Source organism: Narcine bancroftii, chromosome 14 (assembly GCF_036971445.1).
Source record: "Narcine bancroftii isolate sNarBan1 chromosome 14, sNarBan1.hap1, whole genome shotgun sequence".
NCBI classification, from domain to species: domain Eukaryota; kingdom Metazoa; phylum Chordata; class Chondrichthyes; order Torpediniformes; family Narcinidae; genus Narcine; species Narcine bancroftii.
Window position 1 is genome coordinate 21,273,774 of NC_091482.1, and position 72,089 is coordinate 21,345,862.

General features: G+C 42.1%; 1 protein-coding gene and 1 long non-coding RNA gene across 4 annotated transcripts; both read left to right on the plus strand.

Annotated features, from left to right (window-relative positions):
• The first annotated feature begins 1,160 nt into the window (after positions 1 to 1,160).
• LOC138749319 (putative uncharacterized protein ENSP00000383309) lies at positions 1,161 to 3,216 on the plus strand. The gene is made up of 4 exons (XM_069910536.1): positions 1,161 to 1,201; positions 1,813 to 1,944; positions 2,061 to 2,378; positions 2,433 to 3,216. Exons 1-4 carry the CDS (start codon positions 1,161 to 1,163, stop codon positions 3,214 to 3,216), a joined length of 1,275 nt encoding a protein of 424 aa, XP_069766637.1.
• Positions 3,217 to 6,364: 3,148 nt separating this feature from the next.
• Positions 6,365 to 57,437, plus strand: LOC138750024 (uncharacterized). 3 transcript variants are annotated; one of them, XR_011349022.1, is made up of 4 exons: positions 6,365 to 6,510; positions 22,752 to 22,932; positions 25,227 to 25,348; positions 56,911 to 57,437. It is a non-coding gene; the product is annotated as an uncharacterized lncRNA (long non-coding RNA). The 3 variants fall into 3 exon arrangements; XR_011349023.1 differs by lacking the exon at positions 6,365 to 6,510 and adding an exon at positions 15,515 to 15,616; XR_011349024.1 differs by lacking the exon at positions 25,227 to 25,348.
• The last annotated feature ends 14,652 nt before the right edge of the window (positions 57,438 to 72,089 follow it).

Consider the following 72,089-nt stretch of genomic DNA (forward strand, 5'->3'; position numbering starts at 1 on the left):
ATTCCACTTAGAAGAAAAGGCAAACATTGGTGGAAGCTATAAGATTATTAATAAAAGGATTCATTCATTCATGCGCCTTGCTGTTCACCGTTGGCAATCATGTCTCTCCACCCGCCATGATCTCTGACCCTCCGAATTGTAGTTGTCCTTCGGTGAAGGCTCCATCTTTGGTCTGCCCAGCGTTTTCTGTTTTACAACCATAAATTCCAATTTGTAGAATCTGCTTGTAAAAACCCATCCACCTGGCTTCGCGTGACCCTGATTGGGAGGCCAAACACCTTTCCCAAGGCTATCAGTCGGAAGGAACACCTTACACCTCCTTTAGCTGAACAAGTGCATAATACTGACACTGGTATGAAAGGATTAGGGGGGAATAAAATGAATAATGGACTTGGAGAGCAGAAGATCCTTGATAATCTCAAGAGGATGCAGAAATGCATCTGGATGGCCTCTAGAACCACAGGCGGATATGACTAGTGTTACCATGTGGAAGCCTGAGAAGTTTTATTTGCTTGATATGGTGACCTCACGATGTGACATAATTCTCACAAAGATTTGTTTCCTTCAGAAAGTATTCAAAGTCATCTATTTATCTTATAATGATACCAAAAGACCGCTAACCCTTAAACCTCAAAAATTGCTGATGTCCAACTCTCCAGGATGTCCAACATTCAGGGAGATAAAGACAAAATTATCCAGGGACCATTTGATAATTTTGTCTGGATCATTCACCACAACAAGGCTCCATTTGCCTTCCCCAACCTGAGCTACAAACGTCCGTGTCCATCACTCCCACCCAGGACCCAGTGGCGGATTAACCACTAGGTTGAATGGGCTGAAGCCTAGGGTAAGGGGGCCTGAGCCGCGACTCCCCGTGAGATTGTGTTTACTGTTTCCATGAGTGCAGATGCTGTGATTGTAGTGCAATGCACAAATGTGCTGGAGCAGGTCACACGTCATCTCTGTAAAGTAAAGGGTAGCCTGGTCTCGGCTTATCGTTTCACACTTACTGTGCGGGAGAAGCCAGTGGGTGTGGGCCATTGCCGGGGTGACGCACACGGCTTGGGAGTTGGCGGCGGCGGGATGAAAGATTTGCAGCGTGAGCAAGGAGGGGGAGGGGCTCCGAAATACCGGCATCCAGCCTGTCACCTGTGGGAGCAATGGGAGGGGCACACGGCCGGCGGTGTCTGACTGGTGGCTGGTACTTCTAAATGAGAGGCCAGTAGCAAGTGGCGCCCGGGTGGCGAGGCCCTCGCTGGGGAATGAAGGGTGCAGGGGTGCAAGAGACGGCGGGGGTAGCCAGGCCTATGGCGGGGAGCGAAGGATGCCGGGGTAGCCCCGGGCCCGTGGAAGGGCAAGGTCAGAGGGGATCTTTACTAACACTCAGCCTAAGGCCCGGGTGCTAGTTAATCTAAGGCCCAGGCCACCCAATGACTGCCCACTCATAGCCATGATCAGGAAGAGGCCAAAAATGGTAAAATAATATTCTTGGGTTAATTAAACAAAAACCCTAAATTGTAAATATCACATTTACACTCTTAAGACTTTTTAAGGACATTGCAAAATGTTTTATAGGAAATTAAGCAGTTCAAGTGTGACCACAGTTGAAAGGTGGTAAACAATTAGGCCAGAGTGAACTCCCTAACAGCAAGGTTAGTGGAGAAATAAATATGGACCAGGAAACAGAGGAGTATTTTTATCGTCTTCAAAATAATAAGATCTGGCATGCCACCCAGAGAGAGAAGATGGGACTTTAGTTTAATGTCTCATTGGAAAGGAGGTGCTTAATGAATTGCTGCATTCAAATTGCAGCACCCAGGTTGCCCTCCTGGGGACCCAGCTGCGATTAATGGGTCATGGGTGCAGGATGCACCTTTCAAATCGCAGCCAGACCTACCTGATAAATCGCCAACCTGCTGATTTAAGAGGGATTCCGCCCCTGGGGTGACGCTTCACACACTCACGGGAAATGTCGGCCGTCAGTCACACCCCTCCCCCCCCGGCCATCAGTAGCCACCGCCCGTGACTCTCCCTCTCCCGTCAGCTCCCCCCCCACCCAGCAACCTGCCACTGCTGCAAATGGAGGAGGGCGGGGGAGTGGTTGCTGCCACGACGTGCCGCTCCAGTTTGTGGAAACTGCTCAATGCAGGAGAGCGGAACCTCCTTACCCATTATCCCCCACGCCGCTGGAACCACTCTGCCAGCACCAGCTCTGTTCGCTGCAGTGGCATTTTGTGGCCCCCCCAGCCCCACTCTCCCCCTGATTGTGGCAGCGGCCACTCTCCACGATTGCGACAGTGGCCTCTCTCCCACCAATCGCGGCAGAGACCTATACCCCCGCTGATCATGGCCGTCACCTCTTCCCCTCGATCGTGGCAGTGACCACTCTCTCCCAATCGCGGCAGTGACCACTCTCCCTCCAATCGCGGCAGTGACCGTTCTACCTCCGATCACAGCAGTGACCTCTCTCCCTCCAATCGCGGCAGTGACCGTTCTACCTCCAATCGCGGCAGTGACCGTTCTACCTCCAATCGCGGCAGTGACCGTTCTACCTCCGATCACAGCAGTGACCTCTCTCCCTCCAATCGCGGCAGTGACCGTTCTACCTCCAATCACGGCAGTGACCGTTCTACCTCCGATCACAGCAGTGACCACTCTCTCCCAATCGCGGCAGTGACCACTCTCCTTCCAATCGCGGCAGTGACCGTTCTACCTCCAATCGCGGCAGTGACCTCTCTCCCTCCGATCACAGCAGTGACCTCTCTCCCTCCAATCGCGGCAGTGACCTCTCTCCCTCCAATCGCGGCAGTGACCACTCTCCCTCCAATCGCGGCAGTGACCGTTCTACCTCCGATCACAGCAGTGACCTCTCTCCCTCCAATCGCGGCAGTGACCGTTCTACCTCCAATCGCGGCAGTGACCGTTCTACCTCCGATCACAGCAGTGACCTCTCTCCATCCAATCGCGGCAGTGACCGTTCTACCTCCAATCGCGGCAGTGACCGTTCTACCTCCGATCACAGCAGTGACCTCTCTCCCTCCAATCGCGGCAGTGACCGTTCTACCTCCGATCACAGCAGTGACCTCTCTCCCTCCAATCGCGGCAGTGACCGTTCTACCTCCAATCGCGGCAGTGACCGTTCTACCTCCGATCACGGCAGTGACCTCTCTCCCTCCAATCGTGGCAGTGGCACTTCAGGCAGGGGTTTCCCTGTGACGCACGCACGCAAGTGCTGACATCACCAGAGTAAAAGGGTTGGCCATTTCCCCTTTCAAATCAAGGAGCAGGGGCCCAGTTGGGTTCTGAACGGGTTGACGCAGTTGGGTCCTTTCAAACCGCCATGCACCTGGGTCACTAACCATGCAAATTGCCCAGTTAACCCTATTTTACATGGCAGTTTGAATTACACTGGAAGTCTCAGATAAAATCTAAAGATTAAAAAAAATTATATGGAATTTGCTCTCTGACCTTCTAGAAAATCCCACGGCTCGTGAGTAAAACCATCAGTAAAACCACCTACCTTCCACATGATCTGATCTCTTCCTCAGACAGGAATCAATGCCGCTCCCTCAGGAAGGCTTATGAGAAGACATTACTTCGATTTGTCAAGTTCCAGTTAACAGATGTTCCATATTGGCACATGTCTACACATATCAACTTCACCAGTTTGGCAGACAATTCAGCTCGTCTCCCAGTATTGCATTATCTGAGTATAAGGATTCATTAGGTGGAATGTAGCAGTCAGCGCAACGTCTGTATGTTCTCCCGGCGTCGGCGTAGGTTTTCCCCGGGGGATTCTGTTTCCTCTCACCGTTTGGAACGTACCGGGGATGGGGTGGTGGGTTGATGGGGTGTATGGACTTGTGGGCTGAAATAGCCTGTTCTCGTGCTGTATGTCTGAATTTAAATAAAAATGACATTTACACACCTTCAGAGAGTGGACCTTCCTACTTATCAAATTTAAGTTACAGATCCCTGAAAGCTCAGATAATGAAGGACGACTAACAAAATAAGTATAAATGTAAATCCTGCTTTTGTGGGTCAGGTTCAAATCTTACCAAGGAACTGTTTTACGGCTGAAGACAAAAAAAAGCAGGATTTATGGAATGATGGAATAATTATAGCACAGACTCTTATTGAATCGTCCAATAATCGACCATTAATGGACTCCCCCACATTCCGCAGATGCATAAATGAGTAAAAAAAAACCAAATGGACATTTACATTTAAAAAAACTGTCATTCTTCGCCTCTCATTGTAACCTAGAGATGGATAATGAGCTAATAATAATGTGGCAGGATACATAACATTGTCAGTGAATTTTATGTCTTGTTGCTATGCTTACTTCTCAAGATTGTTCTCAAAATGTCCCAACGTGGCGGTTAGCGCAGCGCCGGTGATCGGGACTGAGGTTCGAATCCCGCGCTGTCTGTATGGAGTTTGTATGTATCTGCGAGGGTTTTCCCCGGGGGCTCCAGTTTCCTCCCACTGTTCGAAACATACCAGGGGCGAAGGTTAATTGAGTGTAAATCGGGCAGCACGGACCTGCTACTGTGCTCAATGTCTAAATATTTATTTCTACATTGAATTTATATATACCATGTCACTCAGATAGCCATACATTATTTTGCAAAGTACAGAGTCATGCTACCTTATTTAGGACAATGACTAAATGCCCAGTCCAGGACATAGATCTGCTTTTACTTTAGCCCAGGGGAGATGATTCGAGAATTAGAGGGCATAGGTTCAAGTTGAGAGGGAAGAGATTTAAGAGGGGACATGGACACCTTAGATGAAATGAGCAGCCGGAGAAAACCAAAGAAACGGAAACAGTTACAATGTTCAAAATATATATGGACGAAAAGAGTGTGGAAGGATATGGATCAAAGGCAGGCAAATTGGACTAGCCCAGTAAGCCAACTTAGTCAGTGTGAACATGTTGGGCCAAAGGGCTGTAATCAAATAGTCTGTTCTAAATCAGCTGGAAACAGGAGCATAAGTGGAAAGAGGCACAGAGTGGTTGCATGAATTTGTACATTGAAGGTAATCATGAACTGGACATGAAGGCTGACTGGTTCAAGTTCAGATGCCATGGACGATGGTCATTCTTCAGTTCAAAGAAGACACATTATTGTGCAGTTCATCTGTGGACTTGCAGTCCCAGTGGAAGCACAGAGTCTCAAGGAGGGGAAATCATGGCGAGGAAGAGAGTTAATGACTGGCTCAAAGACATTGGTGTCAGTCTTCCCATCTTTATGAGGAGGAAGTTTCTGTTCTTCTACCATTGGCTCATGGATAAAAAGACCAATAACAAAGTATGTAGTAGGGATCAAGAGGTTGAGCTGGATGTTGTCAAAGTAGTAAAACATATGGTTCAAAATTCAACTAATTAAACTATATTTGCTGCTGGAATGAGTCTCTCCCTCCCCCCTCGCTCCCTCTCTCCTCCTCCCCATCCCCTCTCTCCCCCCTCTACCCCTTCTTCCTCCCTCTCTCCCTCTTCTCCTCTCCCTCCCTCCCTCACTCCATCTCCCCCCCTCTCTCCCTCTCTCTCTCTCTCTCTCTCACTCCCCCTCTATTCTGCCTTTATTTTGAGTTTGTTAGCAAAAAATAATGCTCAAATTGCTGTTTAATTAATATATGATCGTTTTTTTTTCCACATCCTCCACTCCCTCACTCAAGGGGTCATTTGAAATCAGTGCTAATAATAAAGTATTAATCGCCTCAAAAGCAGTTTAGCAGTTTGTGCTTTGAAATTGGCCTGCTTGATACATAGGACTACTGTGGATTCCCCAGGTCATTTATATTAAAGCCAACGACCACTTCCACTAGAATGCAAGTGTGTCCTGATTTAATAAGATCAACTCTCTTGCATTATCTCTCCCTTGTTGGTAACATTAACCAAACATTTAGCTGTGGCATTCTTGAGAAACACATTAAGTGGCACACATCTCAGTTTCATTAGGAAGATCTCATTGGGGAAAGGAAAGGAAATTGTAATTTCTACACAAGCCTAATAATTAAATTTGCAAAATATGACTGTGTTGGAGGAGCGAGCGAATGAATGCGGACTTGTTTCCTTTACTCCACGTTCTCCTTTCGGCAGAGTGTTAAATTCTGAAGTGAATTACAGAGCAAACAACCACAGCTGGGTCTATGTATTCAAATCTCCTGTGCAAATCAATTTGATTACCATAATAGGACCTAATGATCTTCCCACGTAAATGAGGGGGCCTTGCCTGTCATTCTGTGATGGGTCTGCCAGTCACAAACGGTGTCAGTACAGCCAATGGTAATTTCTCTTGACAGCATAAACACTCCCCTTTGACCCTCCTGGGCCCTCTTCCCCCTTGTGCTTCTCTTCACTTGAAAAGTAGGTGGGGGGGGTGGTGAATCAAAGAAAAACTCAAGGCTGCAGATACAGATCGATGCTGATGACAGGAATCAGACGAAGTGTGCATTCAGACAGACAATATTATTAATGATTACCATCATACAACTACAGAACAGGTTAGTACTGCCTCCAATGCATCTTCTAATAGCATGCCAAGATTTAAAGGTAAAGGTTCCATTATTGTCACGTAATACTACCTTAACTTCATAAATTAAACCACTAACTTGTAATTCTACTGTGTATAATCACCAAGGAAGCAGTGCTAATTTTCAAGGTGCCGGAGCCCACCAAAAACAATGGCAGGGGTGGTCAAGGCATCAAAATAAACGGCGACAAGTCTCGCGAGACTTGGTGGCCGCCATGTTGTATCAGGCGCTGTTCAATCGAGAGCGAACGGTAGGACGAGGGAGAAGGACGAGTGTACCAGTCGTGGAAGGAACAGGTTCCTTGTACGTCCAGACTAGTGCTCAGTGGGGGGGTGGGGGGAGCCACGACCCCGACCCTGCCTGTATTTAACATGTGGCTGCTGTTAAATTCACCAATGGTTAAAATTCCCCACTTGATTATTTTGCCTGTTTTTCCAGAGGTGCTGGAGCGGAGCTCCGGCAGCACTGCACCCCTGATAATCTCCAGCTTCACAATGTTGCAGCACAGATTACATAACCTTATTTTAAGAAGTGACAGATAAAAGCCTTTTCTTAGGCATATGTTTAAACTATTCTCAGTGATCAATGGAACTCTTGTTCTCAAAGCTGAGCAGCTGACATCAGACATGATAACTTGGCACATGGTGTACCTGTTCCAATTCTCTTTAGGAAAACTGAGGGAGATTCTGACAGATGGGTTAGATTCATGTTCCAGTTGGTTCCACTGTTAAAATCATTAGGGATTTGTCGGACAGCCCAAGCAGCGGGAAGCAGGCGCCAGGTGCTGAAAAAAATGCATGGCTCTACTGTCTTGCTGGGTGGGCCAAATGTTTAGATTTTCCATTGTGGGTGGGTGGCGATCATAGAGTCAAGTGCAAGAGGGGCATGAGCTGACTACCAAGCACAGGGAGATAATGCTCAGGATTTGCCTCTGGTTACTTGCTCGATGCTGTTTTTCCTCGCTTACTTACACGCAGAAAGTTGCTGGCACTTAACTTTCCTTCCCCTCATTGCCCACTGGTGAGTCCAGGACCTGCTGCACACCCAAACTGCATAGGACTGACTGATTTCCTTCCCTGAGGACAAGAATTAACCATAAAATTCTCCAGCAAGGGAGAGTGACGCTACATACCTTCAGTGGCATTCCCAGCACTGAGTCCTCTGCCATCAAAGATCACGAGGATCAGCACCAACTAGAAACCCAACGGCACCAGCCGTGATATGAAGGCTTGGCAATCTTTCTACTTTCGACAGAGCACAAGGCAAGAACGTGATGGATGTGGTGAACTGTTGTATTACCTGGTTCTGCTCCGTTCTGTGACTGTACCTGTGGCCCTTCCCTCTTTTGACCTTGTATAAAGCCTCTAACACCTTGACCCTTCCCCAGAAAGCAGCACAGGATGAGGTCCCTGTCCAGTATGAATAGAAGCCTGCAAATTACTGACTCAATCTCAGCCTCTCAAGTTATTTATTGCATGTGATTATTGGTATATTCTCCATTTGCTTGGATGAGTGCAGTGCCAACAACCCTCAAGAAGTTGAACATCAACCAAAACAAACCAGCCATCAACTGTTCTCTCCACCACCAGTGCATTTTGCCTGCAGTGCATGCATTACAAAGTGCATTCCAGTGACCCACACAGGCAAGTTCAGCAGTCTCTTTCAAAACCCACAGCCTCTACCACTAAGAACGACAAGGACACCAGCTGCAAAGGAGCGCCATTATCTGCAGCTTCTCCTCTCAGTTGACACCATCTTGATTTGGACATTTATTGCCAGTCCTTCTTTATCATTGGGTCCCAGAAGGATTGCAGCACATCTCGATCTTGTCAATTAGGGATGGGCAATAAATAAAAAGGGTTTTTTGTTTGCAAGTATCAGGTGTTTCATGGCTGCTATCACGCATGAGAGATGACCAGCCTAATTTACTTCTTTCATTTTCTGCATTCTTTAGGGTTACCTTTCACCAGAAGATAATTTTCATGGCTCTGGGATTTTGATATTAAGCAGGAATTCGAATACAGATTTGTGCAACTGCTCCATTGCTTAATATAATAAAGATCGAGTCCTGTTTAGCCCAAGAGGTTTAGACTAAGATTGATTCAGTGAGAGCAGGTCAAAGAGAAACGGCAGTGTATGGCATACAAACAGGCCCTTTGGCTCTCCATGGTACAGCAAGCCCACTTACCAACATAATGTCCAGCATTTTGGGTACAGTTGGTGCCTTATGGTAATCCAGAATAGAACTATGAACATATTCATGTTCAACCTTAGGTAATCCTCGAAAATGCATTTATTAGCAAGGAACTGAATTGAATATGAAATTCACGCACAAATTAATCCTAGAAACCTGAAATAAAAGCAGGAAAAGCAAGAACCACTCAGCTAGTTAGGCAGTGTCTGTGGAGAAGGAACAGATTCCACATTATTAGTCTTTCTTCATAGCTGGGAAATAAGAAATAAAAAGTGTGTGAAGTCAAGCAACAATGGGGGAAAGGAGTCTGTGGTAAACCACTGTTGTGCTACGATTGGCTGCTGCCTGCTGGGCCCACCTCCCGAGACCGATCCTACCCATAGCCCTTTGCATGCTTCCCATTCCACTCTGCCTTGATCAGTCAATGCGGTTGATGGCTGTTCCAGTCTGTCATTAATAAAAGCCTATCAGTTTCTCAACCTCAGCCTTTGGTGAATATGAGGGAAGCATGCAATAGTCTGGAAGGCTCTAGATTTTCCCAAATATCTTTCCACCCCCTTTCCTCTGCACCTTCAATCAGTTTATCTCCCATTCTTCCCACTCGTGATGAAAAATCAAACTGATTTGATCTACAAATCTGAGCATTTTCAGCCTTTTCCCATTTTTATGTAAAATCCATTATTTATTCAAAAGGCAAATCTTCCACGTGTAAATTTATATCAATGTCTATTAAACATACATAGGAATTAACTGTAATGTGGTTTACAGCAGCCATTCTCAACAGGGGCCATTTGGCCACACTGAGAGACACAGCTCATTGAACAGAGGCCATGGTCTCAAATTATAATATATATTTAATGCTTTTTATGTAGTTAATAAGAGAGAAGTATGGGAGAAATCACCTAAACTTCACTATTTCATAGGGAAGAGGGCCCATAAACTTTAGTGCAGAATCAGGGCAGCCTGGTTGGCTTAGCGGTTAGTCCCAGCGACTGGGACCGGACCAGGGTTCGAATCCTGCGCCGTCTGTAAGGAGTTTGTACATTCTCCCCATGTCTGCGTGGGCTTTCTCCGGGGTCTCCGGTTTCCCCCACCCCCCCTACCCCCCCACCATTCAAAACGTGCTGGGTTCATAAGTTAATAGGGTGTAAATTGGGCAGCATGGACTTGTGGGGCGAAATGGCCTGACACCATGCTATATGTCTAGGGGAGCAAAAGCCAAAAAATTGTTTGAGAATAGCTGCAGCATCTGCAGGAAGTGAAGGGTAATCAACTTTTCAGGCCTTTTACTTCCTTTAGATGTTATATGACCTGCTGAGTTTCTCCAGCCCCTCTGTGTACTTCATTACATCCCAACGTCTGCAAACTTTCCTATTTAACTCTGGCCCGATTATTTGTCAGTGCTAAGATGAATGGGTGGTGTATTGTGGTTCTAACATGGGCTGGAAGCAACAGGATCCGTTCAAAGTTGAATCTGTATGAAAAGAACCAGAATTAATATATCAGGTCAAAGACCCTTCAGAAGAACTTTGCAATAGGATCTTCAACTTCCCGCCAATGGTGCCTTACCTGCTCAGTGTTCCCAGTTTCTCCAGCACATTTGTCCATAGCACTTGACCCCAGCTACTGTGGATTTCCTTGTTTAAGTGCTTTCTAGCATGTTCTGCTTCTAGATCAGATTTCCAGTATTTGCAGATTTTAAAAATAATTTTCAGAAGAGAGGAAGCTCACTAATGATCGTTATCCCTGTCCAACTCTATTTTCAAAAACCTGAGCAGGAGAAGCAGCCCATGCCCGCATTCTACAAGATCTCGACCGCATCCAGGCAAAGGCCAAAAATGGAAATACGTCACTTGCATCCAAAAATGTATTTCACAAGGGTTCGGCAGCCCACAGAAAGTTGCCATTGGTCGCCAGCACCATTCTTTTTAAAGTCACACGCTCTGTTCTCGCTGCTGCCATCAGGAAAGAGGTGTAGGTGCCACAAGACTCATGCCACCAGGTTCAAGAGCAGCCGCTCCCCCTCCACCATCAGACTCTTCAACAACAAACTCAACCAGGGACTCATTTAAGGGCTCTTACCTGTGTACGTCATTGATTTTTAAAATTCTCTCTGTATCACACAATTGGTTTGTTTACATTCGATATCTGTTTACAGTTCTTCACTTGTTTTTGCTGTGCACAGTTTTTTCTTTCCAGTACAAATAAGTACTCGCCCACAGAAAAATAATCTCAGAGCTGTATGTGATGTCACGTATGCACTCTGGACAATCTGAAATGTAAATTTGAAAACTGCCAGGCCACGATCATCTCCACAAAAGAGAATATAACCAGCTACCCTTGGCATTCAAAGGGATTACTAATGCTTTCTCTACTACCATAAATACCTTTGGGCTGGGGAGGGGGGCAGGGGGGGGAAAGCATGCACTAATTTCCCTAAGTAGGATTGACAGGCTAATAATATCTGAAACTAGTGCAATATATATTAAAGGGGAAGGTTTTCACTGTGCCAAAGAAGTTTTAATTCACAAAAGTATATCTTCTTAAAATGGCCGAGCCAAGTCAACAAATTTAATCTGTTATTTTGTGCAGATTTTCCGAATTTATTAGGAGTGATGTGCAATAAATCAGTGAAGACAAATCTTTTTTTATGGAACTTGCTGCAATGTTAAACCAGCTTGTCTATCTTCCGAGTTAAAGATCTGTAGAGGCAAAGAAACGTGCTGAGAGCAATGAATAAGAAGGCACTGTAGAAGTCCCACATTCTGAAAGCTGTGACTGGATCTATTAAAGATCATGTAAGCAGAACTCTACAAATCCAATTAAACTTCATTTATTATTCCTTAGCAACCTGCTGTTAGTAGTTCCCTACAGGGAGGCCAAAGTTATTAACTAAACCCTCAGCCCGGACTTTAAAGGACCTATTATCATATTGATACAGTCCATTAGTATGTTAACACTGCATTTTCTGCATAAGCACATTTAATTTCACCCTTTTTTTTGACTGCACCCCATACGTTTAAACTTCTGTAGTTTTCAGAAACCAGTTTGAGATTGAAATGGTTGAGCACCTACTTTAACACAGAAGTGACATGATGCTTTCAGTGTAATGCATTCTTCCAGCACTGCAGAGATGAAGAGAAGGTCTCGTGAACAATTCTTGTACCTCTTTAATTGAAGAAATAAATAAAATCGAGTTCAGATTTATTGTCAGAGTACAAACAGGCCATCACACACGACCCTGAGATTTTTTTTCCCCTGTGGGTCAGGCAGAATTTCTAATCGGTAGAACAAAAAAAAGGCTACTCAAGAAAACATATATATCCAAACTAGAGAAACGTAAACAAAGAACAAAATGTAAATGAACTGACTGTGCAATACAGAAAATAAATATTCATGGTTAGCATAGCAGGGAACCCAACGCCGTTACAGAGCCAGCGACTGGAGTTCGAATCTGGCACTATCTGCATGTTCTCCGTGTGTCTGCATAGATTTCCACTGAGTGCTCTGGTTTCCTCCTACCTTTCAAAATATAACAGGTCAATTGGGTGTAATTGGGCGGTATGGGCTTGTAACAGCACTGATTTACTACAGCTAACAAACAAGTAAAGAATACGCTCACCCATTTCTTTAAGCACTCCATGAAGTCGACTTTCTTTTTATTATTCAGTAGACACAACATTTCATTCTTCAACTCCCCAAACACCACCCGGCTAAACTCCTCCGACCTTCCCACTGGTTCACTGCCACACGGGTGATTCCTGACCCTCTCACTCTCCTCCTCCTGCATCTGAGATTCATCACCCGTGTCCTGACGCTTTACACACCCGCGCATCCGCGCTGTTACCCCCGCCCCCCCCCCCCACGTGCGCCGCATTGCTTGCATTATCAGTGGCAGCCGGCACTGCTCCCGGTGAAGTTAAGTATGCGGCTGCGTCAAGCTGAAGGGCTGAAAGGGCCTGCTTTTGTGCTGTATGTCTAAATAAAAAACTACAACGTCAGAGTCCAAAATGAGTCTCATTTTTTTTTATTGGAAAGAGGACCAGCTGAGCTCATTGGGAACTGAAACAACAAACATAACACCATAACTGGCACCTCTTCAACTAGGATTAACCATCACAATCCACTCGAATTACACAGAATTTCATTCAGGGATGAATTAGGCTATTTGCTCCATCCAGCAATTATATAAATTTCCCTTACTTCATCTATCTCCCATGAAGGACCCAGCGGCTCCATGTATCCTCTTGTAATGAGTTACATATTCTTGACATTTTGAAAATATTGCCTCTGGAAATCAATTGTGATATAATATCACTGTAACCTTTATCCTGATCTTTGAAGACGAATCAATTCTCTGTAATCTCAAACACATTCTTGCTTTTGCCATTCCTAAAACTGAACCGTGGGTGCACTGTTCTTATATTAATTAATTACCCAGAACGTAAGCAAATCTTTGGTGAGATTTTTCTCTGGACAATGTTTGGCAGAGTATGGGCTCTAACTGAACTGCCATCCTGGCTCTGGTTGTTGATTCTTGGCCACTACAGACTCGTTTTTAGACTCAATCAAGGACTAATTTAAGGACTCTTACTTGGCTTTCTTTGCTCTCCTTGTATTGCAGTTTTTTTACAGTTCTTTTGATTGTTTACGTGGTCACACTGTGTACAGTTTATATTTTGCACTATCAATTAATGGTAATTCTGCTGTGCTGGCAGGAAAAAAAGGATCTCGGAGTTGTATGTGATGTATTCGGACAATAAATCTGAAATCTGAAATCACTCTTTCGATCGGGCATCAAATTAAGTTGTCCGGAGTGGCCTGGAGAGTATGGCCATTTTTAAAGGCTCTGAATGAATCCACAGGTCTGATTTCCTTTCATGACAAGCATTCATTTCTGTTATGAGATGTGAAGGCCACGTACCCCATCAAATCTACCCTGGCCTTCGGAGCATTCCCATGAATCACATTCCTCCACTTATTTCCCTGAAATCGTTTCTTTCTCACATGCTCATCAACTCCAGCCGATTTCCTGTGCCCCATACGTTCTAAGGGAAACTTACAGCTACCAAATAACCTGCCACCTATTTGTGGGGATGCAGAAGGGAACTGGAATACCTGGATGAAATCCACGATGTAGCCACAATGTGAGAACTCTACGAGCCCAGCACAAAATCAGGATTGAACCCAGGTCACTGAAACTATGTAACAGCAGCTGGGATTCCGTGTAACAGTGACTCATTCAGAAGTGGATTCAGGCAGTAGGGATCTTTAAAACTGAATGGTTTCCATGCAAAGGGAATGTTTCCACTTATGACGAAGAACAAAACCAAAGGCCATAATGCAAGAAAATAAATACAGTAAAAAATCTCTTGGATATGGAACCTTTGAAGATTGGTAGATGCCCTATAAGCAAATTTTCCGGTTGCTTGAGATTGGGCGTTGCGTGATTGGGGAACTAACAGTGAGGAAAAAGCTGTGATTGCAATGATAGAGTTAGATGAAGAGTGGGGTATCAAGTATTGACATGGACAAATTGCACAGACTGATTTGCATGAATAGATTACACGAACTGGTTGCATGGACAGGGTTCTGGGCAGGGTGCTGGGACAGCGTGCATTGACAGGGTGCAAGGGCAGGGTGCAGGGACAGGCTGCAAGGGTAGTGTGTATGGACAGGATTCATGGGCAGGGTACATGGACTGGCTGCACTGACTAGTTACACGAACAGGTTACATAGACAGATTACATGTATAGTTTACAGCAGTGGTTCTCAACTTTTTTCTTTCCACTCACATACACTTTAAGTAATCCCTATGCCATCGGTGCTCTGTGATTAGTAAGGGAAGGTTGAGAACCACTGCTCTAGACCCTATTGTTAAGAAATATTTTGCTTGAGAAAAATTTCCTTTGGAGTTCTGAAACCGTGCACATAACGAGTCAATGAGATAGGATTAAAACAGTGGTTTTCAAACTTTTTCTTTCCACCCACCGACCACCTTCAGCAATCCCTTACAAATCACATAACACCTATGGCATAGAGAATACTTAAAGCAGTATGTGAGTGGAAAGGAAAAAAGGTTGAGAACCACTGGTTTACATGGACAGGTGCAGGGACAGGGTGTATGGACAGGGTTCATGGGCAGGGTGCATTGACTGGTTACATGAACAGGTTACACACACAGATTTACATGCATAGTTTACATGGAAAGGTTACATGGAGAGGTTACAGGGTCAGGTTACAAGGAGAGTCTACATGGACAGGTTACATGGAGAGGTTACAGGGTCAGGTTACAAGGAGAGATTACATGGACAGGTTGCATGAATTGTTGGGTCTAACAGCCTGGTTTTCTTCTGAATATTCACGTAATAATTTTATGCACTTTCCCCAAGTAAAGTCAAAGAGGTCGAGCTATCACCAGGCTATTTTGTGATCTACATTGATAAACAAAGGTCAATTAAAGAAGGTGAAAACATCCCCTAAAGGGTATACTTTTCCCAAATGCTTCTTTGAAAAGGTGTTATTAGTGGATTTGTTTCAAGTGAAGAAAAAAGACCAGCACCAGTCTCCTCTCTCTATGAGGACTGTCAGTGCTCGGCCAGAGGCCATACCAGCCTCGGTGATGACTTTGTCTTGCATCGCTAGTGTTACCTCAAGGAAATGGAAATCAGTTGTGCCCTTTCCTCACCTTTAAATGCAACGGGGAATCATACATGTAAAACTGTGACAGGAATTTTAGCCACATCAATCCAACTTCATCCATCTCTCGCCCAGCAGCCCCAATGGTGACAACTGTTGAGTGGGAGCCATCTGGAAGCCAACAAGTTCGCTGCTGGCAAGTGAAAACCTACCCTTGGTGAAGTTAGAAAGCACAGCAGTGAGGTAAAATGCTCAGACCAAATTCTCCTTCCCCATCCGCTCCGACTTAATTTATTGATGGCAGTCTTCTTAAGTACCAGAACTTCATCTCTCAGCAGTCAGTCAGATCTGCTGACAAGAAACTGAATGGAAGATGTCACAGGACATTTAAGCAATCTTGATACGATACAGGCATGAACACTGCCTGTTAATGCCATCTTCTTGCCAGGAGTTAAAATCTGCTTTAAGGTTCTTAACATAATGATTTATTGTGTTACAGTAAGATTAAAGATGAAGTTATATTGCCATGAAGTCACTCCATTTCATTGCTGACTTATCCTCAATACACCTTCACATTCATTGACATGGAAGCATGAGAGTATCCTCTGTCATCCTGAGCTAAGTGTTTATTTCTAAATAATATAAATTAATTTTAAGATGTTCCTGACAATTAGAAAAGATTTCATTACCACTGAAGAGAAGATAAAAAGTCGATCAACCTTTTGTCTGAATTGCTGATTCTATTTACCTGTCTTTTCACTACCAAGGACTAACCAACCCCCTTGACTGGTGTCTGATCAACCAGCCTTAATATTTATACTTTCCACTGCAAGGGCACAGTACCTGCACTGTGTATCATCTACAAAATGAACTACAGTTATGCATCTAAGTCACCCTGACGAAACCTCACCAAAGCTGTGACCACCAAAACCAATCTTACAGCAACTGCAGTTTTATCTGACATTTTAATTAAAAAAGGTCTAATTACTGTCAAGTGTGCTCAAGCAAAATTGAACAGATGTGCAAGGTGTAAGATCACAGAAAGTTCATGTTTACCTTTAATTTCTATAGAAGATTTGAATGTAGCCTTATTATTATCCAGAAGCATGAATGTAGATATTTGTAATTTGCTGGAAATACATTAGTGAAAGAACATTTCTGAAACACTGGTTCTCATCCTTTTTCTTTCCACTCACATATTATTTTATGTAATCCCTATGCCATAGGGTTCTCTGTGATTAGTAAGGGACTGTTTAAGGTGGGATGTGAGTGGGAAGGGAAGGCTGAGAATCACTGCTCTGGACCCAATTGTTACTGAAATATTTTGCTTGAGAAAAATGGTCATTGGCCCATTTCCTTTGGAGTTCTGAAACCATGCACATAACGAGACAATGAGGTATGATTAAAACAGTGGTTTTCAAACTTTTTCTTTCCACCCACCTACCACCTTAAATAATCCCTTAGTATAGAGCACCAATGGCATAGGGATTGCTTAAAGTAGTAGATGAGTGGGAAGAAAAAGGTTGAGAACCACTGGTTTAGAACATAGAATATTAGAGCAGCATACAGGCTGAGGTAGCCAACCTTTTAATTTTTAATTTAGTTAAATGATGAATGTGATTGGGAGTTGAATGTCCAAGGGTACACTGTGAACTGGAAAGATCGACAGGTAAATAAAGGGGGTGGCATGGCCCTGATAGAAAGCAATGATATTAAATCACTAGAAAGAAAGGACTTAGGGTCAGATGGGATAGAATCCATATGGGTTGAGTTAAGAAATGGTAAGGGTAAAAGGACCCTATTGGCAGTTGTATACAGTCCCCCAAACAGCAGCCAGGAAGTGGACTATGAGTTACAGCTGGTAATAGAAAAAGTGTGTCAGAAGGAAAATGTCAAAATAATTATGGGGGATTGGGAGAGTCAGGAAGGTAGTGGATCTCAGGAGAGAGTTTGTGGAATGCCTAAGGGATGGATTTTTGGAACAGCTTGTCGATAAGTCCACCAGGGGATCGGCGGTTTTGCATTTGGTGATGTGTAATGAACCAGAGGTGATTAGAGAATTAAAGGTAATTCAAATTTGAAAAGGAATAAACTGACATCAGATGTGTCAATATTTCAGTGGAACAAGGAAAATTACAGAGCTGTGAGAGAGGAACTGGCACAAGTTGACTGGAAAGCTAGATGGGGGGGAAGGCAGAGCAGAATTGGAGGATATTTCAACAAAAAAAATTAAAAATTGCAGGATAGATTTATTCCAAAAGAAAATTATGAATGGAAAAATGGCACAAATGTGGGTAACAAGAGAGGTTAAGGTTAAAATAAAAGCCAAAGGGAGGGCAAACAAGGAAGTAAAAATTTGTGGAAAAAAACAGAGGACTGAAAAACTAACTTATAGAAAGAGACAAAGAAAGTCATTAGGAAAGAAATGATGAATTATGAAAGGAAGTTGGCAAATAACATACAAAAGGTATTAAGAATTTTTAAACAAAGATATAAAATGTAAAAGAGAAACATGGGTAGGTATAGGACTGATTGAAAATAATGCTGGAGATACCATAATGGGTCACAAAGAGATGGCAGAGGAACTAAATGAGTATTTTTCGCCAGTCTTCACTGAGGTCGACAATAGCAATATATCTGATAGAGATCTCAGGGAATAGAAGTAAATACAGGCAGGATTACTAGAGAGATAGAGCTCAGTAAGCTGAAAGGACTAAAAAGAGATGTCTCCCGGACCAGATGAGGTGCACCCACAGGTTCTGAAGGTGGTGGCTTTGGAGAGAGTGGAGGCATTGGAATTGATTTTCCAGAAATCAATAGACTCTGGCATGGTTCCGCAGGACTGGAAAGTTGCAAATGTAGTTCTGCTGTTTAAGAAAGGATGGAGGCAGAAAAAAAAGTAAATTATAGGCTTATTGGTCTGATGTCTGTTGTTGAGAAGTTATTGGAGTTGATCCTCAATGATGAGGTTATGAAATACCTCGAGGTGCATGGCAATGATAGGTCCAAGCCATCATGGGTTCATGAAGGGAAGATCATGCCCGACCAACCTATTGGATGTAAGATGGACAAGGGAGCGGCTGTGGATGTTGTGTATTTAGATTTTCAAAAGGCCTTCGATAAGGTGCTGCATAAGAGGCTGCTTAATAAGATGAGAGCCCATGGAATTACAGGAAAGATATTGGATTGAATGGAACATGGGCTGATAGTCAGGAAGCAAAGGGTGGGAATAAAGGGATCCTGTTCTGGTTGGTTGCCAGTTACTAGTGGTGGTATGCGGGAGTCGGTGATGGGGCCATTTGTTTTTACAATATATATTGATGACTTGGATTATGGATTGAATGGTTTTGTGGCTAAATTTTCAGATGACACTAAGATAACTTGTTGAGTAGGGAGCATTGAGAAACCAGAATGTTGCAGATAGATTTGGAATGCTTGGTAGGGTGGGCAAAGAAATGGCAGATGAGATACAATACTGAGAGATGTACAGTTGTACATTTTGGAAGAGGAAATTAACAGGCAGATTATTATTTGGATGGGGATAAAAGTGCAAAGGGACTTGGTGGGGGGGGGGGGGGGGTCCTTGTGCAGCAGAACCTAAAAGTTAACCACCAGGTTGGATCGGCAGTAAAAAAAAACAAATGCTATGTGGGCATTTATTTTAAGAGGAGTTTATAAGTGTAAAGAGGTGTTGATGAGGCTTTATGGGCCATTGGTGAGACATCATTTGGAGTACTATTTGCAGTTTTCAGCTCCTTATTTTAGAAGGGATGTAATAATGTTGGAGAAGATTTATCAGGATAGTTCCTGGAATGTGGGGGCTACCATATGAGGAACATTTAGTGGCTCTTGGATTATATTCATTGGAATATAGAAGAATAAGAGGAAATCTCATAGAAACATATCAAATGCTGAAATGGACAAAGTAGATCTGAATAGGATATTTCCCTTGGTGGGTGAATCCAGGACAAGAGGGCAGAGTCTTAGAATTAGAAGGTGCCTATTAAAAACTGAGATGAGGAGAAGTTTCTTTAGCCAAATGTTCATGGATTTGTGAGCCTACAGCTGTGGAGGCCCAATCACTGGGCAAAGTTGACAGGTATCTAATTAGTCAAGGTATCAAGGGTTCTGAAGAAAGACAGGAAATTGGAACTAGAAGTGAGAACAGTTTAGCGCAGGGTGGATTTGCAGAGCAGATCTTGTGATATGCAGGATGGTAACAGGCCACTTCGGCCCACGAGTCCGTGCCGCCCAATTAACCTACACCCCCGGTATGTACGAGCTGAAATGGCTTGTTACCATGCTGTATATCTAAATTAAAAATGAACAAGTTGGCCACCCCTGATATAGATCTTCCAGTCAATGATGTTGTGCCAACTTGTGGAAACCTACTACACAACAATTGAATTTTTCCCTACCTCACACACATCATTTTTTAATTTTCCTGACAGTCATGTACCTATCTAAGAGTCTTTTAAATGCCCTATTATACCAGCCTCCACCACTACCTTCAGCATTCCAGATACACAACTTTCTCTGAGTGAAAAACCTGAACTTTCCTCCATTCAACTTAAATCAGTGTCCTATAGTATTTTCATCTATAACCCTAGGAAAAGGTGCTGGTTGTCCGCCCTATTTAAGCTAATTGACAATAAAATCCATGTCATCCAGAATTCAAGCAACTGGCAAAAAAAATTATGGAAAATAAATGGATAAAAAGTACGCAAATTTAGAATTGGCATGCTTCACCGTTAGTTCTCTATTCACGCAAGATGCAGTCACAAGCTAAACTCGCTTATCCGCCATTCATCAATCCCCGTAGGTGCCAGATACCAGGAGCTTTACTGTACTGTACATGGTCCTCTCAGTTGGCTGCGCAAGCTCTAAGAATTCCTCAATGTCGCTGCTGATTTAAGCTCCGACCAATTTGCAAACTGCAATTCACCTTCAACTCCATAAGCAGTTGTTGCATATTTCACCACCCAATTTCCAGTTGCAACAATAGTGTCAGCAGGAACTGCAAAACAGAAATTGTTTAAGCCGAGCCAAGTAATATTGCATTTACCGCACATACATTGATCCTGTTTTTTGAAAAGTGAACAGTTGTGATGAGTGAGACAAAGGCAATTCTAACCTTGCTTATGGTCCAAGTTTTATCTGCTTCATAATGTTTCTTATATTAGGGAACATTTTAAAAGGCCCCTGTTATGAATTGATTCATCTCATTCCAATCATATCAATCTCTTTTTACCCTTTGGTTTATTTTTACAGGGCATACATTTTTATGCCACAGACAAAACATAATCTGTTTTATTTTAAATCTATAATTAAAAAAAAAGCTGATATCTGAATGGTTACTATAAAATTACCAGGTCATCCTTCAGACTGAAGAGCAAGACAGTGCTGACGATGGAAGTCTGAAATGGAAGTCTCTGCACAGAATACTCAGCAGGTCAAACAGCATTTGGAAAGAGGAAAGCAGTGTTAGTTTTTCTGTACTGCTTTCTGCCATTTACCTTTCCACATTTACATTTCTCCACGCTGATTAGCTCTAATTACACAGCACCAAAATTAATTTATATTAAAAAAAAATTTAAATTCAAAATTTTTTAGACATACAGCACTGTAACAACTCAATTCGGCCCTACAAGTCCATGCCTCCCAATTTACACCCATTAACCTACACTCCAGTATGTTCTTGAACAGTGGGAGGAAACTGGAGCCCCCTGAGAAAACCCAGGCAGACATGGGGAGGATGTGCAAACTCCTTACAGACAGCGCAGGATTCGAACCTAGGTCCGGACCCGATCGCTGGCGCTGTAAAGGTAATGCAATGCTCTCCACTTGCTTAGATGAGTGTAACTCCAACAGCTCTAAAGAGGTTTGGCGCCACCGAGGACAAAGCAACCCCCTTGATTATGTCACCTGAACAACATTGATCTCCACCCTCTCCCCTCCCCCCCACACACACACACACACATACATACACACACACGTACACACACACACATACATACACACACATACACACACATGAACATACAGACACACACACACGAACACACACACACACACACACACACACACACACACACACACACACACACACACACACACACACACACACACACACACACACACACACACACACACGATGCCCTAGGTGTTCTGCGGTTAGTAAGGAATTACTTAAGGTGGTATGTGAGTGGAAAGAAAAAGTTTGAGAACCACTGCTCTATGTATTATGGAAGCCTCAGATTGAAACATATGGAATTGATCGGTTAACTCCAAAAAGCACAGTGTTTTTAAGTAGAGAGTGGAGTGAAGTAAAACGCAAAGGTCTGTAGACACAATGATTGAAGTAAGAACCATAGGCTGGAGAAACTCAGTAGGTCTTTATATAGCAAAGCTAAAGATACAAAACCAACATTTTGAGCTGGAGCCCTGTATCAAGGACTGAGCAAAATGTAGACAGGCACCTTAACACATTTGGCCTATACCTTGGTGAAGGCCTCAAGCCTGAAACGTTGGTAATGTATCTTTATCTTTGATATATAAAGCATGCTGTTTGACCTGCTGAGTTCCTCCAGCATTATGTTTTTACAATGTTTGCAAATTCATTACAGTAAAAGGCAGCGAATCAGGAAAATCTTTGTCCAAAAGTTTCAGTTTAATACTTCCAAGAGTGGTGTGACTAACAGTTACTTCTACGTCCCAACAGGGAAACAATCTCATCTGTGTTGTGAATTTTTTTAAAGCTTGTGATTTGAAAGACAAAAAAAGTTACTTTGTAGGAAAACTGTCATAACTTACAATGCTCTTCATATATTTAGACCTTTCTTTAAAACAAGATGTATAGATGTAATATTCCTAGTTTGTGTTGAAGTGATTTAGAAACGCTCCATTTTCATCTGACACTTCCTAGATTTTTATGAAATCTTCAATGTCAGTTTGGATCTTAAATACAGAGTCCAGAAGCAATGACAGTTTGTAAATCTCATTGCACAGCAGCAGCAATAAATCTATTAGAAAGGTTTTCTCTAAAGAGCAGAAAAAAAAAACTCCGGTTAGACAGCTCTAATATCTGCCCAGGGCTTCTGAAAATCTGAGAGTAGAATCTATTCAATGAACAAAGCCGGATTTTAGTTATTTGGTGATAATGTTAGCCAGGACAGTTTGGGGCGATCGTAAGTGACAATTTATTAAGGTTCACTCCTTCACCCACCTCACTAGAAAAAAAAGATGCAGGCACTTTCAAACCAGAAACAAAATGGAATTGATGGAATAAAGTGATTTTCCAGATGCTGTTCCTCACTTCTGTCCTCTGAACCGCAAACATGAAGTATTTACCTTCTCTCTTGTACCACTTTGTGTGCAGGCATCCAAATACCAAATTAAGTGAGTGATGGTTCAGAATGATCAGTTGGCTGACACTTACTTAAATATTCAAGGATATGGACCACACAGTGAATAAAAAGGATTGGAATCATCCATCGAGATTCAGTTATATGCCGTAAAACCCCCAGTATCTGACACCTACGGGGATTGAGAGATCCCAGGTAAGTGAATTGGCCTCTTGCTTGAGATTGCATGTGGCATAATTAACGAAATAACTGCTAGGGGTGCCAATTTTAAACTGTTGTATCTTTTAGAACATAAGAAATGGGAGCAGGAGTTGACCATCCGGCCCATCGAGCCTGCTTCGCTATTCAATAAGCTCATGGCTGATCTGATTATTGACTCAACTCCACCTACCTGCCTTTCCCCCATATCCCTTAATTCCTTTTTTATGTAAAAATCTATCTAAATATGTTTAATGAAGTAGCCTCAACTGCTTCCCTGGGTAGAGAATTCCACAGATTCACGACTCTGGGAAAAACAATTTTTCCTCCTCTATGTCTTTAATCAACGCCCCTGAATCTTGAGGCTGTGTCCCCTAGTTCTGGTCTCACCTACCAGTGAAAACAATTTTCCTGCCTCTATCTTATCTATCCCTTTCATAATTTTATATGTCTCTATAAGATTTCCTATCATTCTTCTGAATTCGAGTGAGTATAATCACAGGTGATTTAGTCTCTCCTCATAGGTCAACCCCCTCCTCTCCTGGATCAACTTGTGAACCTCCTTTGGACTGCCTCCAAGGCCAGTATATCCTGCCTCAAATCTGGAGACCTATTTACTTTCTGCAATTTTTTTTGCCGGTTGCTTGAGGCTGCCCATTGTTTAAATTCAGGAAAATGGGGATTTTGCTGTGTGTATATAGCTGGACTAGCTCAAGAAACACATCAATAAATTACTGGCTTAGCAGAAGAATTTTGGCCTCCGGTTTTCATTTTTTCCTTCCACCCTTTGTTGTGCCCCTAACTCCATCTCTCATTGACTTACTGCCTGGAGGCACTTACATAAATTGCTGGAATGTTTATCTCAGTTGTGTTTGAGTAAAACCACAGGAGCACCACTGGATGGCTGTAGTGTAAGGTCCTGCCAGGAAACAGTCCCAAATTTTCATTCAAAATATTGATTTACCATTTGGCTGCTGTAAAGCAGTCTTAGCGAAGTTGTTTAAGTCCGAGATCCTTCATAATGCACTTCTCAGGTTAAATTCACTGGGAATTACATTGCATGAAAATTTTCGCTTGTTACGTTTCTGTAATATCTTTTTAAAGCAAGGTAATCCCTTCTTGGAATTGAGGGTGAATTGCTTGAAATACTCGTATGGATGCTGGCACAAACTGTGACAGCCCCAAGTTCAGAAAAGGGATGGAGACCTTGAATAATTCTGCCCAATCACCCTACACACCAGAGTGATAATATTTCCATGTTGTGGGAGGGGTGGACATTCAAAGCCTCTACAAAGTATCTCATTCAACCTTTGATGAAATAATGTGAATATTAACTCTTCTCAGAAAAAATATCAATAAATTTTCTGAAGATAGGTCAACAGTTTTTTTTTACCTCTACCTGTGACTTAATTAATTCACAGTGGCTGTTCAATAAATTAATGGAATATTTAACAATATTTTAATGAGGTAAACTATCTTGTATAGAGAGCTGTTTGGTCTATTTAACAGACTAGATATAATAAAAGTCTGCTGATAAACCAAGATAAGTAGGAAGACTAGGTCTGCAATCCTGAGTTTGAATACATTTTAAAAGGCAGATTTTATTTCCCTTTTACTTGTTTTAAAAGGAGATTCGGGGAAATGAAGCTGCTATCATCTGCTAGATTAGGACCTTTAGCTGCCCTTTGGATAACAATTACTACAACTCTAAACATCTTCAAAAGCCAAGAATGCAGGAAAGAAACTTAACATGTGGACACGTTCGAATCAGAACTCATCAGTTATTCTTGGCTTTCTGTCCACATTTTTTAGTTCAGCACACTAACGATAACGTCTCCTAGATGCAGACATTCGTTTTGATTGAAAATAGAGACAGAAGTTCAAACATGTCTAGTGGTAGATATACAATGTGTACTTATACAAAACTTCATTTAATCGCTTATATCCCTTATCGTTCTCCCCCCCCCCCACAATTCCCTCTAGATTAGATACTTCTGCTGAATTCCAACCCTATTTCATGAAATTACCCACCAAGCAGAGGGAGAATAAAACAATAAAGCTTTATTTCCTTCAGCTGGATGGTCATAAACCATGTCCACAGACTTAAAGCACATCGTAGAACTACTAAAGAAGTCGTTCTCAACCTCCTTCTTTGGTTCCACTATGGCAGCCTATGTCATTGGTGATCTGTGGCTAGTAAGGGATTACTAGGTAATCTTATTATTAATAGGTATGTGAGTGGGGAAAAAAAAGGCCACTATATGTGAATGAAATCAAAATTAATCTTTCAGGAGCTAAGGATTTGGCACTCGTTGGCTGAAACATTGATAGAGGTTGAAGGAACGAGAAACCATCATCGTGTTTAAACAGGTCTTTGATATGTACTTAAAGAGCAGGGATTAAGAGCTGGAAGGTGGGACTCTGCCAGGTGGCTCATTATGAATACTGCAGGTCTGATGCGCCAAATGCCTATGACCACTCATGTCATTAAAAAAAAACCACACACACACACACACACACACACCATAGTCCCAAGGCAAGGAATTTCTTACTTACTCCACACACACACACACACACACACACACACACACACACACACACACACACACACACACACACACACACACACACACACACACACACACACACACACACACACACACACACACACACACACACCATAGTCCCAAGCCAATGAATTTCTTACTTACTTTACAATTTAAATTCTACGACACAAAATCTGATTATGTTCCCTATTCCCTGAACACAATATTGCAGGACATGAGGCCCCTCACTTGAGTTCATATGTCTGATTGCAACAGGTGGCACAAAGGTCCGGCATTAAAAATCCCAATTTAAACAAGAGCAGGTTAGACCATAGAGCCAACTTCCCCCATACTCTACTGCATCAAAATCAGCTGTCTTTAACTAGTCTGGTCTTTACATGATTCCTGTGTTACAGACGGGGTCAGAGCTCACCCATTTCCCGTGTTCATAGGCAACGGGGTGAAAGTTTCACCACAGCTCTCCAAACTCCTTCCTCAATCACATGTAGTTCTGGATATCATACCCAACAAAGGGAGGGCCGAGGGTGAATTTTCCTCAAATTTAACTGTCACCCCCACAAAGTTATTATGCTTATATTCTATGAACCATAGGGAAAACTTCATTAACACTTTTAGGATTTTGAGGTAGTTTTTTTTTCCCATTGGTGGGGTGATCCAAACGAGGTGAGTAGTTATATTCCTTGTAGCTCACATGAAGAAAAATGTTCTTTTTTAAGTACAACCTAAAAGAAAAATCATAAAAGGTAGCCTAACATTTGAATTATTAGGATGAGTAAAACTTAAATATATACATATTCAATTCTCATCATAGCATATGGTAAATTTAAATGAATTTAATTAATGTGGAATCCAAAATGTATTTCCAAGGACAGTGACTCTGTTGGACAGACTGCCATTTAAAGCAGCTCTCTTTAACAAGTCTAGTTTCTGTTTTGGTCCTTGGGGGACAGAGAGGCTCTGAACCAGTTTTGCTCTAAAATGACCCCACAGTTCAAGGGCGATTTAATATAGGCAATAAATACTAACTTTGTGAGGTTGATAACTTATGAATGAATTAACAAAAAGGAATTGGGACAAATTGGAAAGTTCATGGCAAAGCTGAGAGGAGGCTTGGTATTTTGCCTCCTTGCTCTATTTTATTAAACAACTTTCTACAAAATAACTGAGGAAACTAGGAAGCATACAGGTCAGCTGGTTGGGAGAGGTCATACCAGCAACCTTGCACTCAACGTTAGCAAAACTAAGGATCTGATTGTTGACTACAGGAAGGGGAGACCATGAGAATGCAAACCAGTCCTCATCGAGAGGTCGGCAGTAGAAAAGGTTAAGAACTTCAAATTTCTGGGTGTCAACATCCCTGGGGCTTCCATAATAACAAAGAAGGCTTGCCATTGCTACTTTGTGAGGAGTTTTGGTACGTCACCAAAGTCTATTGCAAACTTCTGCAAGAGAGCATTCTAACTGGTTGCATCACTGGTGCAGAGGCACCAATGCACAGGACAGAGAATTGTGAACCCTGCCAGAGCCTTCATGGGCATTAGTCTTCACTCCATTAAGGACATCGACGAGCGGTGGTATCTCAAGAAAGCAGCCTCTATCATCAAGGACCATCACCACCCAGGCCAGGCCCTCTTGTAACTGCTACCATCAGGAAGGAACTACAGGAGCCTGAAGATGAAGACCCAGCCGCACAAAACAACAGCTTCTTCCTCTCTGCCAACAGATTTCTGAATAGACAATGAACCACAGGCACTTCCTCACTTTTTCTTTTCTTTGCACTGAATTATTTCTTTAATGTAATTTAGAGCAATTTTTGTACTTGGGGTAGAACAACAAATTTCATGACACATGTTCATGACAATCATTTCTGATTTTGAGTGGTTCCTGAGAGTAAAACTTCTGATAGATCAAATAAGAGTAGAAAGTGCAAGAGAAACTCAGCAGGTCAGACAGCATCTCTGGGGAGAGATAGATAACATTTCAACTCCAGGATCTTTGCATTGGAACCATAAATAGGTGATAAGGTGAAATAATGGGGCAGTTCATTGGTTCTCCCTCCATAAATGCTATCTGACCTTCTGAGTTTTTCCAGCATTTTTCTGTTTTTATTTCCATTTTCGAGCATCTACATTTTTTTTCAATTCCTTACACTGCATTGTTTCTGATTTGGCTGATGCATTCTGAGTAAGTATGCTTTTTTTAAAAAAAATCCGTTCATCTCTCATTGTCACCTGAAGGTGACATATTTTCCTGAGGTGTAATTCAATAACAATGAACTTTCACATTGCTGAAAGGTTGTCCTTTGTTTATAATTTTATACTGAATACTTGTGGGGAATTGCTTCCAGTTACGGCAAATTAACAAGACACCCAAATACATGTACCTGGATGATGAACTTGTGGACCTCTGATTCTTTAGACACCTTCAGTTATTTTAATAGGTCATTATCTCGCACAATTCGGAGGACCGACGAGTCAGCATTTATCAGATAAACCTTAATTAGAAACTTCAAAAGAGATCACTGGTCAGGTTATGCCTGAAGCAGATTAAATCAATCTAACCCCATCTTAAAGCACATGGAATGATTCTGATGCACTGAAATATTAGCTGGGTATGAAAGCAATTAAGCCTAGAAATTTGATCAAGTAGTTCTGTTTATTACAGCTCTATATGACTGAAAATGTACGGGGTCTCCCATGGTGCTGTGGAAATATGAGGCATTTGCATGTCTAATGAGATTTCACTGCCAGACATGCATCATGAGGTCACATTCCCTTTGCAACACCCCTTTGGTTAAATTTGCTTTTGAGGCTTTGCTGTGAATTTTAGTCCAATTTGTCCTGAGCCATTGGGCTCAAGACAAGAATAAACTCCAGAGGGTTACTAACCCAGCCTGCAACATTGCAGGCACCAGATTTCACTCCATCGAGGACATCTACATGAGGCGGTGTCTTAAAAAGCAGTCTCTATCCTCAAAGACCCCCACCACCCTGGCCATGCCCTCTTCACTCTGCTACCATCAGGAAAAAGGTATAGGAGCCTAAAGACGAGCATTCAACGGCACGAGGATGGCTTCTTCCCCGCTGCCATCAGATTCCTGAATGATCAATGAACCAAAGACACTGCCTTACTTCTCGTGCACTAATATTTTTATTTTTATAGTAATGGAAGATGATGATAATATGAATGTTTGCCCTGTGACGCTGCCGCAAAATAGTGAATTTCATGACTTGTTCATGACAATAAATTCTGATTGTGATTTCACGGGACAATCATGTTTTGATTGGCTTAAACCCTGCAAGCTTCATTCTTGCTTTGTGCCCTTCAGGAGCCCCAACACCACCTTCCCTCTCTAATTCACTGGACTCATCTCCTCAGCCATCAAGCTCAATCCCTGACCATCTCATCTCTGCTCAGCCCACACCCTAACCCTCAGAACCCTCTGATCAGTACATGAGCACAAACCCTCATTCCTTTGGCTCCTTCATTGTCCCAATGGCGCAAATCCCTTGAGCTCCTGATTGTCAGCCCACCTGATGTCCCATTGTGCCAATAACAAAGGTTTCCATCTTCAACCCTTCTACTCGAACCCACATTCTTCAGCAAAATCCAAGGGCTTTCTGCTACCTCAGCCATCTGATGCCTGGCTTGCATCGAGCATTTTCCTTTCAACACTGCAAAGTGGATAAAAGATAATGGTTTGCTAAGTGGTAAGCAAAATGCTATTAGAGTACCAGCGACCCGGGTTCAAATCTGGGGCTGTCTGTAAGGCGTTTGTACGTTCTCTTCGTGTCTGCGTGGGGTTCCTCTTGGTGCTCCAATTTCCTCCCACCTTTTAAAAAGAATGTACAGGGAATGTACAGGACTTCTCCGTGGATTGTCACCTTGTCGTGGTGGAGAAGCTAGTGTGGTCCTGAGTGATGCTCCTGGTAGGGCCACCCATGGCGGTAAGGTTGAGGGTGAGATCCCTGACAAAGTTGCAAAACCAAGTCCTCAACAGGCAGACGGAGGCTGCAACAAGTCCATCCTCTCCAGTCGCCATGATTTCCATGCCCTTGGAGCGAGTTGGTCAACTTGTGAGGTATCGAGCACTTCTTGGAGCGCCACATCAAATGCGTCTTCGCTCCGTGGAAAATGGAACAAAGTCCATCATCCTTGATCTCCAGGGATAGCCATGACTGACCAACAGGGATTGTAGGTTAATTGGAGCATTTGGGCTCTGGGCCGGAAGGGCTGTTACTGTGCTGTACATCTAAATTTCAATTTTTAAAAAAAAGGACAATAAAGTTAAACACACTAAACCAGCTATGACTCCCAGTAGTCATGGAGTGTAGCTGTAATGGTCCACTGTAATTTCTAGCCACTTATTTTTATTTATATTCGATGGCAGATGGTTGGTAGAGGACCAGTGAGAGACTTCAATAATAACTAAATATTAATCTTTACAGATCTGTAAATATGGCTTTGAACTGTGTTATCAGAACAAATAAGTAGCCTCCAGTGAGGACAAACCTTTGATCAGTTGTTAATACAACAAAGCAGGAGTATGATCCCAACGCTGCCACTCATTCATTTATTTATCAGGAGTGGATAGCATTGATAATCTCCTTGTGTTTTAAAGCATGTATTCAATGATACTCTGGAATGGTAATGCAGATTTGCAAACATTAGGAAAATAATTAAAGTATTTGTAAAACATATAGGAGAAATCTGATGTAATATCCTGGATTAAAAGATAAAGCAAATCGTATGGAAATGAAATTCCACTTCTGGTACTGTACATGTCTTTTTAAAAATCACGTCTTCTTGAGACTCACTTTACCTCAACCACTTTTCTGTTCACCTCCAGACAAATGAAAGAGATCGTCAATACTATGTTTGAAAAGCTAATACCGGAACTGCTTTATCATGTTAATGTCTCAGAAGAATCACTTTGAATTTGAGTGACCTAATCAAATGGTCAGCAATCTTTGTAATTGTAAAGATCAATTTTTTGAAGTGAGGAACTAAAAATTATTTACATGCAAAAATCAATAAAAATTGATCAGGGTTAATCACTACCTCTCCCTGTCACTATGAGAATTATTTTCCTTCAGCCTGCACATTCATTTAAACCGGGGTATCACCACTGGACTGCAAGCTTGATCCAGTTAATCAATCTTCATTTGTTTTTTCTCCAACCTTGACTTTTGCATTCCCTGCTCTCAATGTGGCCTCTTTAACATCGGTGGGAACGTTGCCAATAGGCCACTGCCCTGATAAGCACCAGCACCCTTTCTCCGATAGTCATTCTACCTCCACTCCCACCACAATCTGTCTGACCTCGTCCATTGGCAGGGTATGAGCCCAAGCGCAATATACGACCAATATTCTGCCTGGTGTCTCCCCGTTCCTTTCCCTGGGTGCTCCAGTCCCCCCCAACTCCTTCAAAACGTACATGGTTGTAGGATCATGTTTGTGTATCTAGGCGGCATGTACTCGTGGGCCAGAAGACCCTGTCGCCATGCAGTTTCCGATTGACCAGCACCCACATACTGAATCCATTGGGTCTCCTATCCCCTGTGACCACTGTTCCCATCTGCCCACCAACCCTCCCCTATCTGCTTCCACTTAACACCTTCCTTTCTTAACAGATTCCATTATCTGCATTTTTCCATACCTTGATGAAGGACTCAAGCCCAAAACATCAGTTCTGTATTTTTACCTTAGCTACATAAAGGACACTGCTGAGTTTCTCCAACGTTGTGTGCTTTTACTCCATTATCTGTAGCCCTTGGTCTCCTTAATTATCATTTCCCAGCCTCTGTCTCTATCTCTCCCTTTCCCTGTCTCATCCTCTCCTCACTTGCACCCCCCACTTGCTTGCCACCTCATTCCTCCTCACTCCTCTTTCTGCTGACTACCTCTCCACTACACTCTCAGTCCTGATGCAGGATCACAACCCAAACTATTGACTATCTCATTCCTTCCACATAGATGCTGAGTTTGACTTTCAATTTCAGTAGCTGCTGTTTCGTGTGGCTTTGCTTTCCTGCCCACTCTCTAACCTACCCACGGTGTCATTTGGTATGAAGAGTGCTTTACTTTCTTTCCTTCAGTTTCAAAAAGTAACCTTTCAAAATTAATAATATTACAATTTATGATATGAGCAGCGAGGAATTTCTGTTTGAAGCAAGAAAATCACTTCCAGGCCAAGCATCCAATTGGAACTGGCAGACAGACCCACACAAAACTGTGGTTGAAGTAAAAACACAACGCTGGAGAAATTCAGCTGGTCAAACAATGTCCTTTATGTAGCAAAGATAAAGATATGTGGCCAACATTTTGGGCTTGAGCCCCTCATCGAGATTGGAAGATGAGTGAAGTGGTCAAAGACCTCAGACGTGCATGTCAGTCCTATGGATAATCGCACTAGGACCTTATGACCTTCTCAGCTGGCCATTTGGTGACACCAGGAGGAACAGAGGCCCACCGAAGTGATTCAAATACTTCTAATATCGGGTTCTGGAGAATTTAATTGTGAGAATTTCAAGCCTCACAAAGAAAACCCATTTGTCTGGGTCACAATGTTCCCCCTCTCAGCTCCTGCTGACAAAACCCTTCTCTAGCTTTCCATCCCAGATTCAACAACATGCCCGACATGTTCCTTTCTTCGACTTAATCTCTTGCCTAAACTTGTATTGTCATTTTCAGTCTGTTTTGGTTGGCAGCTATGGACGTCCTTGACAAACATCGGCCAGGTGGTACTCTTTCTTTTGAATACATGCCCTGCCTGAACACAGTTTGGAAAATGATGTTGAGCTACCTGTTTAAACTGCTGCAGACTTAGGCGAATACATTCCCAGGGTGCTGTTGGGCTGGGCTTCTCAGCATTTACAGCAATTTCCTGTGCAGCTTTTTTTCTTTTAATCTGAAGGTACAAGATGCTACAATCTGACGTAATAGCATCAGTGGGAGAAACAAAGGGTTCTGGCTTGAAACAACGACAATTATTTCTCTCCAAATGATGTTACTTGACCCATTGAGCTCAAAATAGAGTGTAGTTTTGAGCTGTTCTCTTCTGCAGAGCATCAAAGACATCGCCTGAGTAAAGCAATGATTTATTGTACATTTACAGTTTAATGCAGGGTGGCCAAACTACAGCCCTGGGCCAACTGCAACCCGTCACCCATTTTTAAGTGGCCTAGGGTGACTGTTGGAAAATAAAATGGAACATGAATACCATCTCTAAAATAAATTGCACTGTGTGTGTGTGTGTGTGTGTGTGTGTGTGTGTGTGTGTGTGTGTGTGTGTGTGTGTGTGTGTGTGTGTGTGTGTGTGTGTGTGTGTGTGTGTGTGTTGTACTTCTTAATTTCAACACTAGATGTCACTGCCATTTTCAACAACTACTAAACCGACCACTGAAATATTACTCATTGATGAAAACATTTACCCTCAGTTAAAAGAAAGATTTACCTCAGTTGATTAAACAAAAAGATGGAAGATAGCCAAAGGAGTACCGAAAATTTCGAACACGAGGGGCGGAAAAATTAATAATTTTTCACAGTAGTAATTGGAAAGTGTGCTTGTTTGATTTGCAAGGAATCTGTTAACTCTAATAGCCTGTCTTTAATATCTAATCTACTGATTTACAAATTGTATCATAATCATTAAGGTGGACACTTGGGCTATAAACTGTATTCTCCAAGTGTGGTGGAGACAACCTTGTCCCTTTCTTAATCTTTTCTCCTGTTCTTATTTTGCACCCAGCTTTTTATTTTGCATTGCTTTTTCAATGAGAAGAGTTTTACGTATGCATTTAAATTACAGGTGTGAGCACACAATAAACTACTATAATAACAGCTAAATCATTCAGTAGTTTATTGGTGGAACCACTGTGTAACTACTAGTGCTGTCGAGTACCAATGTACTGTATGGGCTAGCCCGCCCCTGTACCTGTGACTCCTCCCCTCAGAATTCCCATAAAGGTGATTAAGGCCAAACCCCTCCCTCAGTACCTGCCTTGGGACCGGAGCAGCAACGTGTGAGACATGCTTACAATTTATTTAATTACTATTTAATTACGACTTCCAGTCTGACGTGAGTTATTGACAGCTTATCACTATGTAGTTATTTTGATTTAAAAAATGAATTTTCAATGGCAGAGAGGTTTTCTGGTTTAAATACGTTGTTTTTCTTGCAGTGTAAATGATTGAAAACTGCCGGCCTAATATTGTTTGACCCGCGACCTCTTATTTTTTTTCTGTATGTGGACCACAACCAAAAAGGTTTGGCCATCCCTGGTTTAATGTGTTACATTTGCCACTTACAATGGGAGTTCCTTATTGGGATGAATAAATGCAGATTGGATGGCCACTCTCTGACCCCAAAGTCACATGTTTCTTTAATTTTTCCCCCCCGAACACCACTGATTTTTCTGTTTCTTCATTACTCCAGTTTACACTGTTTCAATGAAGCCCAATGAAAACTTCAAGAACAGCAGTAAAACACGAAAATATGCAGACACTGTTTTTGTTCAGTTGCCTGCCTTCACTTTTCTCATACCTTGATGAAGGGTTCAAGCCTGAAATGTTGCCAACGTATATTTGCTCTAAATCAGTGGTTTGGAACCTTTTTCTTTCCACTCACATACCACTTTAAGTACTCCTTATGTCATCGGTGCTCTGTGATTAGTAAGGGATTGCTTAAGGTGGGAAGTTGGTGGAAAGAAAAAGTTTGAAAACCACTGTTTTAATCGTACTTAATTGAGTCATGGTGAGCACGGTTTCAGAACTCTAAAGGAAATGTGCCAATGAGAAATTTTCTAAAGCAAAATGCTTCAGTAACAATTGGGTCCAGAGTAGGGATTCCCTTCCAATCCACAGCAATCCCTTACTAAGTCCAGAGCACTGATGACATAGGGATTACTTAAAGTGGGATGTGAGAGGAAAGAAAAGAGGTTGAGAACCATAGGTTTATATTGTTTTACCTGCCGAGTTTCTCCAGCATTGTATTCTGACACAGTGCTCCTTGTGAAGCAACTTTCCCAAGTTAGTGTGGTGTTCTCTTCTAAATGCACCTTTTGTTAGTTCATCCCGTGGACTAGTATTTCTTTGTTTAAATCTTTTCTGTTTTCACATTCTCCTTCTGTTTGTTTTATTCCCTGTGGTGCGCTGTTAGCCAGAATCAGGCACACACAAAGATAAAGACTGTACAACAGGCTTTAATCCACAAAGACTTCCACAGAGCCAGGCTGGCTGTGGCTGCAGCAACTCTGAGAGAGGCCTCGGGAGGCCGGCGCAGGCTTATATCCTGGAGAGTGATTGACACCTGACCAGGTGGGGCTTGATCCCTTCAGGACGACTGATTGATAGCCGGCCAGGTGTTGTCCTGTCCCCTTATATTCCTGCAGGTACAGAGGTTGCCCCCTGCAGTAGGCCGGTGGTGTACCACTACATTCCCCCTGTTTTTTTTTCATTTCACTGCCACTTAAGCTCATCACCCAGTTCCGCTTGTCTTTTCCCAGGCTCTGCCTGACCTGAGCTTTTCCAACCTCTTCTGTTTCCAGTTCAGATTCCCAGCCTCTTGAAAGTTTTGCTTTAATCTCCTTCCTTTACTCTTCATTGGCGAGATTTAATTCTTAGAGCAACAAATGAACCACTTCCAATAATAATCCTGACTGCCTTGTGGCTCAGGTTCGAAAGTATCAAGTTGATTTTTCACTCTCTCTGTTCCAAATCACAATCAAATATGTTTAAAATTCAATCATTTCTCAATTGTAACTGGTACGACCGATGCAGATCAGATTCAGGTATCTTGTTGGTAAGAATCCTTTTTAATCTGTTGAACTGGGTTCTGACACCAACTATCACTGCAGCCTTCCAGAAAACATGGCATTTCTACTTGATGTGTCAAATATTAGTGGTTAAAAGAGTGTATGCTCATTAGAGTCTTAAGTGGTTTCCACCAACCGGGTATCCTGATACTCTACCTCATTTGTAATAACTTCACTACCCAAATATTATTCTTGGTCTTCAGAGATCTCTAGTGTTTTCCATATGAATTCATAACAATTTTCATTTCCTTTTGTGGAGGAAAGTGGTGTAATCTTTCAATAAATGACAGTTACTGTTTCCTTTCAATATAATGAAACATGCTCACACTCACATTTCTGAGCAGTGACATTTTATATTGAATTTAAATATGTCCTTTATTTGTTTAGTTTTAATCTACTATTAGTTATGGCATTTAATCTTGTGTTACACTGCACTAATTTTGAACAAATCTAGGAATAGGGAAGAGGATAATTAACTTCTCGATGTATGAATTGTAATGCAAATTAAAATGATTTGGGTAAGTGCTCATAGAAAATAGCATATTATTGCAGATGTATGCTCTAATCTACCATCTGCTTAAAATATAATTTTATAATGATATACTTCTGTTTGAGAATTATTGGAAATCATGTTTGCAATGACTTTAATATAATAAATGTGATTAGATATCTTTATTTTCAAGTTGTCAAGTCAAGTCGCCTTTATTTATCATTCATACCATGCTCACACGGTAAAGATGAGATGGCGTTTCTCCAGGTCCATGGAGCTTATTTACATAAATACAGGTTAGAATAGAAGTTAAACACATTGAAATATTAAGACGTATACAGTAAAAGTCCACATTTGTTCTGGGAATTCAGGAGCCTGGTGGGGGGGGGGAGGAACCTGTTGGCCAATCTGGACGTGAGGGCCCGAGTGCCGTGGTCCCTCCTACCAGATGGATGAAGCTAGCTTCAAAAGCCTAAAATGAAGAATTTCATCAGAAATGTCAACCTAGCTTTCTCCTTCACCGGCGTCTTGTCAAGTCATTCCAGCTTTGGCAGAATTCTTTCCCATTTTCAGCATTTTATTTTAATCTTTCTTGGAAACAATTGAAGATTGCTTTGCCTTCTGACTTGTGAATGATGTGAAAAGTAGCCCACAAGTAACATGGCAAATGTTACATTTATCAACGTTATTCATCTACTTACATTGCATCTGGTACCTGTTGCAAGGCTTAATTTTATCCAGTTGCTCTGATAGGAAGTGGGAAGGTTTCATCCTGCATGACAAATGTCTCTCTAGATTTCCATTTCCATTTTAACCTTCAGAAAAGAAAATCAAGACAGATGAACAATGGGTCCCTATCACCCTTTTCACATGATCACTCAAATGTGATTTATTATTCAGAATTTGAGATAGATTTCATATCCCCTGTATCTTTAATCTCAGTGAAGAACTTGAAATGGTGCAATTAATCAAATTTAAAAAACAAGTTTTTCTCACTGGTTCACATTTGCAGTCAAATCCCCCCTCGGTATCTAGCCCCTTTGTGGATTAGAAGATGTCGGATAAGTGTATTTTCCAGTTGCTTGAGGTTGCGTGGTAGCGTGGACTGGAAAAGCTAATGGTGAGGTGCACCGATTTTAAACATATGTATTTTTTACCTATTTATTTTCCTCAATTTTTTTTTCTGATTGCTTGAGGCTGCCGGTTGCTTGAATTCTGGATACTGTATTTATTTGAATGTGGCAAACTCTGGCTCTCAGATATTACACTGACAATAACTTGTAATATTTTGTTCATTGGTGATACCTAAACATTAGCATCAAGCTCAGTAAAGTGTCATCAAAATGCATAACCTGATTCTCTTTCATCTATTTTTATTTGTCAGATTGCAACTCCAACAATTTTTCATTTGTAAACATATATTCACATGTGCACAGCAACTCGTGATAAACATTCATACCGTCAATACTGCCAGTTAATATTCTTACAATCCCTAAGATTTTATTTGCTGCTCTTCATCTTTCTGTTGCTGGTATTTCATAGAATAATAAAATATTGCAGCATTTGACCCACTAAGTCTAGATCGCTGATTTTCTCCACATGAACCACTTAAATTAATCTCCCTCTCGCTTGCTTCAAATATCAATAACAGCTCTTCTTCTGAAGTATTTCTGTAATTCCCTTTTAAAAAAAATTAATAGACACCATCTCCACAAAGCTTGTGGTAGACATCCTAACCATCCTCTGAGCAAAGAATTCTGCCCTTGAATCCTTTAAACGTTCCTTTCCCATTGACTGGGAGAGAAATCTGTCCTTACTAACTTTGATCACTAATGCGGTGATCATTTAAGCCTCTTAACTTCAGTGAAAACAGTCCTCACTTCTTAAATAATTCTTTCAAGATATCAAGAATATTTTATTGTCATGTAGTAAAACAGAAAATGTGATATTACATTAAGTTTCCTTTAGTCGAGCTAAGGCAGGCAAAGATTTGCTATCAGCAAAAATTGCCCAGCTCCCCTTATGAACCAAAAGAGAGCATCCCAGAGTCAATGAGTGTCCATGGATTTGCCTCGTGCACTCCCACAGCCTCAGAGCCTTCAGTCCAAAACATCGGCAACCGGAGGACCAGACACAATCCTCTGACACGATCAGGAAGCCTCCAGCACCCATGGCAACCTCTCGTATCCCAGCTCCAATACCCCATTAGCCAGTTGTGAGCCAGTCTCCAGCAGTCCGCAAGTCATCAACTGCCAAACCCCTGTGTGTTCTTCACCCTCACTGGTCCACCACCGTGGTCATCATCCCCTGCTTCTCCTTCTCGATCGGGGGGGGAGGTGGTCTCCCTGTTTACTGTTGCCCTGTGCCAGTCCTCTGCTTCACCAGGGTCTACAACCCCTTGTGGCTGTTGCCATATATAGGCACCACCATCTTGGGGCCCAGACCCCGCAGTCGCAGGATTTTAAATTAAACTACAGTCGTCTCCTTTAGCAGGCCATTTGAAGCCTGTTCAGAACCGACTCCAGTCCGACTTGGATCCCGCGGAGGAGCCCTGTGTCTCCACTCCCGCTCTCCGCGAGTCCACACCAGCGCTGCCACTACAGCAACTCCATCCTTCACAAGCTTCATGCACGTATTTTTAAAAACATTTCCATAGTTAAGCACATAAAACTGTACTCAATTTTCACATTTCAGACAAATACCTTCTAAGGGGGGTAACTATTACCTTTCTTTAATATTCTATATTTCTTGATACAAAATCAAGGATTCTCTGCCAGTGAGTTGACACATAACTAATTTTATATCTGCATATCACGTCCTTCAGCCTTATTCCATTTAAAATTTGACCAAAAGAGATGTACTTACTTCTCCCATTCTTGCGTCACATTTTCTACATTTAATGCTGCATTCTTTTCCAACCTTCAGTCCTCTTCAATAAATTAATCAGTCAATTTGATCACTGAATCCAAATAAACATGGAAAAAGTGTGTCTCAATGTACACCATCACTATTTTTAAATGTCTCTGACAAAAGGACAGCATGGGTTGGCGTAGTAGTTAACTCAACGCCTTTACAGCGCCAGCGATCGGGACTTGAATCCCGCGCTGTCTGCAAGTGGTGTGTACATTTTCCCCATGCCTGCGTGGGTTTTCTCCCACCATTCGAAACGTACCAAGGGTTGCAGGTTAATGGGGTGTAATTGGGCGATACAGACTCGTGGTCTGTTACCGTGCTGCATGTCTAAATTAAATTTAATTTAAAGTTATTAAAATGTAAGTAAATCATTTAAAATGTATGACTGTTTGAAAAGAAAAATGCTAACTAAAAGTTAGACGTACATTAACTTGAAGAGAAGCATTTTTAAAATGGAACCTAATTTTCCCCGTGCCCCACATACATTTCTTGGACTTGCATCCAGGTGAATGAGAAAACTTGACATGCCTCCTGCATCCTAAAGCTGCACGATCGAAACTATCCTGTCCAGATGCATCCCTGTGTAGTACAGATGCTGCTCTGCCCATAATGAGGAGAAACTGCAGAGACACGTTAATACAACTCAGACCAATGTTTTTTTTTGAACCAAAAATAGACTTTACTCACAATAATGTATTTACAAAAAGAAAACTATTCGAAGTCTCTTCTCACCCTTAGTGTCATATCCTTACATTTTTGTCACTGTACATTGTGACATTCATTTTTTTTTATTTAGCGACATCGCCACCACTGTGGCACCTTGTCATCATTCCCCCTTCTATTGTTTGATGCACTTCTCCTCAGTCTCAGCCTCTCAATGCCCAGTAGTGGAAGGTCTTTAGACTGTGGTCCTTCCTCACAGCCCCCTCGCATTGGCTACACCAAGCCTCTGTGCGATCCTCAGCCCTGAGACCTGGAGCGTGAGAGGTGGCAGCTTTCCAGCACTGACCATGTGCTGAAAGACCAACAGGTTTCGGGCAGACCATAAGGTGTCCTTCATGAAGTTGCTGGATGTCTTGCTCTGTGTGCATCCCTGGGAACAGCCCATAAATCACAGCTGCTGCTGTGCCTGAATCGTGACAAGGATCCATACATCCTTCTCTTCACACTCTTAGCGAATCTGCATTTCGCAAAGATGTGGGTGACTGTCTCCACTCCTCCGCAGTCATTTCGGGGACGATGTGCGTTGCGGGTAACGCTCCAGTCGTCTAGGAAGGATCTGACTGAGAGGGCTCTTACCCAGGCTAAGTCCTGATGCTTGCTTCAAGAGCACTGGCGACAAGGCATTCTGATGTGGATGGTCTGCTCAGGCAACCACCTCACTGCGTCCATCATGTCTCAGAGTCTGCAGGATATTCCATACTGACCACTGCCGGACGGATTCAGACCAATTTCTTTTTTCTGATATCAACTGCTCATCTATCATTCCTCTCCATGGGTGCTTCGTGACCTGCTGAGTCCCTCCAACTTCTCTGTTCACTTAGAACATTACATTATAGCTCAGTACAGGCCATTTGGCCCTCAATATTGTGCTGACCTATATATTTCTAGCAAGAAAAATACTACACCCTCCATGTACCTGTCTAAGTGTCTCTTAAGGGCCCCTAAATGTTTCAGCCTCCACAACCATTCTGAGCACTTACCCCGATGTCTCCCCTAAACTTTCCTCCCTTCACTTTGTACAAACATCCTCTGGTATTTGCTATTTCTGCCCTGGGGGAAAAAAAAAAATGCTGGCTGTCCACTGTACCTATGCCACTCAGAATGTTGTAGACACCAGATGACTTATCCAAGGTATTTGTGCAATTCAGATTTTGTAAACTTAAACTGGAGCTCCAAAAATGTGATATTTAACTTTCAAACTCAGTCAAACTAGGGGAAAATCATATTCGTTTTTTTTTTGTTCATTTAAAGGGGCACTTTGTGACTTTGCCAAGTAGCCGCAGGATAATTTATGATGTTCACAGAATATGATAAAGCAGGGAGAGCTGTTGGCACTCTTATTCCATGTGTGTTGCTGGGAGATCTCTGTTAGCACCTGCCTCTGTAATGTCTCTTAGCCAGCAGCTGCCAGACCAGTGTCACACATCACTGTTCAAAGAAGGATAAAACATGTCCAAAATTGAGCATTATCTAACACGGTTCATAATAAAATAAACAAAGAATGAAAAAATCAAGAATCATTCTCCTTGTGGCTAAAATGTACTATGCAGCGCCTTTCCCCTTTCACGACCTTAGCTGGTGAATTTTGGTCTCTTTTTCATTTTTACTCATATGCCCTGCATCCTGGTTGCTGGAAGATTGCACCCCTTCCCTTTTAATCTTGCACAGATAACCTTGCCCTCGATGGGCCAGATTCAGATGACCACCCTGAGCCAACTAAAGGAGGATGGTTTGCCACGGAGCACTGGAGACTTAGCTGAGAGTACGTGATGGAAGGTCGTGGAGTGAAATCATTGCACTCCAGCGTACCTCTCGGGGATGATGCGAAATCTCCTTGCGCTCAGACCACTACATTGTTTCAATGCCCAGACCTAGAGCTGGGCTGGATGGCGGATGCATGGAAATGCCATATACAAGCCGCTCACAGTTTTACAGAGCAGAGCTATGACAAGAAGGATTTAATCTCTCTCCTGCAGAAGCATTGACATGTTATCCTATTACCTGTTATTCTCCCAATCCCACTGTTGTTGATTATGAGTAGAGTCCTGCTTCAATTTCATTAAGGGGCTGAATCCAAGGAGGAGAGCGAAGACAACAGAGGCCAAACAATTGCAATTCAAACTTTTGTCGGCTCTGGATCTGATTGGAGTACCAGCAGATCATTGTGTGGAACGTGGGACTTTCCCCTCCTTCCCTGCAGCCTCGCTCTTCTCCACTGCAGCCACTGTCTGCGACGCCGCCACTCCTGGTCACTGGGGGGAGTGTGCGTTTAAGGTTACCTCCTTCAGTTGATGTTGCGTCACAAAGCTTCACCAACTGAACTAAATGACTTGTGCTGCCATCAGGAACTGAGAAGGTCCTGCTTTAGTGCAAGTTTCAGAATGCAAACCTCTCCTCATTTCTAGTTGAGCTTACTTTTTTGTTCAGGCCCTTTATTTCACGACACAGTAAATTAGGAAGAGCGGAGCTCCCTTGAATGGGAACTGTGACATACATTGAGTGTGGGGAATTATCCTGCACTTAACTAATTGATTAGATAGCAATTTCTAATCTTGATTACATTAGATTACCTTGATTAATTAGATAGTAATTTTTGCTATCTCCTTTATAATATATCTGTGCTATAATGAAGTCATTGGTCATTATCGCACAGAAATTAGCTAGGATTGGTTCTGGTTAAATTTCAATCAGAACAGTGTAACTCTTATCTTAACAGCATGAGATGTCATGTGCTGATACATCTCAGCTACGATTAGACCATCACAAAGGTTTGAAGCTGTTCATGGTGTGAGCAGGGGCTGTACTCTCACTGCCTGAATTTTACCTCGGCCTCATGGGAAGGCCATGAGACAGACACTATTGGTAGAATCTGAAGCTAAAGCTGTGTTTTTTGGTGCAAAAGATAAGCAAGGAGGCAAATGGAATGGTGGCCTTCAGAGCAACATGGCTGGCGCAGTGGTTAGCGCCACAACCTTACAGCACCAGCGATGGGGACTGGGGTTTGAATCCTCTGCTGTCTGTAAGGAGTTTCAATGTTCTTCCCATGCCTGCGAATGTTTCAAGATTCAATGTCTTGTCATGACAATAAAACGGTGTCAAATTACATGAAATCTGACCTTGACAGATTCACAAATGGCAGGAATTGCCTAAACGCCTCTTACATTCAGAGAGAGAGAAACAGAATAGAGCTCCCCCCCCCACCCAGAGTTACCAAGTGTCCACAGATTTTCCCCCAGCGTTTCTGCAGCCCCACAATGTCCAGTCCATGCCATTGGCGACCCGAGCTCCCGATCCGAACCCCCGACACAGTCAGGAACCCTTCAGCACCTCCTTGCATCCTGGTTCCGATACCTGATATCCCTCCAGCCAGTCTCCAGCTGTCCGCAGCCCAGCGCGTCTCCCGACAGCTAGTCTGCACCAGCCCACAGCTTCTGCGGATTCCTTGCCTCGAGTTGCCAGCAGACCGCCGCATGCACTGGTCCCTCAGTTGCAGAGCCCCTGCACTGGTTTGCCGCCGTGGTCACCATCCCCACGGGTCGTCTCCTCCACTTCTGCATCTCGATGTTGCATGATCTTCCTGCCCTCTGGTGCCCTGCTCCAGTCCTCCGCATCCCCTGGTGGCTGCTGGTTAATAGGCCCCTCCACCTTCGGTGCAGACCCAGCATCAAGGGATTTCATCTAAAGCCACCACTGGCTCCCTCAACGGGCCGTTCAAACCCCGTGCGGAGCTGTCGGCAGTCGACCAGGCGGCTGGACCCTGTGGGAGTGCTGTATCTCCGGTCCCCGCAGGTCCATTACAATGGCTCTGCCAGTGCTACCACCTCCACAACACAGAAGGTGGGAGGTCTGCGCAACTGTTTTGTCCTACCGTTCAACAACGTACAGGGGTGGGGGGGGCGGGGTGTAGGTCATTCGAATGAAAATGGGTGGCACATGCTCGTGGGCCAAAATGTCCTGGGAATTTTTTTTTTAAATTAATCACCAGAGGGATTAAATTTAAGAGCCAGGAATCTGTGGAATTCTCTGCAAAGGCTGCCACATTCAATATATTTAATTAGAATTAGAGATATTTTTTGCATTGCAGGAAAATCAAGGATTATGGGGAGAAAAAAAAACCTGTTGGAGGAGCTTGAGTCCATGGACAGATCAGCCATATCTCTCTGAATGGCAGGGCAGGCTTAATGGCCCAGATATTCTTCCCCCCCCCCCCACCCCCCCACAATCAGAACATAATTGTGGGAAATGCTCTGGGCACATTGCCCCATCAACAGATTGTCATTATTTACCACTTGTTAACAGACTGAAATTACCCAAATTTGACCCTAATTGGACAAATTGAAATTTAAAAAGCGCTGGAAATTCTCAGCAGGTGAGGCAATGGAAAGAAAAAGCAGGGTTAAATTTGTAGATTAGTGAGGAAAAGAGAAAGTAAATTGGTTGTAAATTGCAGAGAAGCTGAAGAGGGCAGTGGGATTACCGCTGATAGGGTTAGGCCAGCGTCAAGGTCATCAGTTGATTGGTTGGTGAGGGCAGCTAGAGAGGGGAAAAAAATGGAAGAAAAAGGTATGAGAAGGGCCAAGAGTTAGCAAGTGAGAAGGGCGGATAAAGGAACACCTTACAAGGACCTGCCCAGCCAAATGGGCAATGCTGATGGAAACGGGAAAAAAAACCAGGGGCAACATCACAGATGGATGACTTACAGGACAGAGTGTTGGGTATGATACTGACAGAGGAAAACAAGTTATCTGAAATTGTAAGATTCCCTATCAAGTCTGGTAAGCGATGAATGGCAATATTGTAATCGTGTAGGAAGACACAAACAGGCAGGTGGGAGTGGAATTGAGAGTTTAAAGGTAGCAGGTAAGTGGCAGCTCTGGCCCTGTAGACTGATCACAGAGGGCCAATCTACGTATGATTTCTCCAGTACAGAAAGACAACGGAACCAGAAATCGGAATTTATCATCACAAACCTGTCATAAAATTTGTTGTTTTCTGGCGCGCAAATATTGCTGTAAATTACATTTCAAAAATAATTAAGTAGTGCAAGAAAAATAGGAGGTCCATATAACCATAGGAGGTATCTGTGGTTCATTGCCCATTCAGAAACCTAATGGCAGAGGGGTGGTAGAAGCTGTCCTTACACTTAAAGCAGTCCACAGAATTGAGAGAATTGTAATTGAGTTGCTGATTTGCCTAGAAGGTTTGTTTGGGGCCTGGAGAGAAGGGAAAGAGGTAAAAGGACAGTCAGGAAAAGGAACCAATAGTTTCCCAGTGTTTTATTGTGTTTATTCATCACACTGGAACAAATCTGACCCTTTAGAGGCAGTGGAGGGGGATGATGTTGACATAGTGTTAGGCTCCATCAATATACATGCAGGATGATTTAGATCAGTGGTTCGCAACCTTTTTCCTTCCACTCACATGCCACTTTAAGTAATCCCTATGCTCTGTGATTAGTAAGGGATTGCTTAAGGTGGTATGTGGGTGGAGAGAAAAAGATTTGAAAACCACTGTTTTAATTGTACCTAATTGACTCGTTATGTGCACAGTTTCATAACTCCAAATGGGTCAACGACCATTTTTCTCAAGCAAAATATCTCAGTAACAATTGGATCTAGAGCAGCGATTCTCAACCTTCCCTCCCCACTCACATCCCACCTTAAGCAATCCCTTACTAATCACAGAGCATAGGGATTACTTAAAGTGGGATGTGAGTGGGAAAAAAAAAGGTTGCGAACCACTCATTTAGATGCAGGTGCTGTGACCTGGCGTGCAAATAAAATGGAGACCATTCACAATCCACAATTTTCAGCGGTCGAACATTGTGGCCTGTTCTCTAATAAATCTGCTCAATATGAAAATGGACTGGAGTAAGTGAGATTTACCAGCATTATTCACAAGGAAGTGCTATTTTTTTGCATCAGATGTTACACTAAAGTCCCATAATTTTACATGAGTACATACAAAAGAGCTAACAACACCATCTAAAAGAACAATTGGTGCCTCACCCTTTATTGCCATTGTGTTAATTCCTCAACTGACATTGAAAAGCTGACAAGTTCATCTTTCAGTTCGCGAAAGTGCTGGAGAAACAGCATCTCTAGAAAGGAACAAGCAGTCAATGTTTGGCCTGAGCCCTTCTTCAGGACTGTCAAAAATCAGTCAGGCACCTGAAGAAGAATTTGTGGAATTTTACAATGGACACACTTGCCTTCAAAGCAGTGAATGGACTATAAAAATAGTTCAATATATTTAAAGAGGTTGCTTAATATAAACAAGCACCGTCTTTCCCTTCAAAAAGTTACAGCTTTACTGCCAGGATTCATTCTTTCCTGGGTCAGAGGGTTGTGCTTTCAAACATAAAGTCTATCCTTTCACTTCACAGCAGTTACAAGGGACTGCTGCCATTTCACAGGTGGTCATTTTGATGAGAGGTTTAACCAGAGCCTCTTTGATTGCTTCAAGTGTACGTCAATGATCCCATTGTACAATTTTGAAGACGACTTTGGAAGTTATCGCTGGTGTTCCGTCTAATAGTCATCTCAATTAGAAAACACTAAAACATCACACAGATGAATCAGATTGTCGATGGTCCGCTGTTCTTATTAAAAACATGCAGCCATTCAAATATCACAAAATGTCTGAGCCCATCAGCAGGGTCGGGCGAATCACTGACATTTTATGAGAGTTTATCCCAGATTAGAATTGGTGCATGATCTGTACAATTTTAGTGGGAATTTAGTACTGTGGGTAGGAGGAAGAAGGAAGGCAATTTCTTTCATATTTTCCATAGCTTAATGTTTTACATTATCTCTGACTCTTTATGACACGTTTTAATAATTTTAACTTTTTAAAATCTTTGACTCTAATTAGAATTTAAAAAAATGTCTCAGAATGTCAACGGCAATATTTAATTTCCCACCTTAAATTCCACTGAAGTCTGCCAGGATATTTTGGGAGCCTCTTTACTCTCACCCACAGGGCTTGTTTTCAGTCATAATTTACCACTGAGTGTCAAGATCGTGGAGACCCAGCAAGAACGGCACTCCACCTCTGGCCCAGGGAAATGCGTTTCAGACTGTGCACCCCCAGCCCAGAGAAACTTTGGCTTATTCTCCGGTCATTATGAGTGGAAGTTTGGTGTGCAAAACAAACAAAAAAAAAGGTGTCTGCACTTCCTACATTATGAATGAAAGACATTTTGTTTTAAGCATGCTGCCGGCAGCAATGTTCATGGCTGTCTCAAGGGCCATGTCAGCCTGAGTTCTCCAACCAAACAAAATTGTTACTTCAAAATCCCAGTAGAGAGCTGCATAATAAATATGCCAAACCATCAGTGAGACAATCTGCACTCAAGCATCAGAGCATCTGGGCTAAAGTGCATGTTACACAAGGGATGTCTTGCCACCTTCAGTGGCCAAAACGTTCAGTAGTATGCTGTCTAACACAGTGAGTCAAGTTATTCCAGTTCACATTGGCGCTTTTTAAGTTTTGTCTTTTAAAATACAAATGTTGTTATTATAAAATAAAAGACCAAGAACAAAGGCAGCAGCGAAGAACTACAAGCAGGAATTGCACCCTCTGCAGTTTTACATATAGTCCTGGTGAGGTGGAATAGCAGATAAGTTACTAAACTAGCACCTCGAGACCGTAGCAAGTGGAGAATGATGATGGGCATTTACTGTCATATTCTTAAGTAGAATGCACAGATGCACTGAAATTCCTACTTGTTCCAGCCAAATAAGATACTCCAACTACAACTATATCAAGTAAATTACCATAATACGCTGAGACAAAGAATATAAAAAGTTAGGTAAATACTTTTTCATATTTGCAGTGTCAGTTATAGTTAGATTATGGCAGCAAAATAAATATGGAATTAAAAAGCTGGTATCAATAAGAGCAAAGGTGAAATTCCAAGTGATCTTAAATAAAAAACCCATGTGATTTCCTTCTGGGAAGGAAATCTTTACTTGGTCCAGAAAACAATGAGTTTGACTCTGAATTGCATCCTCCGTTTGGGGGGAAAAATTAGGAATGGACACGAAGCATTAGAACTGTCCAGATCCTTAAAGCAAATTCCCTCTGAGCGACTCTGCCAATTGGGGATGATCCACTCAGTTCTGCCTTACTACATTCCTGGGGACTTCATCTCAGGACCCTCTGCCTCGTCATAACCCAACAGCATCATATTGACCATTTCACAAGATCACAGGACAAAGAAACAGAAGCAGGCCACTAAGCCATTAGGCCCTTCAAGTCTGTTACGCAAATCAACTAAAGAAGGGTTAGGATGTGGAACCTAACCCACCTGGGGAAAAAAGTTAGGTCAAGTAATATTTTAAGTTATTAAAAGTAGTTTAAAATATATGTAAACACCTTCACAACACTTTCAAACATTTCTCCAAAACAAAAACTTCTACTGCCTTAGCTGGAGCCCATCATGATGAGAAGACAAGAGGCCTACCGATGGAGAGAAGCAGGGAGCTCTTTCATCGTTGCTCTCCACAGCAACGAAGAGATGGCGTCAAGGATGAGGAACCCGGAAGTGATGCGGCACTCATGCGCGAACAATGGGGGCCTTCTGCAACACCGACAAAGACAACTCGAGCTCACAGATATCGGGGAGTGGAGAGGATGAAGACCTTGAAGGAAGAGAAGAAGAAGAGGTAAACATCTAGAACTGTAGCAACCAGACTTAAAACTAAGGCTGAGGATGTACCTAATAATGATTCATGGGCAAATGTTAAGGGAGAAATAAGTAAACTGCTTGAGTCTATTAATAAAATGAAAAAAAAAATGAACTAAGTTAGAAGGTTCAGTGAAAGAATACAAGAAGAGGATAGAGTAACTATGGTAAAGACACTACTACTGCTTTAATTATGGATAATAAGAAATTGCCGCAAAAAGTGGATGCATTGGAAAATTATAGCAGGAGAAACAATATTGTGGGTCTCAAAGAAGGTGTTGAAAAGCAAGAAATGATTGGATTTCTCCTGGAATGGCTTCGTGAAATGCTGGGTCCTGAAGATCTTGATCACCCTATAGAGTGAAAGAGTGCATACAGCTCTCAGACCCAAACCATCTCCAACTCAAAATCCACCATCTGTACAAATTACGTTTCTCCGGAACCAAGATAAAGGTGAGATCGACAGGAGGGCCACTTGAGAATGAAGATGCCAAAGGTTTATTTTACCCTAATATACATGCAGATTTATTAAAAAGAGAATTTAATCTGGTTAAGAAGATATTATGGGAGAAAGGATATGGGTTTGTTCTCCATCACCCAGTGAGTTTGAAGATTTTCATACTGGGTGAAGGAAACGTTCTTTTCAACCCGAGGAGTTTGCACAAATCTTCCAACAGTTCAGAGGGAGCGAAGATTTGTGAAAGTTTTAATTTTGATGGACTAAATGAGCTTTGTACAATGAGGTTCAAATTAAGACATCCTGTACGGACTATTTACATATAATTTGAGAAACAAACATTCAACTTTCGTACAAATTTGGAGCCCGTATATTCAAGGTACAGGGATAAATATGTAAAAACGGACCTCTAGCCTCTTAAGACCTGTTATAATCTTCTTCCCTAAAGTTATTTAATACAAATACTGTAAGATCCCACTGTGTGAGCTAATTCTTTGTGCAATCCAGATTAATATTATGTTTTATTTTTTCTTTAAATAATTATTTTATATAACTACATGTATAGAGGGAGTGGGGTACGAGGGAGGGGAGGGCAGGCAAAGGGAGGGGTTAATACCATGTAATCTCTGCATCTTTAAATTTAATTAAGTATTGACTCTTTTCATTCGGTGCATAAATGTTGTAAAGTCCAAAATTCATTAAAAATCTTACAATTCAATTTAAGAATACGTCCTGCATTCATTTCCATTGATTGTAATTCAGAAGATACATTTTTATGTATCAAAATTGCTGCTCCCTTAGCTTTGGAGTTAAATGAAGAAAAAAAATACATGTCCAACCCAGTCCCTCTTCAATTTCAAACTTTCTTTTTCATTCAAATGTGTCTCCTGTTGCAAAGCAATATCAATCTTCATCTTTTTGATATATGCCAAAACTCTCTTATGCTTGATCGGGTTGTTTAATCCCTGAACATTAAAGGTAGCAAATTTCAAATTTGACATATCTAATACAATTACTAAATACCAAGAATAACCACAAAATTAATAATAATAAATTAATTTAAAAATATTTTACATAAGACCCTCAAATTAAAATATATAGGCCCTCCAAATAAAAATAATATTCGTTAATAAGAGAAAAGAAAAACAACAAAAAAAACCTACCAAAAGGTAGTAACTCCCTAAAAAAACTGGGTGTGGATTACCCACTAGTGACTGATGACTAACAAAGAAGTTAGTGCAATCCCCTCCTCCCCAGCCAGCCAATCAAAAATATTAACATATTACCAAAAAAAATCAGCCTTGAGATTCCACTCCAGATGGTGAACTCATTTCAACTCTTTCCATTCCTGTTCTTTCCACTTCTACCATTTTTCCCATTTCCAAGACCATCAGATTTTTTTTAGGAGATAATGGTGGACTTCTTCTTTGTCCTCTGACATTTGGTAACGAATTAGCAAAAACCATTGCTTCATGCTCACTCTCAAAGAATTGAGATTGATAGTTCCCATAAAACACTTTCAACACAGCAGGATAACGGAATATTAACAGAATACATAACCAAATCAAAAGGAAGAAGCTGTTAAATTTACTGAAGAAAGAAAAAAATTGATATATCATTCGTGCAAGAAACACATCTAACTGAAGTGGAACACAAGAAATTAAAGAGAGATTGGATAGGACATGTAACAGCAGCATCATATAATTCAAAAGCCAGAGGAGTAGCTATATTAATCAATAAAAATGTACCAATCAAAATAGAAGAGGAAATAATAGATCCAGCAGGGAGATATGTAATGATAAAATGTCAGATATATTCAGAACTTTGGAATTTACTCAATGTATATGCATCTAATGAAGAAGATCAAAAATTTATGCAAGATATCTTTTTGAAGATCGCAGATACACAAGGGAATAAACTAATAGGAGGGGATTTTAACCTTAATTTGGACCCAAACATGGATAAAACTGGAAAAAAGACTAACAGAAAGAACAAAGTAACCAAATTTATAATTAAATCGATGCAGGAAATGCAACTTTTGGATATATGGAGGAAACAGCACCCAAAGGAAAAGGAATATTCATATTATTCGGGTAGACATAAAACATACTCAAGGATAGACCTATTCCTGTTATCAGCCCACATTCAAGGAAGAGTTAAGAAAACGGAATATAAAGCTAGATTGTTATCGGATCACTCACCCCTGTTATTAGCAATAGAGCTGGAGGACATCCCACCAAGAACATATAGATGGAGATTAAACTCCATGCTACTTAAAACACAGGATTTTAGAGAATTAATTGAGCGACAAATTAAAATGTACTTTGAAATAAATACGAAATCAGTGAAAAATAAATTTATACTATGGGACGCAATGAAAGCGTTCATCAGAGGACAGATAATAAGTTATGTAACTAAGATGAAGAAGGACTACAATCGAGAAATAGAACAGTTGGAAAGGGAAATAACAAATACAGAAAAAGAATTAGCAATGAAGGAAGATACAACTAAAAGAAGAGAATTGACAGACAAGAAAATAAAATATGAAACACTACAAACATATAAGGTGGAGAAGAACATAATGAAGACAAAACAGAAATATTATGAGCTAGGAGAAAAAACGCACAAAATACTAGCGTGGCAGCTTAAGACCAGAACAAACTAAAAGAACGGTATTGGCATCAAGGAAAAAGGACAAACAAATTACATATAACCCAACGGAGATCAACGAAAACTTCAGGGAATTCTAAGAACAACTATATCAAACTGAAAATGAAGGGAAAGAAGACAAAATAGATGAATTTCTAACTAAAATTGAACTACCGAAATTAGAAACAGAAGAGCAAAATAAATTAATAAAACCATTTGAAATAGAAGAAATACAGGAGATATTAAAAAAAACTACCGAACAATAAAACACTGGGAGAGGATGGACTCCCAATAGAATTCTATAAAACATTTAAAGACTTATTAATTCCTCCTCTCCTGGAAGTAATGAACCAGATTGAAAAAACACAAAACATACTAGATTCATGCAAAACAGCAATAATTACAGTAATACCAAAGACGGGGAAAGATCCACTAACACCAGCATCGTATAGACCAATATCTCTACTTAACACAGATTATAAGATAATACCTAAACTATTAGCAAACAGATTGGCCGACTGTGTACCAAAAATAGTAAAACTAGACCAAACTGGATTTATTAAAAAAAGACAAACAATGGACAATATCTGTAAATTCATTAACTTAATCCATGCAGTACAAGGAAACAAAACTCCAACAGTAGCGGTTGCTTTAGAGGCAGAGAAAGCCTTTGACAGAGTAGAATGGAATTATTTATTCAAAGTACTACAAAAATTCAACCTACCAGAGAAATATATTAATTGGATTAAAGCATTATATAAGGGACCATTGGCGAAAGTGACAGTAAATGGATATATATCAAACCAATTTAAATTAAACAGATCAACAAGGCAGGGATGTCCACTATCTCCCTCACTGTTCACGTTAGCTATAGAACCACTAGCAGAAATGATAAGAACAGAAAACAAAATATGAGGGATAAAAATAAAAAAGAAGGAATATAAAATCAGTCTATTTGCAGATGACGTTATAATATACTTAATAGAACCAGACATATCACTAAAAGAATTACATAAGAAATTGAAGGAATATGGAGAAGTATCGGGATACAAGATCAATGCAAATAAAAGTGAAGCAATGCCAATGAATAATGCGGATTTCACAAAGTTTAAGAAAGAATCACCATTTAGATGGCAAACACAAGCAATTCAATACCTAGGTATACAACTAAATAATAATCTCGGCCATCTATATAAACTAAATTATCAGCCATTAATTAAAAAAATTACAAGACGACTTAGAGCACTGGAAATACTTACCACTAACACTGATAGGAAAGATAAACTGTATTAAAATGAACATCTTCCCAAGGATACAATACCTATTTCAATCGTTACCAATTCACCTAACAGAGAAATTCTTCCCTAAAGAAAATAATAAGGAAATTCTCATGGAAAGGGGGGGAAACTGAGGATAGCACTAGATAAATTAACAGAATGGTACAAACAAGGAGGCTTACAACTACCACACTTTAAGAATTATTATAGAGCAGCACAATTAAGATACCTATCAGATTTTTATCAAACAAGGGAAAAACCAGATTGGACCAGATTAGAGCTAGATAAAATAGGGGAGAAGATACCTGAATATATACTATATAAGTGGGATGAAAAATTGGTGCAATGTAGGAATTCACCAGTATTGCACCATCTGCTCAACATTTGGAAGAAGATTCACGTAGAAAGGAATAAAATAAATTATCAACTACCAAAATTAATATTGACACAAAATCAACTAATCCCTTTCACAATAAATAACCTTTCCTTCAGAGAATGGGAGAGAAAAGGGATCAAAAGAATAGAAAATTGTTTTTCGGGAAATAAATTATTATCTTTTGAACAAATGAAGGACAAATATAATATAACTCACGATACAAAGTTTGCATACCACCAACTGAAAACCAACTTGAAGGACAAATTGGGAAACAGTCTGAGGTTACCAGAAGGAAGCAATTTTGAATATGTGATTACAGACACAATGATAATTTAAAAATTTATAACAAACATGTACATCAAACTGCAAGAAAAGGAGATCGAGGAAACAAACTGTAAACCTAAACAAAAATGGGAACAAGATCTAAACATAAAGATAAAGAATGAAACATGGGAAAAGCTATGCTCTGGAACTATGAGAAATACAATAAACAAGAGGTTACGCATGATACAATATAATTGGTTACACAGGCTATACATCACACCCCAAAAGTTAAATAAATGAGACCCAACAGTATCAGATAGATGTTTTCGCTGTAAAAAAGGAAACGGGAACAACAATACATGCAATTTGGACATGTGAGAAAGTGAAAAAATTTTGGGAAGATCTAAACCAGATATTAAATAAAATCACAAAAAGCGATATACCAAAAAACCCAGAGATCTTCCTCCTAAGTAATATAAGAAATAAAGAACTTGGCCTCGATTTGGATGGAGCACAAAAAAGATTTGTTATGATAGCCCTAGCAGTAGCAAAAAATGTATTATGTCAACCTGGAAATTAGAAGACAACTTGAGAATACAACAATGGTACATAGAAATAAATAAATGTATTCCATTAGAAAAAAATAACATATAATTTAAGAAATAACATCACAATATTCGAACAAATATGGGAACCATACATGAAATACAATAGAGAAATCCTACCATGGACCTCCATCACCTAAAATGACAGAAGTAGAAGACACCAAAATGAACTGACTCAGTATATAAATGTAAAAGACAAAAATTTCTTGTTTATTTTTATTAAGTGACGACATTGTTTAACGGGTTTAATGTATCTTATAGATTGAAGGGGGAGAGAGGGAGGGAGGGAAGGGAGGGGGAAAAAGGGGAGAAAATGACACTGTACATATTCAAGAGAAAAATGTCTGTATGTATTTTGATCAGTATGGTTTATAGTGTGAAAAATTTTTAAAAATTATAAAAAGAAAACAGCAGGATAACGAAAATCAATTTTGTAACCTTTACGCCATAAAACACCTTTAACTGGATTAAATTCACGTTGGCGTCTAATAATATCTTGACTCAAATCAGGGTAGAAGAAAACTCTACTATTCTGAACCATCATTGGTGCTTGCCTTTGTCTTGCATTTTGAACTACAAGTCAAAGAATTGTCTCTCTATCCAAAAAGTTCAAACAACGAACTATCACAGCTCTTGGAGGTTGACCAGGTAGGGGTGTTCTTCTTAAAGCTCTATGTGCTCTTTCCAATACCAATCTATCAGGAAAAGACTCTTCCCCCAACATCTGGGGAATCCAATTTTTAAAAAATTTGACAGGATCTTGACCTTCTGGCAAACCCACAATTTTCACGTTGTTTCTTCTGCTTTGATTTTCCAAATAGTCTATTTTTTTTTTGTTAACTCTCTTTCCAGGTCTCTTAAATCTTTAACTGATTTTTCCACCTTTACTATTGTTTCTGTATTGGATTGTACCTGTTGTTTACATTCAGAAAAGGAAGCTTCATCAATTTTTTTTAAGTTTTCCCAATTTTCTTTAGCTTCTGCCTTAACCACAGTTAAGTCTGAACTTGTATCAGTATTCATTTGAACCAGCTGGTTCAATTGACCAGTAATAACATCCAAATAAGAAGGAATACCTTCAAACATCATATAAACAGGCTGAGATGCAATTTGAAATGCAGAATCCGGTTCCGTAAATTGTAACTCACTTTCTTCCAGCTCTTCTTCCATTTCCTGTGCAGTGGTAGAGTAAGGCAAGTCCTCTTCTGGTTGTTCTTCAAAAGGCAGCATTCCAATCGTTTTGCTGCGAGTTTGGACACCCAATGACGACCCCCCGACTTCCTCAGGGGGTCGTCGCTGCCATCCCCCCACAGTCCATTTTTTCATAAAATTACAGAGCTCTCCGTAATTAACGGTGCTACCAAAGCCCACAATCGCTATAGACTGCGTGTCTACCGTCACAGTCCTCTTCCTCTGTGCTCCCGTCTCTTCCAACGGGGGTGTTCTTTGTAACAAGCCTCCAGGCTCGTGCCCGACTTCTCGAGAGTGCGCTCCTTCCTCCGCAAAACGGGTCGAACCAGCGCCATCTTGAGACTGGTGACTAGTTGTTACCTTAACTTTTGTCCCCACCGGCGATCGTTGAAGCTTGGGGATCGCTGAAAATGGATCTGAGGCTGTTTCAAGACCCCAATTCTTCTGCACTTTGAAACTGTATTTTCTATTGTAACTGAGACTTAGTTTTTTATTACATTTGCAGCCATAATGGGTCACCAAAATATCAAACTAAAAATGAAAGTTTTAAAATTAAAAATAAAGGGTTAAAAAAACAGGTACTTAAAAGTCTGACCAGAGAGGGCAGGGATTACACATCTAGTCTCTACGCCATCTTGCCACGCCCCCCGCTTTAAGCATTGACTCTGTACATGAATGGAAATTTTAAAATAAAATGTTAATAAAACAAAGAAAATTGCAGAAAGATGCTGCTTTCTGTAAATCCCCTTCCTTCCCCTCCCCACCATTCATCCCCTATTTTTCTTCTTTGAGATGAGTAAGGTTGACCTGCACTTAAGGAGATTCTGAGACATTCCAGAGAGAGTTGGTGGGGCTTCAGTTTTCGTGGGTTGGAAGACCACTGCAGGTGAATTTCTGAAGGAGCGCGAGGGCATGTTTTGATGATTCAGTAATTTAGACTTGACCAGAGCAAAGCAACAGCTTAGTCCATCTACCTCTGAACCACATCCGAGACTCAGGAAATGGGTATAAAATGTGACAAACGAACTGCATTTTATCAGCTGCAGCAATTACTGATTGTGTTGACTCTCAGCACCGTGGCATAGCAGGTAGTGATGCTGCCTCTAAGCTCCAGTGACCTGGGGTCAGTCAGACCTCCACCCTGAAGCTCTCATATTCTGTATTTCGCCAGTTTCTCCAATGTCTGATAGAAGTGCTGGATGTCTGCTATAAATCTCCCACAGCCTCAGGTGGATGATTGGAGAATTGGAGGGAGTTGTGATTTGTGAAAAAGTCATCGGGAAAATGAAGATTGTGAATTAAAAACGTCGTGAAATTCGGCATAGATTCAATGGGCTGCAAAGCCTCCTTCGTTGCTAGAGTTAACATGGAATCAGCGAGGCTCATGATCCAATACCTGAGTAAGGAACAACAGCACTTTCAAAGAGGCTGCACTTCAGTCGATACAGCAGGCCAAATTGTGTTTGTGACCTGGTGTGGGAGTGCAGTCCAATTGATACTAGGGTCCGATGGCAAGGCCTCACTGATGAGCAGACTGTTCAGGCCCTGGAGAAGACCTTGACAGATGGCAAGGCTGGAACAGAACCTTACTACAACAGGCGAGCAGCTATTGAGAGTCATTTAATTTTTTAAAATAAATATAGACATACAGGCCCTTTCAGCCCATGCCGCCCAATTACACCCGATTGACCTATAACTCCCAGTATGTTTTTAAAGTAGGAGCCACCCAGTGGAAACCCATGCAGACACAGGGAGAACATACAAACAGACAGCCCACTCCACTAACTGTGACGTCCTTACTGTTGGTAAAACATTACTGTAAAAATTCAAAGAAGTTGTTTTTAGAGCAAAAGTGTAAAATGTATAAGGACACATTAAAAATGGATAAATAATTAAATATTAATAAAACGAGAAATAAAAATAATTGATCAAATATACCTTTATTTTCTGAATTTCCAGGATGCAACTCCTCATTAAGATGAGCGAGGATTCCAAATGTCTTCCAGATCTGGGCTACATCTGGGCTGCTTGGGTGATGGATTCCCAGTTCAATCCACTAGTAGCAGACAGATGAATGGATGGACCAATAGTTGCCTCCTGAATTTCTGGTCGGGTTGTGCAGGTCCACAATATGCTGACCCACAAGAGGCTGAAGAGTGGCCGATTCCTCATATTTACCAGCCAAGTCATTGCACTGAACTAAAATTCCATCTGAGGTATCTGAGAGTGTTGTATCAGAAGAAAAGTGCTAATTTTGATGACCTTTTCATTAACATCACTAATTTTTTTTAAAAACTACGTTTGCAGCTAGTGTCTCAACCTTTCTACATCTTCAGACCACCTTAACTATCGGCTCACCTATAACAAATCCACAGACCACCAGTAGGAAGCAAAAGGAGCAAATGAACTTGAACCTCCATCAAAATGCCGATGGGATTTCTGTTGTTTTGCCGAGAACACCTTTTGAGAATTTTTTGTGTTACAAACTTGTTTTACATGTTACTTATTTATTACATCAGTAATATTTGCCTTGTGGTATCACTGCGGACCAACTATAACAAACCCACTGGCCTGCCCAGATTGCCACAGAAATCTGGAGGCAGTTCAGAGACGAAACCAAGACCTGATGCCTGAAAGGCCGAAGGTTTCACTTTCCACAGATGCTGCCTGACTGCCCGAGTGTTTCAAGCACTTAGTTGTTTTATTTCAAATGTTAATTTTCTACAGTTTTTATTATTATTTTCAACTTTCATTAAGAATCAACCATATTGGTGAGTCTGAAGTCATATAGAGATAGACCCAATTGGGGACAAATGGCAGATTTCCTTTTCAACATAGAATAAAACTGGACATTCAGTCAATGTTATTACATCATACACATCCTTCCCTTGAGGGCATTAGTGAATCCAGGTCTGTTTTTAACCCAATCCGGCAATTTCATGGTTATTTTTACCGAGATTAGATTATTTTTTGAGTCAGTATTTGGATTTAATGTTGTTGGGATTCCAACTCCATTTCCTAATCTACACAGCCAATTTTGCAAGTCTGCTCAGGACTTTATTCCCTCGAGTGTAGAAAAATGAGAGGGGATTTGACAGAGATAGGCAAAGTTATGAGAGTAAATGCAAGCAGGCTTTTTCCACTGAGATTAGGTGAGGCAAGAACTAGAGGACATAGATTAAGGGTGAAAGGTGTTTAGGAGGTACATCAAGGGGAATTTCTTCCCACAGAGAGCGTGGAATTAGCAGTCATCTGAAGTGGTGATGGCAGGCTCAATGTTGACATTTAAGAAAAATTTGGATAGGCACATGAATGGGAGGGGCATGGAGGGCTATGATCCAGGTGCAAGTCAATGGGACTAGACAGAATAACAGTTTGGCACAGACTAGATGGGCCAAAGGGCATCTTCCTATGCAGCAGTGTTCTGGGTAAAAATTAGCTGCAGTGAAGCCAACGGAACTATGAGTAATGGCTTTACCGACCGGTTCCAGGATGTCCGAGAGCCAGTGAGGCATCTCGCAAGTTCGCTAGCTGAGAAAGTTCGGAGAATTTGGGCTCTTTAGCAGAGCGGCAGGCTTGAATGAATGGCAGAAAGATAACTTATCAACTTAGATTGACAATAACTGTGCTGAGCTTTCTTGACATACTTCTCCCCTGATGAAATGTCAAAGGTTCTCAACAACAAATTGAGACCGCAGCAGGTGAGGATTGTCAGAAATGACTTTAGTTATTATTAGCACAGCATGGCTAGCATTAGAGCTGTCAAGCCACAGTGCAATTTAAACTGTGTTAAAATTTGATGCTTCCTGAAAAGCCTGCATGTTTAAACTGGCACTTCACTCAATAAGTCAGATGCGATCCATTTTTTGAAAGGATAGGGGTTAGATGGGAGATGAGGCAGCAGAGGGAAGATGGAATGCGTTGGTGGATAAGCCCCACTGAGCCGACAAACGCTCAACAATTTCAATGTCCAATCCTACCTTGGAATATTTCATACATCACACCTGGAGTGGTGCTCACTTTTCTCAAGCACACACTAAGTTGTCTTTGCAACAGTATAATTTAAATGTCAATTCTAATAGCCTCTTTATTTCAAAATTGTTGGTACTGGAGAGATTAAAAATTGGATCAAACAAAAATGCATCTTCCCTTCATGTTGTGCCAACTCTGGGGGTTTTTGCACCCAGTTTTGGCAGAAACCCACAATAATTAGGATATTGGACCGGGTGCTTCTGCTGGAAGTACAACCGTTCCTGGGTCGCATTTCACCGACACGATGACCACATCGGTGGGGGGGGGGGGGGGGGGGGGTGGGGCATTGAAACCTTGTGGACCTGTGAGCTTATGTCAATGCAATCACAAAGAAAGCTCACCAGTGGCTATACTGTGTGAGATGTTTGAGGAGATTCGGTAGGTCACTGAAGACTCTCGACAACTTCTACAGATGTAACGTGGAGAGAATTCTGGCTGGTTGCATCACTGTCTGTCTGGTATGGAGGTACCAACGCTCAGGACAAGAAAAAAAATTCCAGAGGGTTGTTAACTCGGTCTGTAACATCACGGGCACCAGATTTCGCTTCATCGAGGATATCTATAAGAAAGCAGCCTCTATCTTCAAGGGCAAAACCACCCAGGCCTTCTTCACTCTGCTACCATCGGGAAAGAGGTACATGAGCCTAAAGACAAGCACTCGGTGGCACAAGGACAGCTTCTTCCCCACTGCCATCAGATTCCTGAATGATCAATGAACCAACGACACGGCCTGACTTTGACTTTGGTTCACTACTTTTTTTTAAATTATTTTCTGTAAGGTGGTTTATACAAAAGTTTGCCCTGTGACTCTGCCGCAAAACACCAAGTTTCGTGACTTGTTCATGACAATAAATTTGATTCTGAATTTTCTACCAATAACATCCCTGTCGAAGTTTGATAGAATATTTGATGATATTGCCAAATTTCTTCAGACTTTGGAAATTATAGACATTGGTGTGCCTCCTTCATGGTCACCTTTATGTGCTTGCAGTCTGAGCCTTGAAGGTTCTGGCCCCTTGCAACTCTGTCCATCAATGCAGATAGATGCGTGGTTCCTCAGCCTTTCCTTAAAATGAATGATAGGTGTAAGCGGATGCACACTTCTAGAGGTATGTCAGGGTTGGGGGGCCAGGTGATGGGTGAAATGGGGGAAGGACCCGAATATTCATTTTTCGAAGAGTAGCTATGAAGTATTGAACTGCACGTTTCACAAACATTTCTACGACTGATTCCACCTGCATTGAATTCATCCATCGTTATTGAATGAAGATCTACCGGGACCAATGCCTGAAGAGGGAGCACAAAATCAGTGAACCGGTGCGGACTCGAAAGGCCAACAACACACAACATGTTTCCGCTCCGTAAATGGTTATATGGTTAACACTGGAAAATATATATATATTTTTTTTTTTTAAATGTTTGCTTCCTGAGAAGAAATTGGGGATTATAATAGACAACTTCAAGCTGAACACAAAGATAATTTCATATTTGCTGCATCACATAGGAAAATGGAGCAATATTAAATTAACGTATTGAAATTAGTATGTTTAACCCATAATAACGCTGACACATTGTGTTAGTTCAACTGACCTAAAAATGTTTTGGTGCTGATTTTTACTTGTACTCTGTATCTGATGCCTCTCGTGTCCGTGTCCAACAATAGTCAGTCAACGGTGATGGATTCCAGTTGCCCTGATCCTGGTCGCAATGGCCTGGTGAAACTTTTCACCATGTTCGTCACTGACTGCACCGAGATCAGCAGGGAACACGTCTAAGTGTGAAGGCAGGAAACAAATTTTCAACGACATGTTGAACTTCATGGTTTTGAAAGCTTGAAGTAGACACAAAATGACAGAAGATAAAAAATCACAAAAATAGGTTATATCTAGAAAACAGTAACTAGGAAAATTTTAAGGTGACTTTCATGATCAGCAGCTCAAAATCCATAAAATACACCCAAAAGAGTTCAGGTAGCAAATTTTTCATTGTCCAGTGTAACATTAGGAGCATGTCACATGAGGGTAGTGAATTAGGAGTCATTTTCCCGTTGGTAGCCGTGTGGGATGATCTTCCGGGAGAAATAGTGGCGGCGGAGTCAATTGTATTATTTAAGAAAAGGTTGGACAGGTCTATGGATGAGAAGAAGATGGAGGGTGATGGGCATTGTGCAGGGAGGTGGGGCTAGAAAGGGGTGTTTGGTTCGGTGCGGACTAGAAGGGCCTAATGGTCTGTTTCCGTGCTGTAATTGTTATATGTTATGTTAAAGTGACTGCACTGGCCATTGTCTTTGCAAATAAAGATTCACCCCTAGTCATTTTAATACAATTGCAAGATAGGCTGACCATGAACTGATACAATAGATTTATTCTGAGCCCCTGTGGTTATCTTGATTGCAATGACCTGCAGCCACTTGGGGTACGACCAACCTCCTCCAAACATCAGGAAGGCAAAATATTGCTTTCCTGTTTCTCTCCTGGTGCATTTATTGATCCCTCATGCCTCCTTCCATTTTCCTTCACCTCCAGGGTAATCGGCAACGCCCTTGCATGGAAAAGCAGAGAAAACACAGGAGCCTCCCTTAAAGCTAAACTTTTCCTGATTTTTCAATTCTTTAGCAATCCCGATTTGGTATTTGCATTGTGCACAAGTCATGGAATGACAAGATCCAATTTCTCTGCAATTGTAAATGAAGTTAAGGCAGTGCTTAATGTCTTTCCAGTCAAGATCTGAAACAAAATAAATTGGAGATGTGGTTGACAGTGAGGAGGAATCATTTTGACTGCAGCACGATAATGAATGCCCTTGACAACCAACAGAAGAGGAACAATTGGTACTTAATCCAGAGAAATGTAAGGGAGGAGAACAAAGGATAACACAACAGATGGGAGAATATTGAGAGAAAAGGAAGAACATAGGATTTCCATGGTCCACAGATCCTGAAAGATCAATCAGTTGATCAAGAAGTCAAAGGACATCAATTCTATTATTAATCAAGGTATTAAAAATAAGAAGAAAGAGGTTATGCTGGAATTGTTTGCAATGACACTTCACTGTGCATGGTTTCGTTCACCACACTACAGGAAAAATTAACTTTCACTGGAGAAGGAAAAGGAAATCTAAGAGGATGTTGCCAGGACTGGAAAATTGTAGCCACATGGAAAGATTAGGTAAGCTTGAGATGTTTTCTTTGGAACAGAGTTAAGGGAAGATTTAATTAAGGTGTTTAAAATTATGTGGAGCCTCGATAAATTGGAGCAGTTTATTTCCCTTGGCAGAGGCATCAAAATTCAGGTAGAACAGATCTAAAGTAATAGGCTGAACAATTGGAAAGGACATGAGAAAAATGTTTTGCAATCGAAGGATAAAAAGCATTTGCAACTCTCCAACTGAAAGAAACTCCCATTACATTTAAACGGTATTTCATTGTGGACTTGAACAGCCATAGCCTGAAGGGCTATAGCCCAAGTGTTGGAAGAAGGACTAGACTTTTAACTAGCATTGACATGTTGGGCCGATTGGTCTCCTACAGTGTAAATTTTTCATGATTCTCTGAAATTATTTACTTATAACTCTACTTATAATTTAGAGGTTATCATTTTAACTAGTGATGGTATTGACTCTGTCATCATCGAGGCTAATACACACCTTTCAGATAACAAGGATGTTTCCAGGACTTTGGTGTGTGATTGTGATGTTTCTCAAGAGGATATATGACTATCCTGGGCCATTTTCAAATCGTGTGGCTAGAGAGAAGCTTTTTCGCCTAACAGAAACATCTGAAAACCAAGTGTAAAGGCTTAAAAGGAGGAGCAAGGAGGATTGGGGACATTTGATTGCAATACGGAAAGCACTGCCTCAGGAGGTGGCATTTTAGAATCATAGAACACTACAGCACAGAAGCAGGCCCCTTAGGCCCTTCTAGTATGTCCCAAAACTTGTTTTTTTTTCCCTTTTCCCACTGACCTGTGTCCATAGCCCTCCATTCCTCTCCCATGTTAAAATTGACCCCACAGTCACCACCTCAGCTGGGAGTTCATTCCACACCCCCACCACTCTCTGTGTGAAGAAGTTCCCCCTCATTGGTCCCCCTAAACATTTCCCCTTTCACTATTAACCCATGTCTTCTGGTTTGTATCTCACCCACCCTCAGTAGAAAAACCCTATCTACATTTACTCTATTCCCCTCATAATTTTAAATACCTCTATCAAATCTCCCCCCACCCCCCATTCTTCTGTGCTCTAGGGAATAAACCTTTCCCTGTAACTCAGTTCCTGAAGTCCAGGCAAATTTGTAATCATTACAAAAAATGGCAGCGTTGTTAGTGCAATGTTGTTACAGTGCCCGCAACTTGGGTTCAAATCCCATATGCTCCCACCCTCCAAAATGGAAGGGCTTGGTGCATTGATTGGGTAGCATGGGCTTCAATGGCTGGAATCTGCTTTCAATTTGTTGTAAATAAACTTACTTTAACTAAACTTCGCAAAAACTGGTACAGTCACACACTATCAGAACAACTCAGGTCAAGGATCAAGCAGACACTTGAAAGCCCTCAGTAAAATCTTCCCAATTAACACTACACCCTCCACCTCAAGCAAACATTTCATTCACTTGGTTGAGTGATGAGCGTGAAAACAATATCGATCCCTTACAATGTGCTGTAGTTTTGGTATGTTGGTGTTGGTTGAGTGATGAACGTGAAAACAATATCGATCCCTTACAATGTGCTGTAGTTTTGGTATGTTGGTGTTGGTTGAGTGATGAACGTGAAAACAATATCGATCCCTTACAATGTGCTGTAGTTTTGGTATGTTGGTGTTGGTTGCGTGATGAACGTGAAAACAATATCGATCCCTTACAATGTGCTGTAGTTTTGGTATGTTGGTGTTGGTTGAGTGATGAACGTGAAAACAATATCGATCCCTTACAATGTGCTGTAGTTTTGGTATGTTGGTGTTGGTTGAGTGATGAACGTGAAAACAATATCGATCCCTTACAATGTGCTGTAGTTTTGGTATGTTGGTGTTGGTTGAGAAATGAACGTGAAAACAATATCGATCCCTTACAATGTGCTGTAGTTTTGGTATGTTGGTGTTGGTTGAGTGATGAACGTGAAAACAATATCGATCCCTTACAATGTGCTGTAGTTTTGGTATGTTGGTGTTGGTTGAGTGATGAACGTGAAAACAATATCGATCCCTTACAATGTGCTGTAGTTTTGGTATGTTGGTGTTGGTTGCGTGATGAACGTGAAAACAATATCGATCCCTTACAATGTGCTGTAGTTTTGGTATGTTGGTGTTGGTTGAGTGATGAACGTGAAAACAATATCGATCCCTTACAATGTGCTGTAGTTTTGGTATGTTGGTGTTGGTTGAGTGATGAACGTGAAAACAATATCGATCCCTTACAATGTGCTGTAGTTTTGGTATGTTGGTGTTGGTTGAGTGATGAACGTGAAAACAATATCGATCCCTTACAATGTGCTGTAGTTTTGGTATGTTGGTGTTGGTTGAGTGATGAACGTGAAAACAATATCGATCCCTTACAATGTGCTGTAGTTTTGGTATGTTGGTGTTGGTTGAGTGATGAACGTGAAAACAATATCGATCCCTTACAATGTGCTGTAGTTTTGGTATGTTGGTGTTGGTTGCGTGATGAACGTGAAAACAATATCGATCCCTTACAATGTGCTGTAGTTTTGGTATGTTGGTGTTGGTTGAGTGATGAACGTGAAAACAATATCGATCCCTTACAATGTGCTGTAGTTTTGGTATGTTGGTGTTGGTTGAGTGATGAACGTGAAAACAATATCGATCCCTTACAATGTGCTGTAGTTTTGGTATGTTGGTGTTGGTTGAGTGATGAACGTGAAAACAATATCGATCCCTTACAATGTGCTGTAGTTTTGGTATGTTGGTGTTGGTTGAGTGATGAACGTGAAAACAATATCGATCCCTTACAATGTGCTGTAGTTTTGGTATGTTGGTGTTGGTTGCGTGATGAACGTGAAAACAATATCGATCCCTTACAATGTGCTGTAGTTTTGGTATGTTGGTGTTGGTTGCGTGATGAACGTGAAAACAATATCGATCCCTTACAATGTGCTGTAGTTTTGGTATGTTGGTGTTGGTTGAGTGATGAACGTGAAAACAATATCGATCCCTTACAATGTGCTGTAGTTTTGGTATGTTGGTGTTGGTTGAGTGATGAACGTGAAAACAATATCGATCCCTTACAATGTGCTGTAGTTTTGGTATGTTGGTGTTGGTTGAGTGATGAACGTGAAAACAATATCGTTCCTTACAATGTGCTGTAGTTTTGGTATGTTGGTGTTGGTTGAGTGATGAACGTGAAAACAATATCGATCCCTTACAATGTGCTGTAGTTTTGGTATGTTGGTGTTGGTTGAGTGATGAACGTGAAAACAATATCGATCCCTTACAATGTGCTGTAGTTTTGGTATGTTGGTGTTGGTTGAGTGATGAACGTGAAAACAATATCGTTCCTTACAATGTGCTGTAGTTTTGGTATGTTGGTGTTGGTTGAGTGATGAACGTGAAAACAATATCGATCCCTTACAATGTGCTGTAGTTTTGGTATGTTGGTGTTGGTTGAGTGATGAACGTGAAAACAATATCGATCCCTTACAATGTGCTGTAGTTTTGGTATGTTGGTGTTGGTTGAGTGATGAACGTGAAAACAATATCGATCCCTTACAATGTGCTGTAGTTTTGGTATGTTGGTGTTGGTTGAGTGATGAACGTGAAAACAATATCGATCCCTTACAATGTGCTGTAGTTTTGGTATGTTGGTGTTATGCTCAATAGAATGCAGCAGAGCAGGAAGAGGGTGAAACAAATGCAAGGTAAGACAGAGATCACATGGGACATACCTTTATTTCCAGCAAATGATATAAAATAACTACTTACAGAGTTAAGAGCCCAGAGGACTGTTCAAACCACCAGGTTCATAAATCATTGTTAACTCCTTCACTGGTTCTCAGTTTTCACTTGAATTTCTCTGCAAACTCCAGATGTTCTGTATTTTAATTTTATCCAATTAGTGCACTTTTTGCAAGGTGGAAACCAAGAAAGATGTTCTCGTCAAGATGGCGGATGCTTCAGATAGACCTTGATTTATTTCCCCCCCCCCCGCTCTCAGATGGTTGTCCCAAATCATTGATGAATCCCCTGGTCAGCTATAGCAGCCAAACATTTGGAGTCTGAGGTGCTGTGAGTGAGGGAAGTGTTGGTGGGACTGTTTAAAGAGGGTGCTGGGGGCAAAGGGTTAAGCTGAGTGTTGACTAATTGGGTAATTGAGTTAATTGGCAGAGACCAATAAAAGGAACCGGGAAAGCTAAAGGAGTGGCTAGTGAAGCTTTGGCTCAAGAGGTTTTAGTGAGTAGAGGCTATGAAAGAGCTTTCTACTGGAGAGGTAAGGCCAGGTGAGTTAGTTTAATCCTTTAATTAAGTTTAGATAATGGAGTCAGCTAGGGCAGTGGATTCTTCAGGATGTGGGAAATCCTTGCAACCTGAGTTAGGGAATGGGAGCTGGATGAACTGTAGATCTTGAGGGAGGCACTTGTAGACAGGAGTTTCAGGGAGATAGCTACCCCTAAAGTTCAAGAGGCAGGTAGCTGGGGGATGGGAGGTTGAAGAGTCAGATAGTGCAGTGTCCCCTGTGGCCATTCCCACCAACAGTAAGTATTACTGTTTTGGATAATGCTGGTGGGGATGACCTATCAGGGACAAGCTGAGGTGGTCAAATATTTGGCACAGGCTGCATTGCCCCCCCCCCCCCTCCCCACCCCCACCACCCCTGGCTCAGAAGGGAAGGGTGCAGAAGAGGAGAGCTACAGTAATTGGGGACTTGTTAGCTAGATAAGTGGTGATTCTGTGAATGACATTGAGGCTCCTGCATGGTAATGTTGCCTCCCAGATGGCAGGGTCAGGGATGTGTCTGACAGAGTTCACAGGATTCTGGAGAGGGCAGGTGAGCAGCTAGGTGTTGTAGTCCATGTGGGGACCAATGACATAAACTGGAGTAGGGATGAGTTCTTGAAGGAATGCAGGGAGTTGGGAAAAGTTTTTTTTTAAACTAACTCAAGGGTGGTAATCTCAGGATTGCTTCCTGTGCCAGAGAGGGTAGGAACAGCAAGTTGTGGCACATGAATGTGTGGCTGAAGATTTGGGGGCAGGGGTTCAGATTTCTGGATTACTGAGATCTCTTTTGGGGAAGGTTGGACCTCTACGTAAAGGACAGGCTGCACATGAACTGGAGGGGGACCAATATCTTGGCAGGCAGGTTTGATTTTGCTTAAGTGGAAAATTTAAACTAGTTTGGTGGGGGGGGGGGGCGGGGAGGGAGGTTGTGTGTGAGTATAGAGAAGGGAGTTGGGGTCAAGAAAGAGGAAGTTACAAAAACATTTTAAAAGTGCAACAAAGAAAACTAAGACAGGCAGGTGAAAAGAGGATAATTTACTGTACAACAGAAGGACAGCTAAATTGGTAATGGAGAGTACTTGAATGCACAGAGCATTTAGGAATAATGTAGTGCATCTTGTTGGACAGTTTCACATTGAAAGATGTGACATTGTGGCCATCACTGAGGCATGGCTTAATGATGAATGTGATTGGGAGCTGAAGGTCTAAGGGTACACAGTTTACAGGAAAGATTGGCAGGCAAGTAGAGGGTGTGGCCCTGATGGAAAGCAATGATATTAAATCACTGGAAAAAAAAATGGAAATGGGTCAGATGGGGTAGAATTCATATGGGTTGAGTTAAGAAATGGCAAGGATGAAAGGATCCTATTGGCAGTTGTGTATAGGCCCCCAAGCAGCAGTTGGGAAGTGGTCTGAGTTACAGCTGGAAATAGAAAAAAATGTCAGAAGGAAAATTTCAAAATAATTATCAAGAATTTTAACATGAAAGGCAATTGGGATAGTTGGGAAGGTACTGTAACTCAAGAGACAGATTGCAGAATGCCTCAGGGATGGCTTTTTGGAACAACTTGTTGATAAGCCCACCAGGGGATCAGCAGTTTTGGATTGGGTGGTGTTTAATAAACTGGAGGTGATTAAGGTATTAAAGGTAATGGAACCCTTAGGAAGTAGTGATCATAACATAGCTGAGTTCAGTTTCAAATTTGAAAAGGAAAAGCTGACATCAGATGTGTCAACATTTCAGTGGAACAAAGAAAATTGCAGAGCTATGAGGGGAACTGGCACAAGTTGACTGGAAAGCTAGATGGGGGACTGCAGAGTAGAATTGGAGGCTATTTCAACAAGAAATAAAATGCAGGATTTTTTCCAAGAAAAAAATTTATGAATGGAAAAATAGCACAAATGTGGGTAATGAGGGATTAAGGCTAAAATAAAAGCAAAAGAGAGAATTAGTGGAAAAACAGGAATGGGAAACTTAAACTAACAAAGATGGTCATAAGAAGTTGAATTATGAAAGGAAGTTGGCAAATAAAATTCAAAAGGATACTAAGTTTTTAAGTGTAAAAGAGAAACATGAACCAATTGAAAATAATGTTGGTGAAATGATGGGTAACAAAGGCGGAGGATCACTGAGGAAGATGACAGCAATATACCTGATAGTTGGGTCTCAGGGAATAGAAGTAAACACAGGCAGGATTAGTAGTTTGTTCAGTAAGTTGAATGGACTAAAGATGGAAGGGTCTCCCAGACCAGAAGAGGTGTACCCATTGGTTCTGAAGAAGGTGGCTTTGGAATTGTGGAGGCATTGGAATTGATTTTCCAGAAATTAATAGACCCTGGCCTGATTCTGGAGGATTAGAAAGTAGCAAATGTAGTTTTGCTGTTTAAGAAAGGAGGGATTGTAGGCTTGTTAGACTGATGTTTGTTGGGAAGTTATTGGAGTTGATTCTCAAAGATGAGGTTATGAAATACCTAGAGGTGCATGGCATGATGGGTCCAAGCCAACATACCTTCTGTAGAGCTCGTCGAAAGAACCAAAGACTTGTTGATCCAAACCAAGGCTTTTATTAGCAAAAGACCGGAGCTCTTCACAGGTGGCCGACCAGTCCGGAATGATCCGACCTGGCTAGGGACACAACCCTTTAAGGCCCAAACAATAGGTGTGGCTTAGCTCTCAGCCAATCGCTGTAAGCACAGTCTAGATACAGTAACTATATACACTATGTACATTGGTGATAGATCTGTACTATCACATTCACCCCTTCTTGGAGAATTGACGCGGGGAAAAAAAAAACAAAAACGAGGGAGAGAATGAAAAGGAAGGGGTAGGTCAAGGACTGTAGCGGTCAGGGGGTCTGACCATCCGGCGTGACCGCCGTGGTGCCGGGATTGGGGTCGCTGGAGTGGTGTCACCAGCGGGCTCATCGGGTGCGACTGCTCCGTCGCTCAATTCCCCAGTCGTTTTGTCGGCAGGGTGGCCCGAGTCATTGGGGTGCTGTTGGTCCTTCTGTTGCGGCACGGGGCCTGGAGCATAAGGAGTTGGGGGGTTTGCTGGGTCTACCGCGTCCTGAGCTAGGTCCCGCACCGAAACAGTGTCCTCCCGCCCGTCTGGGAACTCCACGTATGCGTAATGTGGGTTCGCGTGGAGTAGAGTCACTCGGTCGACCAAGGGGTCATTCTTTGAGTGCCGGACGTGGCGTCGCAAAAGGACGGGGCCAGGGACGGTGAGCCATGCCGGTACAGTGGTTCCCGATTCGGATTTCCTCGGGAAAAGGAACATCCTTTCGTGGGGGGTGGCATTTGTTGCAGTACATAGGAGGGAGCGGATGGAGTGTAAGGCACTAGTGAGAACCTCCTGCCAGTGAGAGGTGGGGAGACCTTTAGACCGGAGAGCCAGTGTAACCGCTCTCCATATGGTGGCATTCTCCCTCTCGACCTGGCCATTACCGCGTGGGTTATAGCTCGTGGTCCTGCTTGAAGCAATGCCACACTCCAGAAGGTACTGTTGCAGCTCTGAACTCATGAATGAGGACCCCCTATCACTGTGGATGGAATTGGGGTACCCGAAGATGGTGAAAATACTGTGAAGGGCCTGTATCACTGAGGTGGCAGTGGTGTCTGGGCAGGCCACAGCGAATGGGAAGCGGGAGTATTCGTCGATGGCCGTAAGGATGTAGGTATTACGGTTGGTCGACGGTAGGGGTCCCTTAAAGTCTACGCTAAGACGCTCGAAGGGGCGGGTGGCTTTGATGACGTGGGAGTTATCCGGACGGAAGAAGTGGGGCTTGCATTCGGCGCACACCGAACAGGCTCGGGTCATGGAGCGGATCTCCTCAATTGTGTAGGGTAAGTTGCGCGCCTTGACAAAGTGAGCAAACCTAGTGACCCCTGGATGACAGAGCGCCTCATGGAGTTTCCGTAGTCTGTCCATCTGTATGCTGGCGCACGTCCCCCTGGAGAGCGCGTCAGGCGGGTCGTTGAGCTTACCAGGCCGGTACAGGATGTCATAGTTAAAGGTGGAGAGTTCGATTCTCCATCTGGCGATTTTGTCGTTTTTTATCTTACCACGCTGGGTGTTGCTGAACATGAAGGAGACCGCGCGTTGATCAGTCAACAGTGTAAAGCGCCTCCCAGCGAGGTAATGTCTCCAACGACGTACCGCTTCAACTATGGCCTGGGCCTCCTTCTCGATCGAGGAGTGTCTACTCTCCGGACCCTGGAGGGTTCTGGAGAAGAAGGCTACAGGCCGACCGGCCTGGTTCAAGGTGGCTGCCAGGGCGAAGTCGGATGCATCGCTCTCGACTTGAAACGGGACAGACTCATCGATCGCGTGCAGCGTCGCAGCAGCGATGTCAGATTTGATTCGATCGAAAGCCGCTGTGGCTTCGGTCGAGAGGGGAAAAGAGGTGGTCTTGATAAGAGGACGTGCCTTGTCGGCATAGTTTGGAACCCATTGTGCGTAATAAGAGAAAAGGCCCAGGCAGCGTTTGAGAGCTTTCTGGGTATGTGGGGGGGGTAAGTCCATTAAGGGACGCATGCGGTCAGGATCTGGCATGACTATCCCGTTTTCCACCACACAACCTAGAATAGCGAGTCGTGTGGTCCGGAAAACACACTTGTCCAAATTGTAAGTCAGGTTTAGCTGACGGGCAGTTTGAAGAAATTTGTCTAGGTTGGCGTCATGGTCCTGCATGTCGTGGCCGCAGATGGTGATATTGTCCAGATACGGGAAGGTAGCGGTTAGCCCGTTCTGGTCCACCATCCTGTCCATTTCCCGCTGGAAGACCGCGACACCATTTGTGACCCCGAATGGTACCCTGAGAAATTGATATAGCCGCCCATTCGCTTCAAAGGCCGTGAATGGTCGGTCCTCGCAGCGGATCGGGAGCTGGTGGTAGGCCGAACGTAGGTCAATAGTGGAGAAAATGCGGTACTGGGCGATCTGGTTCACCACATCCGTGATGCGTGGCAGGGGGTACGCATCCAGGAGTGTGAAGCGGTTAATGGTCTGGCTGTAGTCGACCACCATCCGTAGTTTTTCCCCATTCTTAACAACCACCACCTGGGCTCTCCAGGGGCTTGAACTGGGTTCGATGATGCCCTCATCCAGCAATCTACGCACCTCACTCCTAATGAATTGCCTGTTTTCGTAACTATATTGCCGACTTTTGGTGGCCACAGGCTTCCAGCCAGGGGTGAGGTTTGCGAAGAGTGCTGGCGGGGCAATCCGGAGTGTGGAAAGGCCGCAGGATTGGCCCCGGGGCACGGGGGCGGGTTGCTCGGGTGCTTCGGGAGTGGGGCGATGGCGATGGCAGACCGAGAGGGGGGCGTGGGGTCCCCCAAAGTGTAGGGACACCGTTTGGAACTGACACTGGAAGTCTAATCCCAGCAACACTGGGGCGCACAATTGGGGAAGGACGAATAATTTAAAGTGGGTGACCGTCACGCCCTGTACTTCCAGCGTGGCGATGCAATACCCCTTTATCCCAGTCGAGTGCGACCTCGTCGCTAATGAGATCCTCTGGGTAGTGGGGATAATGTCAAGTCCCCAACGGAGGGCCAGATCTGGCTGGATAAAACTGTCAGTTGACCCAGAGTCAAATAAGCAATTGGTGTAGTGTCCATGCACTTTAATCAGTTCCATTGCTCTGGTGAGGGGATGA

Coding starts and splice junctions, on each gene's coding strand:
- LOC138749319 (XM_069910536.1), top strand. CDS start 1,161: ATGGGAGGGGCACACGGCCGGCGGTGTCTGACTGGTGGCTG. Junction 1,945..2,060: donor AGAGGGATTCCGCCCCTGGG/GTGACGCTTCAC, acceptor CCCCCCACCCAG/CAACCTGCCACTGCTGCAAA. Junction 2,379..2,432: donor TCTTCCCCTCGATCGTGGCA/GTGACCACTCTC, acceptor CAATCGCGGCAG/TGACCGTTCTACCTCCGATC.